The sequence below is a fragment of the Peromyscus eremicus genome, chromosome 12 (genome assembly GCF_949786415.1).
Source record: "Peromyscus eremicus chromosome 12, PerEre_H2_v1, whole genome shotgun sequence".
Classification (NCBI taxonomy): Eukaryota; Metazoa; Chordata; class Mammalia; order Rodentia; family Cricetidae; genus Peromyscus; species Peromyscus eremicus.
Genome location: NC_081428.1, coordinates 36,980,586 through 37,052,674, shown reverse-complemented (window position 1 = coordinate 37,052,674; position 72,089 = coordinate 36,980,586). Strand labels below are relative to the sequence as shown.

Below are 72,089 nucleotides of genomic sequence, written 5' to 3'. Positions count from 1 at the left end.
TTGGTGTCCCAGTTCCTCTATGTGAAGACTTGTCTAGTTACAGGAGATGGCCAGTTCAGGCTACATATCTGCTATTGCTAGGAGTCTTAGCTGGGGTCATCCTTGTAGATTCCTAGGAGGTTCCCATGCACCAGGTTTCTACTTGACCTCAAAATACCCCTCTTTCTGGTGGTCTCTTTCAGCACTCTCCCCGTCCATGCCCTCCAACCTGATTGCTCATGTTTCCATTTCCACTTGCCCAAAGTCCACTCATGAAATCTCTTCATTTCTTCTTCTCAGAGAGATTTGGGCACCCTCCCCTGATTAACCCTTCTTGTTACCTAGTCTCTCTGCATCTGTGGATTGTAGCATAGTTATCCTTTACTTTACAGCTAATACCCACTTATGAGTGAGTACATACCATGTTTGTTTTTCTGGGTCTGAGTTACCTAACTCAGGATTATTTTTTCTAGTTCTATCCATTTGCTTGCAAATCTCCTGATGTCATTGTTTTGAACAGCTGAGTAACACTCCATTGTGTAAACATACCACATTTTCTTTATCCATTCCTTGGTTGAAGGGGCTCTAGATTGTTTCTATGTTTTGGCTATTCCAAATAAAGCTGAAATGAACATAGTTGAGCAAGTATTCTTGTGGTATGATTGAGTATCCTTTGGGTATATGCTCAAAAGTGATGTAGCTGGCATTTTCTTAATTAGTGATTGATATGGGAGGGCCAAGATCATTGGGAATCACACTACCCCTGAGATAGTGGTCCTGGGTACTATCAGAAAGGAAACTGAATAAAGCAGTAACAAACATTCATCCATAGCCTCTGCTGTAGTCTACCTAGAGATGGTCCCAACTCCTCCTGAGCACCTATGTTTTCCAACAGGTATTTTCTTAGAGTGAGGCAACAAGAGGCTCTGTCCAGGGCAGAGGTTAGTTGTAGTAGGCCTAGTGTTTGAGTACAAGGCAGAGTTCTCTGTTACTTCTCTTCTCATCCCTCATGGCAGCATTATCTCCTTCATGATATACCATCTGTGTTGAAGGAAGGGGACACAAGCAAAATAAAATTTTTATGTTTCACTTTATTCTTATTATACTGTAACTAGGAACTATGATCCCTGACTTGGTTTCTTTAGTTCCTGTGAAGATGTCTTCATTTGTATAAAATGGTCCTCATGGCGGATTCTGCAGGAGAATGATTGTTGAGTCCAATCTGCCATCTTGTTTCATCTACCTCAAGGAGTGTGGCATCTTTTACTGCCTTTTCTGACTCCTTCATCTCTTCTTAGGTGAAGTGCCTGTGTTTTTTCTCTGTCATTTGCTACTATTTACATTCAGTTGTTTGTTTTCTTCTTATGGATTTTGATTATTTTAATAACATCAAAAAATAAGAAATATAGGTGTGGCATGATGGAACATACCTTTAATCTTAGCATTCAGGTGGCAGTGGAAGGCAGATATCTGTGAATTTGAGACCAGCCTGATCTACATAGTGAGTTCCAGGACAGTCAGGGTTAAATATATGGAACTTATCTCAAAATACAAACCAAAACGTTAAAGTGTGTAGTATTAAATGCTCATCTGACAATACAAACATAAACTGGACTACAGCAAATTGTATCAGTAAATGCAAATAATATCACAACTAAATCACTTAAATTACAAAGATTAAAAAGACTACCCATATTGGTATATTCAATGTAGACTTTTGTCATCAAACACAGGTTTAAAAAAAAGACAAAATTTATGTTAATTTAAACCAGGTTTTAGTTATAGTAATGGTTATATGGGTGACAGAATTTTCTAACTGTCACCATGACCAGTAGCTAGAAACAGAGTATGGAAACCACAGGCAAAATGTTTCACTCTGCCCTCCAGACTTTGAACCAAAGACAGTTCTTTCCTTATATCCACTGTAACAGTAAGCATGGACAGGCATGGAAGCGGGGACCTAATTGACAGCCCTTCTGGGTTCAGGGTTCTCCTCTGATAGATCCTCACTTCCATCTATTTTGCATACACACAAACCCATTAAAATCCATTGAATCCTGTGGACATTGACTCTTCCTTGGCAGCCCACATTCAGATCCATTCTCTGTTGCCAGGAGCTTCGCTTTCTCTTAATAAATCTGCCTTGCTTCACTTACTCTTTGTTGTCTATGTACCTCATCCTTCTTGGTCATAAGATGAGAACCTTGTGGAGAAGAATGTCTTTATGTAATCAGCTCGTGGTCATACTGACATGTTTACTCCAACTCTTCTCTTATCTACATTATTGTTCTGCATATTTGTTCTCTACTAGAAAAGTTATATTCAAGTCAACTGATTGATTTTTGGGTCTTCCAAAAATATAGGCCACTGGCTTGTATTCTATTTTTTTAGTTGTGGGCTCAACAGGGATTAACCTTTATATTCATAAAAAAATTGTACACCGAAGACAACTATAATCAGTTTTCAGTGGCCAAATCTTAATGTTGTTTATAGATATGTTTGTTTTTTGATTAAATATATGTGTTCAAGCTTATTTATTTATGCTTGAAAAGGAATCTGAGTATGTAGTCACCATGTTTATAGTCTTTGGAAGAAAGTCTCAGCTAGAGATATGGCTCGAAAGGTACATACTGCTCTTTCAGAGGAAACAAGTTCAGAACTCAACACCCACATCTGGTGGCTTACTACTTCCTGCAACTCTAGTTCCAGGGGACCCAACATCCTCTTAAGGTCTATGGACACCACAGTTGTGCAGAAACTCAAACGTATGCATATATACACCTGTACACATAATCTTTAAAAGAAAAAGAACCATAAAGAAGAAACTCCCTGATGTAACTTCCCAGACCCCGTGCAATTCCTCAAATGCTGACCTCTTAGATCACTGGCAATGGAACAGCCTATGCTCTTACATGGCCACATTCTCAATCTCTAGTAGAACAGCATCACTTTGTCCTTCAGGGAGCCATCTGGTCCTCAAGGGACTTTCACATTTCCACTCCCTCAGTCTTTGGGATAAGGAGAGAGTGACACATCCATTGGTTCTTGTACTTCAAGCTTATATAAGCCACGTTTGCTGAGACCTGGAAATGAAGCCTCTGAAAAGCAACATCGGGGGAAAGATTGCACATTGCACTATTTATTGATGGCGGTCCTCTGAATTTACAGTTTTATTTTTCTGTTTATGGGGACTAATACTTAAAAAAATATTATTATTGAAACCTTTTATTAATTTTTTGAAATTAAAAAAATCATTATCTTGTGTTATCCCTTTCCTTTTCTTCCTCCAACCTTCCTGAGCATCCCACTTGCTCTCTTTCATATTCCTGAAGGCCTAATACTGTAAAGGATCGCCACAAGCTCTTTCGGTGTTTGGGTAAGATAGAAATGATTACTATATTGTAAATTCTTATATAAAGTAAAAATATTGTATATATGTATCAATGAGAGTAAATTAATACCAAAAGAATCAGGTTAAAAAATGAGAAAATAATGACTTGATCCTGTTTTCTTTCCTTGTTAAATTCTGAGTAAAATCAATGCTGTGAGAGTGACTGGTTTGCTGAAGTGACATGTCTATTATCTTACTGACCTAATCATAATGATCTTATTTGATGAGGTAGAATTGTACAAGAAAAAAACCAAATTTAAGAACAGGATTAAATAATCAACCCTGACTCTTACATGAGAAATATTCAAAATTGTTTTTATAAATGACCCACTGTTTTAGTCAATCATGTATTCTGATTAAATTTTTTGGTCTTAATTAAAGATTAGCTTGATATTTTTACTTCACATGACAGTATTTTGATATATGTATATACACAAGATACATAAATATTACACACACACACACACACACACACACACATATGTCTCAGGAAATACTAGGAAATGTTTGGCTGTTCTTTCCAGAACTTAAGACTTAGCAAGAACCCACCCATGAAATGAAGTTGATTAATGTCATATGTTCAGTGCTTGAAATTGTGTAGAGGGGAACAGCACTCCAAATGAAACATTTTGACAGTGGGATTATGGCTGATGGTCATTTATATTACTTTTATCATGTTTCTGTTGATGAAGACACTTTTGAAACAAGCACTCTTTAAGATTAAATGTATTTCAATCATTGTCACAAAATCATAATTAAATTTAAAATTTTTTGCACAAATGTGAAATTTACCTCATGATCTCTGATGTACAGTATATGTATGAACAATGGTATACCTACAAAGTTAAGGAACTTCACATCCCAGTGTCTGTTCTTCACTTTTTATTAGTTGTGGCACAGTTTGAAATGTATGCTTTTCACAAATCCAATGTCGTGCATTATCAAAATTAGTGTTCATGCTGCCTTCATATCCCAGGATAAATAATCTTAAGTATGGAAAGGACAGCCAGCTGATATTACATATTTAAGAACAAAATGGTTTATAAAGCAAAGTTTTAAATCAGTGCTTTCTCTTGTACTCAGAAAATAATGAAAAAAACCCTAACTAATAAGGGAGATTAACATGACTGACAATTTTGATGAACGTTAGGGTTAAGATAAACATGCACACCCCACATCCAATGCCTTTCTTTTTGCACATATTCAGTTTATCCTACACACTGCAATTTGTTCCTTTGACCTTTCAGCACTCATCCACATATCCCTGTTCTCCCCTGACTATTTTATTCCTTTCTCTTGCTTTTTTTTCAACTCATTGCAAATTGCCTTCCAAATTTTCCTGTCCCATTTATCAATTCCCTTATCTCTCCTCTGCAACACTTATTAACACAGTCTGCAGTAAAAAGTTATATTAACTTGAGGCAGAATGTAAATTCTTATTGCTCCCAACATTAGAGTACCTTCCTCCATCCCCCATACGCCCATGCTATTTGTTCTCTGATGGACTTGAATTCTATCACATGAAAGTTGTTCCCATCACAGTTTCTAAAATTTTCTTAATTCTTTGCACTCAAATAGTTACATTAATCTCCTGTCCTACTTGAGCATTAATTTTGGTGTTTGTCACCAATCTTTAATTTTAAATATTTATTTATTTATTGAGGCCCCGCCTATTCTTATAACCACAAATGTCAGATTTTGAGCTTCCAGGCTACTGGCATGATTTTAATGTTCAATATTTTTTCTAGAATCTCTTTGATTTCTTTTCCTTAATCCAGGATACTGAGCAATTTAATTAATTAGAAACAGTGTTGAGGAATGAGATTGAAAATGAATGGAAACAGAAAAGCAAGGCAGCCTAATAATAGTAGCCCAAACCATGTCCCAAAATTCTTTAAATAAGAGCTTTTGCCACTACTGCTGGCTAAAGATACCCCATGTCAGTCAGACAATGCCATTGGTGTGGTGCCACATGCATTTGCTGGAGTCTTAATAAGGTTGCCTTATTTGCACTCAAGATCTTTGTAGCTGAAGTTTTCCCCGATCCCGCCCAGCCCCATGGACCCCGCAGCTGCTTATAAAATAATCACTCAGAAGCTTATATTAATTAAAACTGCTTGCCCATTAGCTCAGACTTTCCACTGACTAGCTCTTACATTTAAAATCAGCCCATTTCTGTTAATCTATATGTTGCCATGTGTTCTGTGACTTTACCGGTCTCAGTCCTTTGTCTCACTAAGTATTTGAAAGTATGTGTATGTGTTTGTGGTTTGAGTGGAAAAACATCCATCAAATCTCCTCATTCTATTTCTAGGTAAGAGAAGCACAAGTGTTTGTAATCTTTTGGACTTCTTGAGTGAATGGAAGCCCCTGATTAGCAAATATTCATGATTTAGAAAGTGATTCATGTATGTCTATCTAATAAATGAAATCTATCTACAGTACAGTCTCTTTAATATCACCTCCTCAGTATCCTGTCTTTTTTTTTTTTTTTTGAGGCAGAGTTTCTTTGTGTAGCTTTGCGCCTTTCCTGGGACTCACTTGGTAGCCCAGGCTGGCCTCGAACTCACAGAGATCCGCCTGCCTCTGCCTCCCGAGTGCTGGGATTAAAGTCGTGTGCCACCACCGCCCAGCAGTATCCTGTCTTTTACTCCATACTTCTTTCCTTATAGTCTTTAAGGAATGAGTTACCCATAACTCTGCTTAGAACTGTCCTAATTGCACCAAGTCATTGCTTGTTTTAGGGTTTAATAGAGACATGGAATTCTTTTCATTAATTATTTTTTCCTTTTATTGAAAATATTTTTTTCTCATATAACACATTCTGATTATGATTTCCCCTTCCTCTACTCCTCAGAGTTTCCCCGACTTCCCTTCCCATTGATTTCTCTCTTCTGTCTCTCATTACACAAGAAGAGGCTTCTAAGAGATAACTACAAAACATAACACGATAAAATATATTAAGATAAAACAAAAGCAATCACATCAAAGTTAGAAAAGGCAAACCACCAGCAGGAAGACAATCCAAGATAGGGCACCAGAATCAAAGACCCACTCATTCTCACACTCAGGAATACCATAAAAACATTAAACTGGAAGCCATAATGCGTATGCAGAGCTGATGCAGACAGTGCAGGCCCTTTGAATGCTGTGTTCAGTTTCTGTAAATTCATTAGAACTTTTCTCATGTGGATTTAGAAAGCCCCCTTTTCTGGGGATCCTCCAACCCCTCTGGCTTTTACATTCTTACTGCCTCCTTTTCCAAGGGTTTCCTGATTTCTAAGGGGAAGAATTGAATGGAGACATCCCATTTAGAGATGAGTGTTCCAGGCAGTTCTCATTTTCTTTTGATGGCCACTGATCCAGCCATCAAGTGATTCATCTCTCCTTCTCTACCAGTCTTTGATTCCTATTATGTAATTAAACCTTAGTTATCATATATACTGAATGCTTTTGAGCCTGTGTAATCATCAACCCACCAGGGCAATTGCCTTTTAATGGCAATATAGACTAGGCAATACTTACGTTGGCTTCTGCAAAGGAATATGTTTAGAGTATATATTCGTAATGCATTCTTGTGTACTGACTCTATTGGTACAGTAGTGTTTAATGACCTACATTTGATATAAAACATCTTTCTGGCCTACCAATAAGGTAAATTTATTTGGAAATCTTAGGACCATAGTGTCTTGGTTAGTATCTCTTAGTCCAACATTTTTTTTCTTAAAAGATTTTTTTGTGTGTGTCTTGCAAATATTTATTTAAAAGTGTATCTGTAAACATCATTCCATATCTTGTGAATTTTATTAAAAGCCTATTCCTGAGGGATAAATACAAATTCCTGTACAAGGCAGTCAATATTGTTTAAAATCAATTACATTCAAAAACTTTTCTTATGTTCATGTATCACATCCAAGACACAAAATTTCCAGTGTAAAGTGTATTTAGCACTTAATGTATCTCAGGCTTAGAAGGTCTCCCTTTCACTCTTAATCTGTTACTGCCTGCTGATTATCACACAGAATCAATTAAAAAAATTGTCATTCTTAACAAGGCAGTGGTGGCTCACGACATTAATCCCAGTACTCAGGAAGCAGAGTCAGGTGAATCTCTGTGAGTTTGAGGCCAGCCTGATCTACAGAATGAGTTCCAGGACAGGCACCAAAATGCCACAGAGAAACCCTCTCTTGAAAAAAACAAAAAAAAATTGTCATTCTTAATTTCCAGAGTATTCCTTCTGTTGTAGTATTATTCAGATTATGAGAAAACTGTTATACATGATCTCATCTAGAAGCTCCTTCAATATTCACATGAATATTGATATGACTACTCCCAGTGACTACTGTCTTACATTCATTAAATCTAATTTCAGGAGACATTCAATGACGACATGGAAAAGGAGAATGAAACAGTATGGATAGAATTTGTTCTCACAGGTCTCAGATGCCAACCACAGTGGAAAATCCTTCTGTTTCTAGTGTTCTTGGTAATATACCTCATGACCATAATGGGGAACCTTGGTCTTATCACTCTTATCTGGAATGACCCTTGACTTCACATCCCCATGTACTTCTTCCTTAGTAATTTGGCTTTAGTGGATACTTGGTTATCATCCACAGTGACACCAAAGATGCTATTCAATCTTTTGGACAAGGGCAAGGTGATTTCTGTCTCTGAATGCATGGTGCAGTTCTTTTCCTTTGCAATAAGTGTGACCACAGAATGTTTTCTCTTGGCAGCAATGGCTTATGATCGCTATGCAGCTATATGCAATCCTTTGCTTTATCCAGTAATTATGACCAATAGACTCTGCATTCGTCTATTAGTTTTATCATTTGTAGGTGGCTTTCTTCATGCTGTAATTCATGAAAGCTTTCTATTAAGACTAACCTTCTGTAATTCCAACATAATATATCACTTCTACTGTGATGTTATACCACTGTTGAAAATTTCCTGTACTGACCCTTCTTTGAATTATCTGATAATTTTCATTTTCTCTGGTTCAATACAAGTATTTACCATTATGACAGTTCTTATCTCTTACACATTTGTTCTCTTTACCATTTTAAAAAAGAAGTCTGACAAGGGTGTAAGGAAAGCCTTCTCCACCTGTGGAGCCCACCTCCTGTCTGTGTCTTTGTACTATGGACCTCTTCTCTTCATGTATGTGCACCCAGCATCTTCAGAAGTAGATGATCAAGACATGATCCTTTCTCTGTTTTACACAGTTATAATCCCTGTATTAAATCCAATTATCTACAGCCTCAGAAATAAGCAAGTCATAGATTCTCTGAAAAAAATGTTGAAAATAACAGTTTAAATCTCATTAATAACTATTAATTTTATTAAAATTCATAATATTGCAGAAGTAAATGTGGATTTTGAAATTATAAATTCTAGAATAGACTATTGAATTGAATTTGTATATATTATTATCTTCTTAATATAGTGGTAAATACACTTATATTCATTGATATGCATATATGAAAACTTCTTGTAAGTTGTTCTTATATTGGAATAAAGCAGAAAGAAAGGAAATACTTTTAGTTTCATTTTATTATGTTATGCATATACTAAATATCATAATCATTTTACTTCTCTCAAAAACACTTGAGTGTGATAGAAAGAAAATTCTGTTATTACACCTGAAAGTCATGAGACATTTACTCTGTGTTGTTGGCAGTTTTGTGTGTGATTTCATTGAAGAAATGAATACCTCTGGAATACTCATAGCCATCCAGTGTCTTTCCTGACATATTTGATGTGAAATGGTGAATTTCCTTTGATGAAGAAATTCAACTCATATATATATTAAATATGAATAGACAAATATTTGAACATAGTCAAACACACAAATGAAAATGCAGTCAAAGTCATGAGGGTAAAGCCAGCCAATTTGAAGATACTCTTAGATTGTTGCACTTCTTGAAATAAGACAAGAAGTGATTTATGTCTCTGAACAATTCACACGTTGGCTTATTAAGAATGTAAGCAGACTGAAGAACTGAATAATATACACCTACAGAAAAAAAGAAAGAGATGTGGCACAAGGGGAAGGAAATATTTTAATTCTTCCTGCAATAACCAAAACCTTGAGTTCACAAAAACACACTATATTTTTAAGTAACATCCAAATTTCTTGATATGACTTGTACACACAGGGAGCTTTGAACAAAAATGACTTAAATTCAAATTGTGGTGAGAGCATCTGATAACAAAGCACAGACTATGTGGCTGGGAATAAAAAGCCCTTGATAGCAGAAATACTTTATCTATACTTTTTTAAAAAAAAGATACGATCCATCTACAGATCAAACCTTACTATCCATCTCTCAAAAATGATATTACACACATTTTCACACTGAAACTGATATTCTCATCCTCAAGACCATTTGCCTGTGTGTCTGCAATAGTTTAATTGTTCATTTCTTCCATCATGTTCTCCCTTTCTTCTTTCCTAAACATTACTACCAGGTGATTCTTCAAACAGCTCTCAGGTGAAATCATATTCCTTTTCAGTAACTTTCAATGTATTGTCATTGATACCAGATTATATGTTTATATCATACAGCTTACCCTGACCTGTATAAGTCACTTGTTCAAGAATATGTACATAAGATTATATATATATATATATATATATATATATATATATATAAACACAGATGCATATATATATGTATATATATAAAATCATTTTCCTTAATTTGTTCATGTAGCATTATTTGGATTTCTTACCAAGAAATCTTTGATTTAATGTCTGAATTTCTTCCCCCACACTTTTCTTACTGAAACCTATTTTATAGATATGATAAGAAATGCTTTGGGACATAATTTCCCCATGTTTAAGAAATGCTTTTGCTTCTACTACTTTTTTTTTTTTTTATTTTGAATTCTTTAAATTTATTCCATAAATCAGTTAGATGATACATTTAAAAATTATTTTCAATTCCTCACTATCAAAACAGTTACTTGTCCGCCCTCTGCTGGCTTTATAAGAGTAGTTCAACTTTACAAAGTGTGTATTTGTAGAGTAGTTTAGCATGGAAAAATTAGAAACACTTGCAAACACTTTAAACATCACACAATTACTTAAGCTATAATTAAAATTCAAGTAAAATTAGCCACTCATATATTTTTCAGTTTTAAAGCACAGCTTAGAGTCATGAGATCTGGAAACTGAAAGGGTATCCTTATGAAATCAAATGAATTTGAAGTCTTTAAGCAGGCAGAGGGGAAGAATAAAAGATCCCAAAGAACAGAGCATCCTTTAGTAATTACAAATAATACGAACTGAACAAAAGAGTTGAGCATTTGTTAATAATTTATGATGAGATAATTGTGTATATTTGTAGACGAAACCAGAGACCTCACCTACACACCCTATTCAAAACTAAATTTTAGATGTAAGTTTAAAACTTTAAATATAAAAATCTAAATCAATATAAAGACTAGTAACTGAAGAATTGTGTATCTTTAAATAGGGACTGTCATAAGTGAGAAACTGAGAAAGTCACAGAAGAGACGACAGTCACATTTAATGACAAATATGTTCCCCAAAATATTGTGTACCCTAATAAACTTATCTGGGGTCAGAGACAGAACAGCCACTAGATACAAAGGCTAGAAAATAGTGGCACTCACATCTTTAATCCTAGCATTCCAGAGGCAGAAATCCCTCTGGATCTCTGTGAGTTCAAGGCCACATTGGAAACAGCCAGGCATGTGACACAAACCTTTAATCCCAGAAAGTAAGCCTTTAATCCCAGGAAGTGATGGTAGAAAGGAAAGATATATAAGGTGTAAAGACCAGAAACTAGAAGCATTTGGCTGGTTAAGCTTTCAGGCTTTCGAGCAGCAGTTCAGCTGAGATTCTGGATGAAGACTCAGAGGCATCCAGTCTGAGGAAACAGGATCAGCTGAGGAATTGGCAAGGTGAGGTAACTGTGGCTTGTTCTGCTTCTCTGATCTTCCAGCTTTCACCCCAATAACTGGCCTCAGGTTTGATTTTATTAATAAGAACTTTTAAGATTCCTGCTACAAGTTATTTTTATTTTCTCACCAATTTATAGATGCTCAGTGCATACTAGAGATTTTGTGCCTTTATGAACTATAACTCTTGCAGTTTTCGACTCCAATCATTGCCTCTGCCTTTACTGAGTGTTCCGCTTCTACTACTTTTAACTCAGCATCAAATCCCACCTTCTCCATCTGCCTCTATCTTCACATACAGCAGTAATGGTCTGTTTTCTTTGACGTTGTCTCCAATATTACAGCTTCCATGATGTATTTTCAGATTTCCCCAAAGAGGATAAGGATGTTCAGTAATTCATAACATTTAGCAATTTATATTGAAGGAGAATATCCTCCTTCAGCCAAACTCAATCTTAGATAAAATCATTGGGGTTACAAAAGACCTTTTACATTATAACTGAGAAATACTGCTGTTCTTTGCTTCTATTCTCTTTCTCCATATATGGCACCATGATTTACATCCATCAGACCTTAAATAAAAATTTGTGAACTATCTTACACCCAAATTATCTTGGTGGCACCAGTGCATCATGTCCGGGAAGTATCCACATTCCTTTTTTAGTTTTTATTACATGTATGTAGTTAATTCATTTCTACTGATGCATAATGTTCACATTGTATTGATGGTTTTCTGCCAATTTCTGCTTGTCAATTCATTGCTATAACACAAAGACAAAACTGATAATATAACCAACTAGAATCTATTTCTTCTGCTATTAAGGTCTCTGTATCTGATTTTCCTTTGCTTGAGATGGTAAACACTAAATGTAAGTATATAAACACTCTATGTAATCTGCTAGCACTTACTTTACTTTGGATGTATACAGAAGAAGAGTTTGGGGCCCACTCAGAAACTAATATGTCCTCTGTATCATTGTCTTGTATGTATCAATTTTATAGATTTCAGTATTCTGATTTTTCATTGGCTCAATTTTATTACTTTATGCCTATCACTCATCCAAACCACTCATCCTCAGATACAAGATCTTCTTCCCTTCCCTTATTCCTTTTATATATAGATTTCATTATTCAATTGAGAAATAAGAATAATATTAAAATGCATTTTTTTGCTGGGGCTGAAGAGATAGCTCAATGTTTAAGAGCACTGGCTGCCCTTCCAGAGGACCTGGTTTCAGTTCCTAGCATTTACATGGCAGCTCACAACTGTCTGTAACTTCAGTTCCAGGAGATTTAACACCACCACACAGCTATACATTCAGGAAATACAGCAATGCATATAAAAAGCAAATTTTTAAAAAATAAATCATAAAAATGGATTTTTGCTAAACTTATTTTTGACATAATAGACATAAACACTTGAAAAGTTTTCATTAGGTTGTTGAGACTTTCTATTGGTGTTTTGCCATGGAAATATTATGAAACACTCCAAGGGATATCTTGAAACAAAAACAATCTCTTAATAATGTCTTTTCTGTGAAATAATATTCATATTACCTTTAGGAGAGGAGCAAGCACTCTAGTCAACACAACCCCTCCTTTCCTTATATGTGGTTCAGAAGAAAAATAAAACAAGATCAGTTGAATCATTGTACTGTCTAAAGCAGTGATTCTCAACCTTCCGAATGCTGTGACACTTTAGTACAGTTCTTCATGTTATGGTGACCCCCAATGATAAAATGATTTTATTTACTACTTGATAACTGTAATTTTGCTACTGTTCTGAATAATAATGTAAACATCTGATATGTGTGATATCTGATATATAACCCTTGTGAAAGGGTAATTTGACCTCTAAAGGGGTCTCTACCCACAGGTTGAGAATAGCCGGCCTACAGGAAACATTTATTCTTCAGAAGTTAAGATGTCTGGGCAGACATTGCAAACATTTCCATGAAAAGGAAACAATTTTTGTTAATGTGTCTATTTTGCTTTTCATTTCTTAATTTGGCCCCATGAATCCTTGTTACTGATTAAATAACTACATATGTAATTATTGCTATATAATACATGCAAAATACTGCCACAGGGTGTAATCAGTCTTTTTGGGGGCTACCATCCTACAAATAATGACATGGAGACTTTTTAATTATGAAAGCTTTTTATAGTGCCTTTAACACAGAGTGATCCAATATCCTGCAACAACAGGTCAGACCACTGTAGAAAATTCTTAATTAGTATGAGCGAGGCTACTATAGAAAGTCCTCATTCACTGTAATACATGTTAGCCAAGGATAAAATGCCATATGGCAGGGCTACTGAAGGAATTCCACTACTAGGTAAATGCCCAGCAGTGTTGTTATGGGGATGAAGCCTCAATTGACATCTACAAATGTTAGACTAGGTGGTATATGATTTACACTTTTTGGGGTCTTCACACCTGAATACAAGCCCCGAAAGTTACGATCAGCAGTTGTAAGATTCCAGAGACACCTGCTTAACCTCTGTAACAGTGTGTCAAGATGCAAGACATGTTGTATCAAAGGAGTAGTTTTTAAGATTTTTTATGCAATTTTTTTCATATGATATATTTTGATCATGTTTCTTCTTTCTCCAATATTTCCCAGATCCTCTCTACATCCCTACTCACACAACCTTAAGTTCTTTGTCTCTCCTCCTCTCTATCTCTCAAACAAAACAAAACAATAGACAAAAACTAAACAAGCAACCAAAAACCAAGAAACACAATCTCCCTCATGCAAAAACACAAAATCAATAAACAAACAAACAAGCAAATGCCGTAAGACAAAAAAAAAAATGCCTAAACAAAGCAGAAAGGAAACAAAATGTCCAAAAAAAATACCACTGAGTTTCTTTGTGTTGACCAACTACCCCCAAGCTTGAGGCCTGTCCTGGAATATGCTTCATATGCCTAGTGAGACTCCAATGAAGAAAACCACTGAAGTAGCATAGCAACACAATGATGCCTAATGGCATGTTGCTATATCTACAGATCAATGCCTTGCTCAACCCATGTCAGAGAAGCTTTTAGTTTCAGTAGATGGGAATCAATACTGGATGTTGTGCAAAAATTAAGAGAATTTTGAGTACTCAGTCCTCAGTGAGACGTCTTCCTCAAACCCCTCTGCTCAAGGCTCAGGAATCTATGTAGAAGGGGAATCAGAAAGGCTGTAAGAGCCACAGGTGATGGGTGACTCCAAGGAAACAGTGTCTTCAACATACAAGAGGACCGATTCACATATGAATTCACAGAGACTGTGGCAGCATGCACGTGTCCTGCAAAGGTTCAGGCCAGATGGAGTTCTGGCATTGAGAAGGGGAATTTACACAGGATCCCACTCCTAGTCATGAGGCTCTCTGAAACTGATAACCATTGTTAAAGGGAAAATCTGTCTTCTCCCATGGAGTCTCACTGAATTTATCAATCACATTCCAGGATAGGCCCCATGTCTAAGAGTAGTTGCCCAACACAAAAGGAACTCAATGATATTTTTGTAAATTTTTTATTTCATTTTGCTTTGTTTAGGCATTTTTCTCCTATTGGTCTTTTGCTTGTTTTATTTAATAGTACTAGGTTTCCCCCTAGTGCCCATGACCACTTTAGCAGTGTCAGGAATGGATTCCATCTCTGGGAGTGAGCCTGGTATCACACCAAAGAATGGTTGGCTAGCCAATAAAATTTGTGCTGTTATATCTTACAATATTGTAAAACTTATTACAAGTATGTCTTTTAGGCAGGTTCCTGCAGTAGGTCACGGGGTTTCTGACTGGGTGATACTGATTATTACTTTTCTCATCCAGAAGCAGGCAAAGTACGGTCCAGCACTATGAGTGCTAGTCAGTAGAGTATAAAGCTAGTTAGGCACTGGCTCAACTTCTCTGTGTTCCATAACATAAGAGTTATGTTCAGCGATAGGACTTTACTATGTGGTTGTGGAGAGTAACCAGTAACCTTGACAATAGCTTGTAATGTTTAGACATTTCCACAGGTCTCCTTTACCATCAGTTCAACAAGATGTGACCCATTCCTAACACTGGAGGTTTCCCTTTCATATATATCTATATTATTAGATGTTCCCACAGCAGTAGCTTTCCATATGGTTTTTCAAATACCTTCTAATATTAGTTGTCTCTCCTCATATTCTGTGCTTTAACCCTCTCTTTCATGTCCTTATTTAATCATCCTTTTGTTTATCTTTTTGCTCTTTATAACATTATATTCTATTTTCGCTTTCTTGGGGGATCCTCTTCTCCCTCCTTGTACCTTATTTGGCACATAATCTCTTTGGTTATTTAGACTGTAGCATGCATATAAAAATCTGAAAAGTTAACACCCACATATAAGAGATTACCAATATTGCAAAAAGGATAATTTTTAACCTTGGGATTTAATGTTCCCTTTTCCAGTTGGTTTTGTACAATCTCTCTCTGTCTCTCTCTATCATATGTCTCTCTCTCTCTCTCTCTCTCTCTCTCTCTCTCTCTCTGTTATACGTCTCTGTGTGTGGGGGGGGTACATATCTTGTGAAAGTACCTGCAGATGCTATGTGTTCATGATTGATGGAATTTTCTTTTCCAGCAGCTTACACAGCTATGTTCTAACACCATGAATGCTAGTCAGCAGGAAGAAAGCTTCTAGATCATTTCTAGCATGATTTCTCTGTGTCACATCTGCAAAGTTCATTATGTTGTCATCAACAGATTCTTACCCTTTGATTTGGGTGGATTATCAAGAACAGTAGCAACAGCCACTATTGTTTTAGAAGCTTCTGTGGATTCATTGACCATAGCGTCCTAGTGGAGATCAGAAAACAACTTTTGAGAATTGGCTTTCTCCCACCATGTGGATCTCAGGGATTGAACTCAAATTATGTTTGACGGCAAACCCTTTATCTACTGAGTTATCTTACTGGCCCCGAATCTTATCTTCTGAAGGTCAGATTGGACAAAATATCATGTAAAGGAAGGGTAAATTTATACTTTGCTTCATTATTGAATATCTTCTATTTCTTTTAGCATTTATGATTCTCAGACCTTTGGACTTTGACTGTAATTTATATTGTTGACTCTGTTAAGTGTCAGACATTGAAGCACACTGCAGGTTTTCTCAGATTAGCAGGTTATACAGTGCATATCATAGAACTTCTCAGGTTTCATAATCATGTGAACAACATAATACCGTTTTAGCCAGGTGGGTAGCTAGATGTAGATAGACACATAAATGGAAGCACAGTGGAAGGAAAGATGAGTGGATTTTTGGAGGTATAACCACATATGTATATTTATTATACTATATAATTAATTGAATTACTTCTGTTCTCTGGAAATCTTTGAAACTGTAATTTCTCACTGCAAATTTGGTAAATTTCTTTTATTCTCTCAAAAACAGAGGGAAGTGCTCAGCTCAGGTGATTGAAAGATACCCATGGACTAGCCTGGGTCCTCACAGTCCTGGATGGCCAAAGGCGTCTATAGGATTTCTTTGAGCCACTTGACACAGGCAAGTGAAGGACACTCACAGGCCAGCCTACGTCCTCACAGGATGGGCTGGTTGAAGACATCTGCAGGCCCATCCAGTGCCATGTAGATAGGTGTCATTATGATGAGCAAATATATGGTGGAGAAATGGGAGAGGAGAAACAGAATGGTAGGAAGAGGTGGAATGAAAGAACTGAAGGATGCAAGGAATAGGCTAATGTGGGTAGCCAGGGTGATGTCTGGGCCCAGGCTGCTGTCAAGGACCATGTCTTGAGTCTACATTTTTACCTCAGTCAGGGTCTATGTTGACATCCATGACTGATGTTGCCACTAAAGCCCACAAGGATGCATGGGGTCTGGGCTGCCACCTGTGTCCATGTTGATGTCTGAGGGCCATGCTGCCACCAGGGTCATGCTGATGTGGGTGGTCTGTGCTGTCACCTGGGGCCATGATGACATGTAGGCCTGAGTTGCTGCCCAGGGCCATGTCTGGGTCCATGGCCCTACAGCAAGCAGCCAGGGTCTGTGTTGATGTCCATGGTTTCAGTAACCACAAAAGACCATGCAGATACCCAGAGTCTGTTTAGCCACTTGAGTCCATGTTGGTGTCCGAAAGTCATGGTGATCTGAGTGGCCTGTGCTACCACCCAGGGCCATGGTGACATCCAGCCAAGGGCCATTTCTGGGTGCATAGCCCTGGGGTAGCCAGGGTCTCTGTCAATGCCTGTGCATCTTATTGCCAGTGAATGCCATGCAAAGACCCAGGGTGTGGGCTGTCAACTGGGTTCAGGTGGGTGTCGAGGATCATGCTGCAGGTGGGCCTATACAGATCTGGGTGGCCTGAACTGCCATAAGGTGCCATGGAGACATTCAGGCCTAGACTGCAGCAGAGGGCCCTATCTGAATCTGTTTCCCTTCAGTAGGCAGAGTCTAGGTTGATGTCTGTGGCTCATGTTGCCACATGGATACCTGTGGTCTGGACCACAACCTGTGGCCATGTTAGTGTCTGAGGACTGTGCTGCAGCTAGGGTCATGCTTACCTGAGTGGCTTGGACTGCCACACACAGCCATGGTGTCATTCATGCCCAGGCTGCTGCGGAGGGTCATGTCTGGGTCCATGTCCCTACAGCAGCCAGATTCTGAGTTGATGTCCATGGCTCCTGTTACCACCAAGGGCTATGTAGATGCCCAAGGTCTGGCTGGCCACCTGAGGCCATGTTGGTGTCTAAAGGCCCATGCAGCCACCAGGGCCAAAGCAATCTGGGTGACCTGCACTACCACCAGGGTAATGGTGATATCTGGGCCCAAGATGTTGCCTAGGGCCATGTCTGGGTCCATGGTTCTGCTGCAGCTGTGGTCTCTGTTGATGTTCATGGCCCTTGTTATCACAGGTGGACATAGGAACCATATGTGTTGAAATCAGAGGGCGTTGGTGAGCCAGCCCCACCTTCATTGGTCTTAGGATAGCTGGCCCTGCCCCTCACTAAGCATTCCAGCAGGAGAACTGGCTCTGCCCCTCATTGGAGAGCTGGCCTCTGCACTTGGAAGGAATGGTCTCACCTCTTACCATGGAAGTAGGAGAGCTGGCTCTGACCCTCACCTGAGAGGGTGGACCCAGTGGCCTGGACTGACCAGCTCAGCTAACACTCAGACCCATATCCTGGGCTTTGTGTTGGCTCACCCTAACATCTACCCTATATATGACCTACTAGAGAGTGTGAAGGGTCAGGTAGCCTTGGAATGGTAGCCACAGCATCCCCATGACTTGGGGCAACAGCAGGATATCTTATAGGAGTTTCAGTGATGATGATGTGCTAGGGGCCATAGGCCTTGAACCAGACAATGACTCATTGAATGAACATTTGCAAGTGGGGCTGATAGGACAAAAGGGTATACTGTGTGACACCCTGCAGCTTTCAAGGCTACTAGGATGAATGAAGAGGTGTTGGAGAGGTAGGAAAGACAGGGGAATGAGGTAAGCTTTTTGTTTGTTTTTAGTTTATTTCTGCGGGGGAGTTCTTTTGGGGTGATACTGCAGGGGTGAGGGGCAGATATGGAGGGACTGGGAGGTGAGTGGTATTGGGGTGCATAATGTGAAATTCCCAAAGAATCAATAAAGAATTATGTTATAAATATAAAAAATAGAGGGAAATATACTGTCACTATTATCTGTTTCCTTGAAATACAGTTCATATGCAAGGTACCTTCTTTCAAGGTACCTTATTACAGCAAATAAACATTTTGTGTAGAATTTATTTGAAAACCATATATCATATTCCAAACTTTACAATTAAATATCCATTAAGTAATACATACACATTTGATTATTTTTTAAACCAAAAACATCATCTTCAAATATCAGCTATATAGAGTATACACTTTATATTTCCAAATATGTCATGAAACTTTTATAGCAAGCATAAGAATTGAACCATGTTAATGGACCAGACAATTTGGTGAATTTCAAGAAAGTGTAAGAGCTGGGTTGTTCAGAGGATGAATCCAAACAGAGAAATGTCTAGATCAGGAATGTATAAGGCCAGGTTGTAGAGCGCTCTGGATTACTGGGAGGACCCAGTGCTTTTTCCCGGCCTCTCAAGAACGTAACATCCAGAACTTGTTTATTTTCTTGTATTCTCCAAATGACTGTTACACACTATGACATCATTTCATCATACCATCGTTTGAAATTTTGTAATATGAGTCTAAAATACATCATTGTAAATGACACATTTCACCAACCTTTCCATATCACTGAGTTCTTCACCTTCATAACTTCATGGCTCTTTCTAGGTTCAAGCTTTTTCCTTTGAATTCTGGAGAATCAAGATAGCCCCCTTCCAGTTGTGCCGCTGTCTCTTCATTCCTGGTTCATTGGGAGTAACCTGATGTCTTCAAATTAATAGAGATCATCAGATTGCCCAAGAAAAAAGGAAGCAGAACTGGACAGACTTGCAGAAGGTGCTCGGGTCTGTGAAAAGAAGGCACTGGCTTCTCCCTCCTCAGGAATGCCTTAAATGAAAATATACTCTGCTATCTCCTCAGGAATGCCTTAAATAACAACATATTCTGCTAGTTAGTGCTGCTTTCACTCTTTAGTTTCTGTCAGACTTACTCCACATTTCCACTTCTGTCTCTTTCCCTGAGTGATATGTGAGCCCAATCCTTACAGCAAACTTTACTAGTTGCCTAATCAAGTGATACAAAATACACTTTATTAATAAGTTCATTCATGAAATCACCTATGTTTAGCTACAGAGGCTCACTGCTACTGTGTAGTGAATGAGATAGTCCTTAGTCTCAGGTTATGAAATTAGATCAATGAAAAGGAATAATATTTAACACTTAAGTGTAGACTAGAGAGTTTACATTATTTTGCATTTAATATATTCAAAATACCAAGTTGAAGATCATGCAAACATATAAAATATCCTCACTTAGTTTCCCATCTAATCATCATGGTATGCAGTGGATACTTAATTAAATTTCATTATAAATTTTGCAGGGTATGTAGAAGTAAAAGAACTAGCTATTTACTAATGATGAGCTTGAAAAGTGAGGATTTTTTTTTCAAAAAAATGTTTCAACATATGTCAGAAAATATCCAAATTTAACCTCCCTAAATGTGTCCATTGTGTTAAAAAGGAAGTATTTTATTAGATCTAAACGTTTCTCCTTAATTTTTTTCTAACAGAATCTATAACTTGCTTGTTTCTTAGACTGTAGATAATTGGGTTCAACACAGGAATTATGACTGTGTAAAATGGGGAATCAATCATGTTCTCATCATCTGCTTGTCTAGAGGCTGGACGCACATACATGAAAAGAAGGGGGCCATAATACAAAGACACAGATAGGAGGTGGGCTCCGCAGGTGGAGAAGGCTTTCTTTATGCCCTTGAGAGATTTACTCTGTAAGACTGTAAAGAGAATACATGCGTAAGAGACTAAGACAGTCACCATGGTGGATACCTGAACAGTACCAGCCAAAGCAAACACCAACAGAAAGCTAATGGAAGGATCCGAACAGGAAATCTTTAAAAAAGGCATAACATCACAGTAAAAGTGATGTATTACATTGGAATTACAGAAAGTTAGTCTGACTAAAAAGACTTCATGAATTAAGGCATGAAGAAAACCACCTACAAATGACAAAATTACTAGTTGGACACATAGTCTATTGGTCATAATCATTGGATAAAGTAAAGGTTTGCATATAGCTACATAGCGATCATAAGCCATTGAAGTCAAGAGGAAGCACTCTACACTTGCACTGAAGGTGAAGGAGAAAAATTGTAGCAGGCATTCAGGGAGAGAGATCTTTGTGATTTCAAATGACAAGGTGATCAATAACTTAGGTGTCACTGTAGATGATAACCAACTATCCATAAAGGCTAAATTGCTGAGGAATAAGTACATGGGGATGTGAAGGTGAGGATCACTCCAGATGAGCATGATCAGACTGAAGTTCCACACAATGGTGACAAGGTAGATCACCAAAAATGCCAGTAAGAGGGGGCCTTTCCACTGTGGTTGGTGTGTGAGTCCTTCTAGGACAAATTCTGTCAGCAGTGTTACATTCTCCACATCCATGTTCTTCAGGGATGTCTCCTGAAATGGATATAAAAGAGGATTCCTTATTTATGAGTGGACGTTGTTGGAGGAGCCTTGAAATAAAGCTATGCATTTATGTGACTATCCTCTCTATTTATGGTATGATAATTTATGGAAATTAGGGAGAATTGAGTGAATACCCTGTCTCCATGTGTTAGGCAAAATACTTTGTAAGTATCCTCAAAAGTTTCCATAAGTCTTGTACATACTAGGAATGATTTTCCTTCTTTGGTCTGTTTCTAAACATTCACTGAGATGAGATAATTTCATTTTTTTCCTCCAATAGTTTCCTTTTAGAAAATTACTGAGTAACTTTGTGAAGCCAAGAAAACAAGCTGCATAAATAATCAGTAATTGCAGTGATTAAGTATGTTTTAGATGGTCTGGGCTTTGTTCTATGCAATAACAAATCACAACATAATTAAAAGTTCTAAATTTTGTTTTTGATCAAAAATGGCACAAACAACAACAGACTTTTTCTGTGTATTTTCTGATACATAGGTACACATGTGTGTTTGTGTGACATAATTATTATCAGAAATAGATGAAAATTTAAAAACTAACATTGACTTGCATGTTAAAATTTTTTATTTGAATATGCATTTAATTGAAAGAAAATCTTTTTCTGATTCTGATCTTTTAATCAGAATCAAACAAGAGGTGTATTCTATAAGAAAATTATGAGTGTATTTTTAAAATGAGTTTTAAATTAATATTCTTGTTACTTATAAATTATTTCATGAAGTCTTTACAGATAGGTTCACAAATAATTAAAAACCATTTAAGGAATTTGAGTCTTCTTGCTGTGTATTTTGCTTTTCTGGAGGCACACAGGAAATTCTTGAATAGCTTCCCATTCCCACTTATCTATTTGGACATCTTTTCCGTGAAATTTTAAGCTATGAATTAAACAAAATTTCTACTTTCTTTATAAACAATATGAATAATACAGAAATCATTTTTCTTACTCATATATCTTGAAAGAACTCAAAGAGAAGATTAAAGATCTTTCCTAGGTTGCATAAAGTAGAAAAATCCAATGCTAACACAGAACTGAGGAAAGTATATGCAGCAATGTTTCCATCTTGATTCATCTTGGAGGCTGCATGTCTCAAACTGAGGAAATATTGGGTATATAAAATGTCTTCAGAACAAGAGCTCACCAATTGGACAAGAGCATGCCCATGTCAAAAGATAAAAGCATAGAAAAGTAAATTATCCAAGGGAGCAGGCAAAGTCCCTTTAGGACACTGACTGCTCTCCTGGGTTTTGCAGAGTTGAACCATCAACAGAGAAGCTCAAACGGTTCTGTTGGGTTTTATAGCCTCTGGAATCACAGACATCAGGTCACTGCAGGTAGTTTTATATCCAAAAATTGATATTGTACTGAACCACTCTATCTTTGAATACAGGTGATACTTCTGATATGTTTAGGCAAACTTTGGTTTATATATAAAATATGTCCGCTGTACTTCAAGTTCAATAGCTATGTCTGAGCTAATCAAGACATGATTTTAGTAAGACCAAAGATCTGCACTTTTCAGGAGCCAATTATAACTGAATTGGCCGTGATAATTGTGGCTTAAACTATAGGCCTGCATGTGGTTCTGCCAGTGTTAACTGAAATCTAATGGGAAATTAAGTGAGATGACTGTCATAGAGGAGAAAAGCAAAATCAAAAACAAAAGACCTCCATGGGAGGTGGCTAGAACTCTATCTCCCGACATAAATGCCTCTGAGCTTCTGTGATAGCCTGGTAAAATGCTGAATTTCTTTCAGTAGCTAGATTTCGAGCTTAGGAATCTTCTTTCGTGGAATGATGATCCTGTGTACATTTGCCAAACACAGTCATAAGTAGATAGCTTTGAACATTGCTAAAACTACAAGACAGAAATGTGTAGTATAATTTAATTCTGCCCTCCTTTGTGTGTGTATGCCTCTCTCTCTCTCTCTCTCTCTCTCTCTCTCTCTCTCTCTCTCTCTCTCTCTCTCTCTCTCTGTGTGTGTGTGTGTGTGTGTGTGTGTGTGTGCAAAACATAAATATTGGTAAAAGAAATGTAGCAAAGTCAGTTACTCTTATGGTTGTGGGGCCCGTTTATTACTTCCTGTCAGTAGTTTTTGTTTTACATAGTATAGATAGTTCTACTTGGTTTGGGTTCTACTTTCTTGGAGTATAGTTTTCTTTCATTTTATTTCTGTTCTGTATATGTCTTTTCACGTGCTACTGAGAACAATTTGTTGGGCCTGTTGATCATTCAATCAGCCGGTCCCTGTCTTTGAAGTGGGGGCCATGACCATTTTCTTTATTCCCTTTGTATTGTTTTTCTTCTCTTTGTTTTCCATCATTTGCATTTTTATTTTTTCCCATACCACCTCTTTCTTCTCACTCATCTCAGAGGTGTACTAGTGTGCTGATTAATCATGGTTGACTCCTAATTTTCTTTATCTCTGCTGTTAGTAAAGTTTTTATTTCTTTCCTGTGTTCTTGTTATCAAATCTGTAATGCTTCCTTATCCCTGTATAGACTTGCTTTAAATATCTTCTGTATTGCTAGTTTTATGGTCATGAATCTAATATATGATTGTATGAGAAAGATTTTATTTCTCCAATCCTTATAACAAATCTTTTGGATATGTTTATCTGGGTTGGTAGTTACTTTATTTCTGTTATTTTCTTGATTGATTTTTATTCTTTCACAATTTGATGCACGTGTATAATGTATTCTGACCACTTCCTCTCTCCCACATCCTCCTTTACTCCCAGCCCAACTCGTTGCTTTCCTCTTGGTTTGGTTTTGGGACCCATTTAGTGTAACCAGGACCATCGTTGTGAGCATGGGATTAGAACTATTCACTGGAGCCTCATAGGCTCACCAGTGGCTGCACAGTTGAAGGAAGTGGTTGCTTCTTCTCCTTTAATCCATTTTTCATGACTTGAAATATACCATGCGACACAATTGTGACCTTTAGAGTTCATACTGAAAAACTATGCTGGCATTCTTGTGGATTTGCCTGATAATAGACTTCACACACATCTCTTGCAGCTTTCAGGTTTTTTCTGTACACTTGTATGATAGTTTGAATGAGAATGGCCTCCATAGGTTTATATATTTGAACACTCAGTCCCCAGTTGGTAGAATTCTTTGGGAAGGACTAGGAAGTGTGACCTTGTTGGAGGAATTGTGTCACTGGAGGTCAGCTGCCCCAGTGGATGTTTATGGACTCTAACCCTCTAACACTGTAAGCCCCCAAGTAAACTCTTTCTTCTTTAAGTTACCTTGATCATGGTGTTTTATCACAGCAACAGAAAAATAGGAACTAAGATGCCTTGACAGTTAAATATAATATGTAGTACAGAATTTCTTTTTTGGTCATGTTTCTTTCACATTCTAAATATCTCCTGTATGCCTATTTCCATATCTTTTTAAGATTTAGGGAATTGTCTCCTAATATTTTACTTAATGTGTTTCTATGCTTTTATCCTATTCTGTAACCCTTCCATTTATATCAAGAAGAGTTTTAGCGAGTAAGTCTTTCTCTAAGTGTGCATAGGAGGTACAAAAAATGAGTAATTTCAAGATAGAATTTTTAATCAAAAGGGGAGCAGAACTTAAATATTTGGCAAATTCTCTTTAGCTTGTGTATATTTAACTTTGTGAGAAAGAGCACTCCTCACAGTATAATAGGGGCATGGCCAAAAGCCAATCCCAAAGGCAATTAAATATTCAGCTTTCTAAACAGAACTCAGAGTCCACTTTTCAGGAAAAAAGGCAGTCAGGCTTTCTCTCCTATTAGAGGCCCAGAGTGCAATAACCTTGAGGGGAGAACAATCTCAAGACTGCCCCTGTTTCCCATTACAGAACACATGTGCTCTGTGGGAAAGCTATGAGGATAAACTAAAAGTCTTCTGGGGATTCCAACTCTACATGGATTTCAAGGAATTCACATTAAATATGTATCAGAAAACTGACACATGTCAATCCACTGTAAGGAATTTTTCACTGGTACAGTGAGGCTCCCCACAGAAAATCCTGATCTTACCAAGATGTGTATGTCTAAGCAAAACCCATAATGTATCAAGGCTACTACTGCAAGAAGTCCAACTACATCAGTTCTAGAGAGAGTCATGGTGGTAGAGTTATGGTTGATATCAGTGGTGCTATGGAAGCCAGGACACTGGAACCCTGAAATCTCCAACTCTGATCCAGAGTATCCTGAACACAAAGCAGAGAGTAGGAAAAAGGGTTTTGCTTTTTTCCCATTAAAATTATAAGATGTTATTTTTGTGTCTATAGCTGTCCATTTGTGTTGTGAATGTGTGTGGTATATGTGCACACGTGTGTGCAGGTGCATGAAGACACCAGAAAAGGGTGTTCATTGTTCTGTTTTTATTGATCAGTTTCTATCTTTTCCTTTGGGGTAAGGTCTCTTTTCTCAATCAGGAGCTCACAATTTTTGACTAGGCTGTAAACCAGTAAGCCCCAGCAATCTTCCTGTCCCCTTCCTCCAGAGCACTCAATTTATAGGCACAGAGGGGAAACTCAGCTTCTTACATGGGTCTTCAGATCTGAACTTTGGTTCTCATGCTTGCACAGCAGTTGATTTTAAGTGATGAGTGCCAGACTGGAAAAATCTTCTGGGAATTTCAACTCTGACTCCTCCATTGTCAAAACTACAAGAGATCCATGTTTGCTTTTGGTATATGGTAGTTTTATTATGCTAAAATGGAGATACTTAGACCTCTGCTGTTGTATTTGTATGGAGATTAACACTTATGTAAGCATATTTATGGATGTTGACAAAAAGAGGACATTGATAGCCAATTGTATGTCAGTTTCATTGGGCCACAGGATTCCCAGGATGGCACATAGTATTTCTAGATGAGTCTATGGGACTTTTTTCAAGAGAGATCAACATTTGAGTTTGTGGACTGCATGAAAAAGATGGCTTTGTCCAATATGCATATGGATTTTTATCTTTTGAGAGTTGAAATGATAAAAATAAAATGTGAAGAAAGGTTGAATTTGTATTCCACTTCCCTTTGAGCTGTATCATGAACCATCTATTTCACCTAGCACTTCTGGTTGCCTGGTCTTTGGACTTGTACCATGATCTGTATAATTCGTTGAAAAATTCTCACACTCTGAACAGGTGGATTAGCAGGTTATAGACTACAGATAGAATATCACTGCTTCCATGGTCATCTGAGCCAATATCTTATGATAATAATGTTGTAGACAGAAAGATAGGTAGATGGTTAGATCTAGGTAGAAATAAACACATACACATACACATACACATATATAGACACAGACACAGACACACACATAGGGTAGGAAGAAGATAGAGTTATATTCTTTGTTTTCTTAAAAATATTTACAAACATAATGTCTCACTGGAAATTTATTAAACTTCTATCAAAAAATAACCATATAATGTCACATGGATGGCACCATCTCAGAAGAAGTAAATGTCCTACTGTTGCAGATGATAAATTATTTATGTGAAATTTAATTGAAATTAATTTTCCAAAAGTTGAAACATCCAACTTCATAAGATTTTTTTTCCCAGAGGAACAAAGATACCTAGGACCAGCCTCACTGAAAAGAAGGAATTGAGTTATTGACTTTTACTGCAAAACTGTTTCCCAAGAAAAACTTTTTTTAAATCAACAAAATAGTTCATCCTTTGGGGCAGATGTCTTACTTCATCCTAAACTGAACACTTACTGCAAAGAGGAAGACAAACACAAACAGAAGAGTAGAAATCTTCAGAACGTTTATAGGTGCTGTTAATTAGGAAATATGTCCTATGTGATCAATACATTTAAAGTGGTTTCCAGATAGACTTATAAATATTGTTTCTTGGTTGTTTGAAATCAGGGTCTTCTCTGATTTCTTCTTTGTCTCTTCTTCTTCTTCTTCTTCTTCTTCTTCTTCTTCTTCTTCTTCTTCTTCTTCTCCTCCTCCTCCTCCTCCTCCTCCTCCTCCTCCTCCTCCCCCTCCTCCTCCCCCTCCTCCTCCTCCTTCTTTAGTTGGAGTTTTCTCTCCTGGTCCTGCCAGTCTGACAGCCCACTTATAAAATAAACACACAGATGCTTATATTATTTAAACTGTTTGGCCTGGTGGCTCAGGCTTCTTCCTAACTTCTTATATCTTAAATTAACCCATTTCTATTCATCTATAAGTTGCCACATGGCTCGTGGCTTACCAGCATCTTAACATGTTGCTTCTCATCATGGTGGCTGGTGGCTGGCAGCATCTCTGTGCCTCAGTCTTCCACCTCCCAGCATTCTCCTCTCTGCTTGTCCCGCCTATGCTTCCTGCCTGGCTACTGGCCAATCAGTGTTTATTTTATTGACCAATCAGAGCAACACATTTAACATACAGAACATCCCACAGCATCCTCCTCCTCCTTCTTCTTCTTTCTCAGCAGCATTGGCATGTTTCCATCAGAAGCTAGGGCCAGAGCTTATTAATATTTGTTCATACATGCTCTACAGGTGATACTGAACCTTAAGGAACTGTGGTGAGAATTTTAAAAGATTTACCAAATTCCTGTATTAAAGCAGCTTTAATACATGGTCCATACTCATCAGGAGAAGTCCACACATCAGAATTTGAGAAGCAAAAAATAATTTCAAACAATATATTCTGATGACGTTTCTCTCTCCCAACTCCTCCCAGATCCTTCCCACCTCTCCACTCACCCAAACAAACAAACAAACAAAAACCCTCAAACAAATCAGATTATTTTAAAAGTAAAAACAGAAAAAATAGTTTCACCAATAACACACATACATGCACACACACACACACACACACACACACACACACACACACAACACCCCATAAAAACACACAACTGAAAACTCTAATACACTAGCTAAAAGCCAGTAAGACAAAAAAAAAAAAAAAAAAACTGGACAAAGGCTCTATGATAACAGTTAGGGTGTGCGCTAGACCGGTCACCTTGCACGGCCTTGGTGCAGTGGGAAGGGCTTGGACCTGCCTAGGCTCAGTGTGCCAGGCTCTACTGACTCCCCATGGGAGACCTTGATTTGGGGGATGTGGAGATGTGGGGTGGCTTGGGAGGCAGGGCTGGGGGTGGGAGGAAGTGGGATCTGTGGGTAGTATGTAGAGTGAGTAGAAAATTTCTTAATAAAGAAAAATGAAAACAAAAAACAAACAAACAAACAAAGAAATCCCCACCCAAACAAAGCGATGAGACAAAAGTCTACAACCTTACCACTGAATTCATTTCGTGTTGGGACTCTAATGCTTGGCATGGGGCCTACCTTTAACTGTGTTTTATTTTAGTTTTAGTTGTTAATTCATTGCTTTTACCTAATTCCTAATTACATTGTTTCCTTTAACCCAAGACCAGTTTGGTCAGTAATTTCCTGAATAGGAAAGGACATTATAAAATGCTGGAGAAATGGTGCATATACTCATTTAAAGGTAAAAAGAGCTATGAATTATTTTACATTTTTATATAAAGAAATGAACTTAGGGAGTCAGTGAGATGGCACCATGTAGAAGGAGAGAACTGATTCCTGCAACTTGTCCTCTGATCTCCACACACATGCCACAGCATGGCTAGCGCACCATCACCACCCCCATACACACACAAATAATGAAATAGTAATACAAATAAAAGAAAATAAATCTAGGTCTGAGGAGATGGCTGAGTAAATAAAGTGCTTGGTGCACAAAGTCACGGATCAGAGTTCAATATGAAACACCCACACAAATGCTGGTTGAGTGCTGTGTCCTGCTTTTAGATCCATTGTTCATATGCGGGAGGCTGGTGACAGATGGAGCAAGCTGGCTATTTATATAGCTATACCAGTGAGCTATGGGCTTGGTTGAGATACCTTGTACATGTCCCTGTAAGCAAGTGTGCCTACATATGTGCAGACATGTATATACACAGTTACACAGTCACATACACAACATTCACCTGGGGGAAAAGAATGAATTCACCTTCTTAGCAAATTACCACTCATATTTTCATGGAGTAATTTTTGTCCAACACGAACAGTATTCCAGACAACCGAGTAAACTCTCAATATACTAACGTCCTTCATGACTACATTCTTATTAAATAATACACAGTGTTTCATAGTCATCATTTAAGTTTGTCAGAAGAGTATCAAGTCCTCAACATTGTTCACAGAGTATAAATATTTCATTTCTTTTCCACTGTTAGTGAACAAAACTTTCAAATGTAAGAATGTAATAAAACTAATGGGCTCTCTATGTAAAGTACATATATATATATATATAAATATATATAATATATATGTAAATGTATATGTACTTAATTTTTGTCAATTTCCAAGAGGCAAAGTATTGAGATAATTCTTAAGGATAAACTAGATCATAAGGATCAGTAGGTTAGGCATGCCCATTAACAGGCTGCTAAGAAGTCTAAATCACCAGTCGGTCCAAAGACCTTCCCCATACTCAAATGAAAGTAGAACTTGGCAGATTATGTATGCTAGTCACATACTCATCTTAATGACCAGTTTCTCATTCAGGAAAAGAGTCATTTAGGGAAGCAAACACGGTAGAAGACAAACCAATTGCTTTTATTACCTCTGTAGTATTTGGGTTATAACAACTTCACATTCATGAAAAAGGTGACTTTTGTCCAAAAGATAATAAATGTCATTATCAGATCTAAGTATTTACTTTTAGTGCTCTAATCACTGAATCTTTGACTTGCTTATTTCTCAGACTGTAGATAACTGGATTTAACACAGGAATGATAACTGTGTAGAATAGAGAGTCCATCATGTCTTGATCATCTGCTTTTGGAGATGCAGGGCGCACATACATGAAGAGAAGAGGGCCATAGTATAAAGACACAGATAGGAGATGAGCTCCGCAGGTGGAGAAGGCTTTCTTTATTCCCTTGAAAGACTTGCCTTGTAAGATTGTAAAGATAATACATGTGTAAGAAACTAGAACTGTCATCATGGTGACCACTTGAATGGAACCAGCCAAGATAAATACCAACAGGAAATTAATGGAAGGATCAGAACAGGAAATCTTCAACAATGGCATAATATCACAATAAAAGTGATGTATTATGTTGGAATTGCAGAAATTTAACCTCAATAAAAAAATCTCATGGATTAAGGCATGAAGAAAGCCACCTACAAATGACAGAATGATTAGCCAGGAACACAATCTATTGGTCATGATCACCGGATAAAGCAGAGGTCTGCAGATAGCTATGTAACGATCATAGGCCATTGCAGTCAAGAGAAAACATTCTGTGGTTGCACTGACCGCAAAGGAAAAAAACTGTGTCAGGCATTCTGAGAGAGAGATCTTCATGCTGTGAGATAACAAAGTGACCAGTATTTTGGGTGACACAGTAGATGATACCCAAGTATCCACAAAAGCTAAACTACTGAGGAATAAGTACATGGGGATGTGAAGGTGAGGGTCTTTGCAGATGAGAGCAATCAAACCGAAGTTTCCCATGACGGTTATGAGATACATCACCAAGAAAACAAAGAAGAGCGGGACTTCCCACTGAGCTTGGTGCGGCAGTCCTGTGAGGACAAACTCTCTCAGCAGTGTTGCGTTCTCCATGGCCTCACTGGTGGTTCCCTGAAATGAAAGGGAGTGAGCAGGAAGAAATTTCTTAAGTGTCAGAAAGACTGAAAAAAAAAAAAGTTGAAAGGAAAGGGCCAGAGGCTTCATAGGAAGATGTTTTGTAAACGTGTAGTTCAGTTAGAGATGCAAAGTGTGAATTCCAATTTTAGTTTTCTGTAGAACTTGTGTACCGAATAAAAATCGATTTCAAGCTTTAATTGCAATCTTTGTGCTGTTCATAAATGTAATACCACTAGCCAAATGCTCTTTTCACACTTTGATTTTTCCTCATCTTGATGATTATTGAAATTAGAACCAAATTACTAAAAACATCCTGTTAATTTTGGAAACCTAAAGGTCAAGTAGGTAGTTAAGTGGCCAAAGAGAGAAAACATTTTATGAACCTTACAGATTGGTTGATGAGTTTTGTCAGACACATGCAACTTGGAAACAAAATTACAAATGGAATAATTTTCCAACTCCCTGTAAGACTTAAGAGATTTCAGAATATCCAGTTTGCTATTTACCTGGACTTTTATAGGGATTTACAGATAACTATAATCTTCGCCAGTTCCCAGGCAGCCTGAGTCACTGCATCCTGCTTATCTTCAAAAAGTTCTTCAGCTAGATATACCTTTTCTTGTTTATTCTGTTCTTTGCATTTATTCATTTATTTGCTTGTTTATTTATGTTGACACAGGGTTTCACCATGTAGACCTGACTGGCCTTAAATATACCAAGATCCATCAGCCTTTTCCTCTCTTCTGAGTGCTTGAATTAAAGGCATGTACCACCACACCTCATCCTCATTTCCTTGATATTTAAACAGAATGTATGTCTTTCAATCTACAAATAATGTACCCAATTAAAACTGCCTTTACATCTTTTTAAAACATACTTTTTATTTTCTTTGTTTATGGACATTGCTTGAAAATATTTTCTCATCTCCAACAGTTCTTTTGGAAGAACAGTGTCAAAACAAATGTAAAAGCTGACAACAGGCTGTATAAATAACCAATAATTTGAATTTGAGTTTAAATGGGCTTAGTTCTAGGAAAGTTCAAGTCAGAAAGTAATTTAGGATTCTAAAATACTTTTGTGCATGCATATTTCTTAAAGCTATAGGTGGTGAAAAGAGCACTTGAGATACATTTCTGGTATGATTTCTCGTGTGTGTGTGTGTGTGTGTGTGTGTGTGTGTGTGTGTGTGTGTGTAATATACAATGCAATCAGTATAAGAACTGGGTATGAAAAACCAAGAGCTTATATTTTACTGCCACATCAAATATTAATTAAAATATATAGTTAATAAAAAATCTTTGTATCATAAACAACTGAGAAATATCTCACATGAGAATCATTGTAAGCACATTTTTTAAATGAATTATAGCTTCCCATAATTGATCTTATGAGATTATTACAGTTAGGTTCACAGGTAATGAATGCCAACTGAAGAACAAATCTATCTTCTATATACCTATTTTGTTTGCCTAGACTTTAGCCACAAAAGAAAATATACAATATTCTAATAGATTGCTATACTTACTTTCCTCTTTGAACAATTTATAAATATACTCTTGTTTTTACATATTAAACAAAATTTAAGTTTTTAATAAATAGCATAACTATTCTAAACATTATTTATTTCTTACCCATATCTTAAAGGAAATCAAGGAAAAGTTGGAAAGTCCTGGGTCTGATAAAGTAGGAAAGCCCAATTTTAACCCAGAAGTGAGAAAAGTATGGGCAGCAGGGTTTGTGTACTGATTCATTTAGAGGCTGCATTTCTCCAGCTGAGGAGGTATTTCATGTATAAATATACCTTCAAAACAAGACCTCACCAATTGGACAATGATGTGCCCTTACCAAAAGACAAAAGCATGAAGAAATCAATTCCCCAAGAGACTCTATGGGCAAGTCCCTTTAGGACAGTGACTACTCTCCTAGGCATTGTAGTGTTGGACCATCCACAGAGAAGCTCCAAACAGTTCCACTGGGTTTTTGCAGCCTTTGGAATCATAAACATGACATGACTGCACATCATTGTGTTTTTAACATGCATATTATTTTACATTTTTCTGGTTTTCTACCTCAGGGTAGAATTTAAAAGAAGACTTGACAAATTTTCACGTATATATAAAATGTATTTTATTTCTGCTTTGACTTGTGTAGCTCTGAGCTAGTCTAAGCATGATTTTAGTAAGGCCAAAGGATCTAGATATCCTTGTGGTGTCAACCCCAGATGGATCCGACTCCACCAGGTCAAGCTGACATCTAATGGGAAATTGTACCATTGAGTGTCAAGGGAAAGGAGAAAGACAAGAAAAAAGGCGAAGTAGCTCAATGGGCAGTGTCTAGAACTCTGCCTTCCAAACATGAACAGCACGAAGCTTCTAAGACAGCCTATTGAAAAATGCCGATCCTGTTTTAGGATTAGGGTTGGGCTCAGAAACCTTCCTTTGTTGACATGGTGATCCCGTGGACACTGGCCAAGCACATTCAAACTAGAAAGCCATGAACATTGATTAAACCAGTTGCAAATACAAATGTAAACCAGTTGCTCTTCTTAGGAAGAGATGTGTAGGCAGCTGCACAATATTTTCAGGGTATGTCGTTAACTGTGTGGCTCCAGTGTAGGGGGAAGTCTGTCAAAATTTTATATGGCAGTAAAAAAGTGCAGAATTTCCCTTGAGTATTAGCAGAATTTTCCATAAATATTCAATGAAAACAAACAGCTCAATTTACTTATTGCTGCATTTATTTACATTTGAAATTTACATAGTGGTCTGTAACTCCTGAAACAGTAAAATATTTTTGTTTGTTTAATGTAACTATCATTTTAAAGAAAGTAAAGAGCCAAAGGGTGTTTTATTTTTTAAAGACTGATTTTTTTTAATTGCCAAATAAAGACCATTTCCTTTGTATTGTGCCTCTTTTGTTCAGTTAAATTTATACAAACTTAAGTCTCCCATTTTATCCTTTAGCTTTCTAACTTATGGAGTTATATGAACAGACTGCCTAATAACATACAATGATCTAGTCAAGAAAAATATATGATATAATTTAAAAAACCTCTCTGTATGAAACCCAGGATTATGTATGATAAATATGGGGGGATTTGGAGGGAGAAATTGGAAGTAGATATGATCATATGGCATTGTATTCTAGTATAAAATTCTTGAAAATAATGACAAAAATAAATAAATAAAAATATGTAAAATCATTAAAAATATAGCTATATAGATATACACCAATAAACTGTAATAAAACAATGTAAGAAAATCCTCTCTCCAAAAAGAGGCCTTTCAAGACATCATAAACAAAGAACAGGTAGGCATCTCTCCTGGTAGGTAGAAACAGGGGAAGTTAAGAGAATGTTCATAGTATGGCCTTGCCCTTACTGTCTTTTCTTCATAATTACATTCCATTTTCTGGTGATTTTTCCCATGACATGTGGTGTGAAGTTCTATAAGCACTAAAGTCAAAGAAATAACTTTGGAAAAAAGAAGTCAGAAGAACTGGTAGATTTCCTGTTTGTTTGTTTTATTTTGTTTTGGTTTTCATGTGTTTAAGCAATCCGGAACCTAAACATACAATGGATAAGTACACTTAAAGAGTTCAATCTAGATGGCCCTGTCTGCTGTGGCACATATCCCATTAAGTAACCTGGAAAGAAACAGCATTGCTTTTTTTTTTCTTTCATTTTTCTTTATTAAGAAATTTTCTACTCACTTTACATACCATCCACAGATTCCACAACAAGACACCCCACATCCCCACATCCCCCAAATCAAGGCCTCCAATGGGGAGTCAGCAGAGCCCGGCACACTGAGCCTAGGCAGGTTCAAGCCCCTTCCCACTGCACCAAAGCTGCGCAAGGTGCCACACCACAGGCACTAGATTCCCAAAAGCCTGCCCATGCCCCAGGGATGGATCCCGATCCATCTGCCTGGGTGCTCCCCAAACAGTTTGGGCCAAACAACCATCTTCCATATCCAGAGGGCCTAGTCCAGTCCCGTGGGGGCTTCACAGCCACTAGTCTACAGTTCATGGGTTTCCAATATTGTGGCCGGTCATCTCTGCACTTCTTCCCATCATGATCTCAACATTCCCCGCCTGCAGAATCTCTCCTTTCTCTCATTGATTGGATTAAAAAAACTCAGCCTGGCCATGGATCTCTGCATCTGCCACCATCAGTCACTGGACAAAGGCTCTATGATGATAGTTAGGGTATTCGCTAGACTGGTCACCAGAGCAGACCAGTCTAGGCACCCTCTGGACCACTGCCTGCAGTCCAAGGTGCTGTCATCCCTGTGGATTCCTGAGAGCCTCCCCAGCACCCTGCCTCTTTAATTGCTTTTTAATAATTACTGAAATAGTAAAGCCACACGGAAGAACACATACACCAGTGTAATGTTTTCATTCTATTTTATTTAGCATGACATGCAAACTTAATAAGATTCTTCAACATTTTCAGGTTAGAAATACTAACATTTTAAGGATTTTATTAGATATGTGGCCTTATCATTGTCAAAATACTTGAAGGATTGATTTAATTGGAGTATAAAAGAAATGTGATAATTACAATTGCAAAAGTCTTTGAACATTTTTGAAAACAAAAATATATCAAACTGGAAACATTCATGGCTGTTTTATAGTGAATGAACAAGAGACTCCAGAGAGCTAAATATGCCTCTCTAATCTTTTTTTCAGTGAATCTGTGACTTGCTTGTTTCTCAGGCTGTAGATAATTGGATTTAGCACAGGAATTATGACTGTGTAAAACAGAGAGTCCATCATACCTTGATCATCTGTTTGTTGAGATGCAGGCAGCACATACATGAAAAGAAGAGGGCCATAGTATAACGATACAGACAAGAGGTGGGCACCACACGTGGAGAAAGCCTTCTTTATGCCTTGGACAGACTTCCTTTTTAAAATTGTAAACAGAACTAGTGTATATGAAACCAGGACAGTCATAATGGTGAATACCTGTATTGAACCAGACAAAATAAATACCAATAGGAGATTAAGAGTAGGATCAGTACAGGAAATATTATACAATGGTATAATATCACAGTAAAAGTGATGGATTATATTAGAATTACAGAAGGTTAATCTGAGCAAAAACAACACATGAAACAAGGAATGAAGAAAGCCACCTACAAATACTGAAACTAGTAGTCGGATGCATAGTCTATTGGTCATAATAACTGGATAAAGTAACGGTTTGCATATGGCTACATAGCGATCATAGGCCATTGTACCCAAAAGAAAGCATTCTGTGGTTCCACCAAAGGCAAAGGCAAAAAACTGTATCATGCATTCAGAAAGTGATATTATCTTGTTCTTGGATAACAAGTCAACCAACATATTAGGAGTCACTGTGGATGATATCCAAGCATCTACAAAAGCCAAACTCCCAAGGAAAAAGTACATAGGGATATGGAGGTGGGGATCACTCCAGATAAGAGCAATCAAACCTAGGTTCCCCACAACAGTGATGAGATATATCACCAAAAATAGCAGGAACAGGGGCACCTGCACCCCTGGGTGATCTGTGAGTCCTGTGAGGACAAACTCAGTCAGCAATGTTGCATTCTCTTTTTCCATATGTTGCTCACTGGACATTGCCTGAAATGAAATAAAATGAATATAATAGAATATTCACTAATATTTCAAGGTCATTATGGGAACAGTATTTGGTATGAAATCACATCTTTACCAGAAGTCTTTTAATTTTTCAGATCTTCTGGATATAGGGTTATAGGTGGTTGTGAGCCACCATATGGGATCTAGGAACTGAACCTGGGACCTCTCTGCAAGTGCAATAAGTGCTTCTAATTGCCAAACCATCTGTCTATCCCCAGTTCCTCCATTTTCTCTTTCAGTACCAACTCCCATTCAATAAACTCATTTCCTATATTAAACCAAAGGCCTACATATCCAAAAGGGGAGAGAAGAGAGAGACAAGGAAAGCATATGAAGCAGAGTGAGCAAGGAAAGGAGCAGGAGTGAACCAGAAGACAGTGTTGTGGACACTAGGAAAAGAAATGCAATAAGGGTAGCACAGGAACACAGTGCAAAACCCAACACTCTAGGGAGGGAGAGAAAGGGAGGAGAAATGGCTGAGAGGGGAACTGCAGAGATTGTTAGCAGCTTCAACAAGAGTAGTTTCCTTTACTGAATGGAATTAAAATCATGAGGTAGCAAGATGTTAAAGTGAAAGGCATGCCACGGGAATGAATAACATAAATGATACGGCACCCTTCATCAAGCACAGAGGACAGTTGACATTTGTCTATGTTTCATAGATCCATCTAACTTACTTCTTCTGTAAAATATTTTAAGCAGTTCTCAAAAGAAAGAGTAGGTAATTGAGAAGAAATGGAAATAATCAGAGAAGAAAAGAGAAGAGAGATAAAAAATTAAACTCATATGGAAGAAAAGAAAAGAAAAGGTTATAAAAATAGGCAAAAGTAACAGTCATAAGTTGATAAGTATAATAAAGGTAAGCCAAGGAGACAAGAGGGAGCATGAGAGATGTCCAAAGCAAAATAATGGGGAAATCCCAGAGGTTGGAGGGAATATTTGTCCTAACTCCAGTGTTCATTAATAGCTGTATTATCAGAATTGCTTAACTTTGTTTAAGAATTCAAGTTTATTCTATTATAGAATCTATATATGATTAAGAGACTTCAGCTTTAAATTTATATTTTTATAAGTATAGTGACAGCGTCTAAAGGTTCATTCCACACAAAAGTGATACTTTATCTAATTTTTAGTAAATAACAGAAGCCAAATATTGACCAGATACAGACTATATGAAGAACCAATGCCAATAATAGTATAAAGTAAGATTTTATTTTTAATGAGTTTGTCTACATTTTATCCCAAATCACAAAATCATTGAAAATCCTCAAATGAAGTGTATGTATCTTTCAAATAACAAATATATATATATATATACACAAATACACACATACATTTATCTATATTCTCCTACAAGTATATAATCAATATTATTATATATCAAGTGCCCAATTACATTTATATGTATTTATGCAAAACTGTACCAGTGTTCATCATATATGTGTACACATACATATATAGTTATAATGGTAAATATTCATTTGTACATATTTTATGCCTATATCACATATAGATAAGTTATTCAATGAAATTATTGTCACATGAGGAGGCATAAAGGAATTACTATTTAATTTGTAAAACCTTCACTTTTAATCATAAATGTAATTTCCTTGGATGGGTCTTTATATCGGAATTTTCTAATTATTTCTTATCCAAGAATAATGTCATCAATCTGAGAACTGAGTTTTGAAGCACTCATATTTTATCTCAATACAACTTACAATGTCCTTATAAGTAGGGTAGAATGACAATAACTCTTTTTATAGGGAATAGTTAAATTTATAGCTGTGCTCCTTGCTCAGATTTTAGTCATGAAAATAAAACATGAAGATTTTTCAATCTTTACTTTTTAAATATACCCCCTGGCTATTTCTGCATTTTGTACACAAATTCTGAAATTACTGTAAGTTTATAGACTTTAAACATTGTCAATTTTAAATCTCTTTACAAAGATTAATATTAGGAAATATTTTCAATGTTACCAATATCTTCTAAGGAATTGTAGAGATCCTTCAAAAGCAGAAATAACACATGACAGCACTGTTGTAAAGACCATGAAGTTCACAGATTCACTTGGATGGCTTCACCTACAAAGCTAAGGGAAATGCTGTTTATATAATTGTTCCTTGAACACAGTGTCAATCAATTGCATTTTTTTCTTCTGGAAGAGGAGGTGCAGAAGTGAAATTCCCCTCTCAATGCCTTAGGATTCCCTGTGGGATAAAGTGAAGATCGTCAGCTGGGCATTACTGTTGGAAGTGTGTGCAAAATTCAGATCTTCCCAAAGGATTGAGAAACATCAAATCACTGTGAGCAAGTCTAGCTTCATAAGTTAAAATTACACTTAATTTCATTATATTTCATCATAAGTGACATGCCTGGTGGCTTTATGTCAACTTTGGTTTAGATATGAAATTGAATTCAGGGAGTGCTTTGATGTCATGATGTCTGTACTAATCAAAACATAATTTTAATAAATTGGCTGTCTACATTTCCTACAAGAGAAAATCCAAAAGTTATATGGTCCTGATAATGCAAATAACACCTTATGCTTGAACATTTCTAAACTCTCTTAGTTTAGTCATAAATCTGATAAAAATTATAGTAAGAAGGTACAAGTCATGGGGGAAGAGTAGAGAAAAAACAAAAACAGATGTTGTAGGATAGAGGCCAATAGCTATCCTGTCCAAACAACAGTGTCCATGAATTTTAAGATTTGAGGAGCAGCCAATCACTTCTTAGTGATTCCACCCACTATCCTGAGAAAATTTATTTCAATAAACTAGCCTTTTAGTAGACATTGTCTATTTAAAATATAACAGTGTGTGAGTGTTGGTATCTAAATGTGTGTGCATACATATATTTATATACATACAAATGTTTTTTTACAATAGAGGATATCTCATGACAATAATATCCTTTATTGCTTTAACTGATCATATAGTCAAAACCTGTATTCTACAGTGGTAGGTAGGTTTCCATATGACTTTTTCAGAAAGTAATTTATTCTATAGAATTTGTATTGTGAAAATGGCCATCCTACCAAAGGGAATATCCATAGTCAACACAGTTCCCATCAAAACTGCAATGCAATTCTTCACAGAAATTGAAAAATAATCTTGAATTTCATACAGAATTACAAAATACCCAGTCTATCACAAAAAAAATGAAAAAGAAAGAAAGATTAAAAAAAATACCTGCAGGAGATATCACCACCCAAGTTTTCAAGTTATACACAAAGCTACAATAAGAAATCATGATATTTGCATATAAAACAGACCCATTGATCAATGGACTAGAATTTAGGACTCTTACATAAACCCACACTTCAAAAGTCATCTGAAATTTTACAAAGCAGCTAAAAATCCTCATTGGAGAAGAGACAGAATCAGCAAATGTGGCTGGTCAAACTTGATAGCTATGTGTAGAAAAACGAAATTAGATTCTTATCTCTCACTCCACATAAAACTCACCTTCAGATGGATCAAGGAATTCAGCAGAAGATCTGACACCATGAACAAGTACGGAATACACTTGATCTCATTGGTGTAGGAAGGGTTTCTCAAGAGAACTCTGATAGAGCAAGCATTCAAACCAGCAATTAATAAATGGGACCTTAAGAAATTAAAAAGCTTCTGTATAGCCAAGGACATCATCACTTCATCATTAGTGAAAGGGCAGCCTACAAATGGGACAAAGTCTTTACCAGCTATACATCTGACAAATGGCCATTATCTAGATATACAAAGAACTAACCAAATCTAATTATCAAGAAAATGAACAAGACAATTAAAATTGGGGCATGAATCTAAACAGAGAGCTCTCAATCAGATGAGAATGCAATCAGATGAGAAACACTTCAAAATATTTAACATCTTCAACCAACAAGGAAATACAAATAAAAACAACTTTGAGACTTCGTCTTCTCACAGTAAGAAAGGCTAAGGTCCCTAGCAAAAAACCTAGCTGTCATCATAGAGCCTTTGTCCAGTGACAGATGGAGGCAGATACAGAGATCCACAGCCAGGCACCAGGCTGAGTTCCGGGAATCCAATTGATGAGAGAGAGGAGAGATACTGCAGGCGAGGGACATTGAGGTCATGATGGGAGGATGTGCAGAGATGACATACCACACTAGTGGAAGCCCATGAACTGTGGACTGGTGGCTGTGGAGCCCCCATGGGACTGGACTAGGCCCTCTGGACATGGAAGATGGTTGTTTGGCTCAAACTGTTTGGGGAGCACCCAGGCAGGAGAATCAGGATCTGTCCCATGGTCAGGCTTCTGGGAATCTGGTGCCTGTGGTGTGACACCTTGCACAGCCTAGGTGCAGTGGGAAGGGGCTTGGACCTGCCTAGGCTCAGTGAGCTGGGCTCTGCTGACTCCCCATGGGAGACCTCAATTTGGGGGATGTGGGGATGCAGGGTGGCTTGGGAAAGAGGGCTGGGGGAGGGAGGAGGGAGAAGGGGGGTCTGTGGATAGTATGTGGAATGAGTAGAAAATTTCTTAATAAAGAAAAATAAAATAAAATCAACTATCACATTATATTACTGTGATGTAGTAAAACTAACACCTAAGGTGACAGAAAACAGTGAAAGTGATGTTATGTAACTGAAACTATTCCTTCAGATACAAAATCTTTAAGCTTTAAATGACATCTTGTTCATATTAGTCAGGAAAAGAAAATATGTATTCAACGTGTGAACAAAGATGAGATTAGCCTTAGAAAAGGAAACACAGGAAATTAAGTGCTCTATAGGCAAGAGTTGGAAACAGTGATGATTGGAAATGGTGCTGTGAATATAGCTCTGTATAAATAAAACACTGATTGGCCAGTAGCCAGACAGGAAGTATAGGCGGGACTAACAGAGAGGAGAATTGAGGGAACAGGAAGGCAGAGGGGGAGACTGCCTGGAGCCACCACCAGGACAGGGAAGATGTAAGGTACCAGTAAGCCACAAGCCATGGGCTGAATGTAAGAGTAAGAGCTAGACAATGATAGGCTTGAGCTAATGGCCAAGCAATTTAAATAATATAAGCATCTGTATGTTTATTTTATAAGTGGGCTAAGGGACTGTTGAGGCTTGGCAGGACCCAGAGAGAAAACTCCAGCTACAAAATGGTAAGTAGAAAATGCCTCTTGAACTAACGTGAAGATATGTGTGTGCACAGAAGCTCACTTTTGCACAGATGCTGCACACATGCAATGCACACAGTAATCCCCAGAGCTCACTAGCAGTTGTGTGTATGTATACACTTGTGTTTGCTGCACATCCACCCAATAAAAATCAATGGCACGGTGAAAGGACATGAAAAATGACAATGTGAATAAACCACAGAAATGTCAAATACAAGTTCAAAAGAATATATACTTAGTTTTAATTACATATAAAAATATTTATGGATTAAAGGATTTTCTGAAAAGGTATAAACCAATGAAACACACTCCATAAGGTACCAGAAGCCTAAAAGCTCAAAGGCTACATCATAAATTGAGAATTTGCTCAGGTTATACTAAAGAAGTATTGGAAGTGATGCTGGTAGCCATTTGCAGATGACATGGTATCTTCTAAAAGGTACTGCTGCTGTGTGGGGAAGCTGGAGCAGTGTGTGCAATCCCCTTCCTGCTGTGGTACAGTGGGTAAAGACTGTGGATGTGTGTGCACATATGCTGTCTTGTGCATGAACATCCATGCTGTGGCCACAGGAGAAATGACTCACTCCGAGGTGCTGGGGGTTGCTACTTAGGCAAGTGGGTTGGGAAGAAGTTAGACTATTATATTTTTGTTTGTCTTTTATGATCTCTCTGAATAATTTTTAACCATGCTCTTGTCATTTTAAAATGGAAAAATAGACAAAATATTTTACAGAAAAAAAAGAAAGGCTAAGGTCAAAACCACACAAGATGACAAATGTGAGTATGGATGTGGGGAAAGGGACACTTAGTCACTACTGGTGAGTGTGCAAACCAGTGTGTCCACATGGAAGTTAGTGTGAAGGCTCTCTAAAAAGCTTTAAAGTCAGTATGCAACGTAATCTAGCTATACTCTTCTTGGTCATACCCAAAGGACTCTACATCCCACTATAAGGATACCTGATCACCCATAGGCATTGTGGAACTCTTCCTACATCAGTAGCAAGAATATTACTGAATAATAAAATCCAGTGAAAGGAATTAATTATATTTTCATAACTTTCTTGGTGCTTCTGATGCTCACTAAACTTTTAGAACCACTGTCTGAAAGGGTCAGAGGAAGGAAAGATCTCTCAAGGGGCACTTAAGACACATGAACATATGCTCAACATTTTCTCACAGCCAGATCTCAGACTGAAGAATACTTTCGCAGTCAAAACTTTGAGTTTCTCATAAGTACTAGCCTAAGATAATTTATCATAAATTTCTTTAAAGTATTTTATAAAATGCTGTAAAAGTATGTGTGTATATTACATATACTATTTATATTATACATATATTATGTATATGGAGATTAATGAGAGATATGGATTCTTTTAAATCGCCAAGTGAGAAAATAATTTATCCTTATAATATAGTGTATGTCAACTATTATTGGTATATTCATATGGTAGTTTTAAAACATAAATTATTTTTTATACAAACTGATGAGCAGTCTGATATGATACCATCCTTTACATGATAATTTGCCCTTTACTACATTCTTTACATTTGAATTAATATCCATTATATAATGTGTAATGGGAAATAAAACTGCATTAAGGAAGAGGAAGTAGACTCAAATTTCATATCTTATCAGTCTACTCTTTATTCATAATAATGACAGGATAAAGCAATAGATAAATTAAAATAAATCAACATAAGAGAACATAACAGCAACAAAGTATGCAATAACATGGTGTGTCTGGGAAGAAAGGGTAACAAACGTTGTACTTATAACCTTTCACTGTTTCTGGAGCTTCTGGTGTGTCCCCTCAGGGGAACTTCTGAGGACACAGCGATCTTCAAGGATACTGGGATGTGGATCTCTGGAATTATACAATATAGTAATGTCTGCTTTAAATACTTACATGTTGTTATCAGATCCTTTGATCCTCACAATTGCTTCTCTATCATATTTAGTCACAATCTATCAATAATCCAAGCTAATGAAACTGTCAGTTTAATTGTATGATATCTATGTCTACCAAGAAAAAACAGCGGCAAACAACAACAGTTTGAGTTTGTATGCACCAACAATTCTAAGCAAAGTAATATATTTGGGCTCATTCTTTATATTTGTTTGTTTGTTTGTTCATGTAGTGTGTGTGTGTGTGTGTGTGTGTGTGTGTGTGTGCCTGTGTGTGTGTATGTGTGTGTGCATGCCACAGAGCATCTATGGAGGCCAGAAGACAACTTATGAGAGTCAATTTTCTCTTTCTTCCATGTGAATTCTGGGGTAATTTAATCCAAGTCCCACGTCTTAAGGTTTGACAACAAGCTTTACAAGCAGAGTCATTTCACCAACCGCGGGCTGAGTTTTCATTAAAAAGAGTGAGTGACATACTCATTGCATTTTGTGTATTTGTTGTACCAATTCACTTCATCTTCACAAACATTTGTGTAAGCTCTTACACATGTAAGCTACTGTGATGGAAACAACAAAAGTCACAGAGCAGTAGGAATTGAGATTGCAATCTATAAGCCAAAGCTACGTGTCACATAAGGTCAAGTTTGGCCCAAGAAGTATTAAGTTATTAAATTCTTCTAATGAGTGAAATTTCCTGTCCTAGTTGAGGTTATGTGAAAGCCTTATAGGAAAGCAGTCATATGGTCACAGTCTTGTCAGACTTCGAAAAAAAAAAAAGATACTGTTTCAATAGTAAACTAAGATGGAGTAATAATAATAGCAGGGGTGGAGTAATTTAGGGCAGGGGTTCTCTGTGAAGAAGACTTCGTAGAAGACTTTTAAGTGAACGCAAGTACATAAGACAGTAAGGTAAATCCAGAAGTCTCTCAGTGATGCATTTTGGACATAATTTTTTTTTTATTTGAAGAAATGTGAAAGAAGAAAAAGACTTAAGAGTTAGAGAAGGTTTCACTGGAAAGGACCTCAAATCATGTAGGTTTGAGAAATGCATGGTAAAGAAATAAGATAAACATGCCCACATCAGCAGATAGAATAGATCAATACAAGCTATATGCAAAAATAAATACTATTAGCTATTAATAAGGTATGTGCATACAGTCTTGTAGTTATGAAAATAATTTAAAATATTAAAAGGGGTTTGATTTCATCAGTTTTGGTCATGAGTAATTACCTATCAGCATCATTTGTGAAAGAAGAGAGCATCTTCAGACTGGAGGATATAAAAACCACAGTTTTACATCAATAGAGGTGTGATTTTGGAGTGAGTGCCCCTGCTGCACCAATAGAAATATGTATGACCTTTCAGGGATGATAGAAGAAAGGCAAGGTGGAACTGTAGATGGATACCTCAGGACGCATGAAGACATACAATGTGTGAAGGTCAACAGCAAAATTGTGACACACACACACACACACACACACACACACACACACACACACACACCTGTACACTTGCTTATGTGTTCTCATTTTCACATCTGCCCCAACCCCCACCCCCAAATCCACTTTGTTCTATGGTACCATAATGTGTTACTATTAATTAATCATTGATAATATTCACTCAAAGCTTCCCCTTTTCAAATACATATTCCAATAATTGTGTGTTACTGGATGCTTTAGCTTAATAGTTTTATTTTACCTAAAGTAAATACAATTGACACTCTTTCCCCGCCCCCCCGTGCCCCCATTCTACACTCTTTGCTGCACATTTTTTTCTCAGCTTGTCAAGTCTACTGTTGGCTTTTGAACTACATAAGGTCTCGAGATCAAGACCATCAGCCAATATAAGGCAGCACTGGAAAAGGACTTAGAAGGCACCCTAGACTACAGAAATAGTAGTTTCTGTTCATTCATGCAAGCATTCTGAGCTCAGAGGACCTCCTTACAATTGTTCCCACAAAGTCCTAAGTATCTCATTGTACTCTCTTTTCTGATGATTTGTCTTGTAATTTTTAGGTCGAGTTTTTCTAAGAAGTGAAATAAAGATATGTTGAGGGCTAGCCATATACCATAGATATGCTTGTATTCAGTGAAATAAAAACCTTTTCCTCCAAACAGGTGCATTTGATATTTCTCCAAACTACACAGTAGTATTGGTATCAAGGAACTAGTATTCAATTATGCTTTGTAGAAATGATATTTTTTTTAACAGTTAATACACTTACATAGCCACACTGAAAAAAAAAAGCTTCAATATTGGGCACATTTGTTTTCTGATGTAGTTATTATCATATGTAATAACATTTGTTGACCACATGAGAATAGGAAGAAGCAAAGTGCTAGAGAGGCTCACAGAAATTCACAAAGATACCCCCACAATAGACTGCTGGCAATGGTCGAGAGACAGCCCGAACTGACTTACTCTGGTGATGGGATGGCCAAACACCCTAATTGTCGTGCTAGAAACCCCATCCAATGACTGAGGGATCTGGATGCAGAGATCCATGGTCTAGGCCCTGGGTGGAGCTCCAGGAGTCCAATTAGCGAGAAAGAGGAGGGTTTATGTGAGCGAGAATTGTTGAGACCAAGGTTGGATAAAGCACAGGGACAAATAGCCAAATGAATGGAAACACATGAACTATGAACCAATGACTGAGGGACCCCCAACTGGATCAGGCCCTCTGAATGGGTGAGACAGTTGATTGGTCTGATCTGTTTGGGAGGCATCCAGGCAGTGGGACCGGGTCCTGTGCTCATTGCATGAGTCGGCTGTTTGAAACCTGGGGCCTATGCAGGGTTGCTTGGCTCGGCCTGGGAGAAGGGGACTGGACCTGCCTGGAGTGAGTCTACCAGGTTGATCTCAGTCCTCAGGGGAGGCTTTGCCCTGGAGGAGATGGGAATGGGGGGTAGGGTGGGGGGAAAGTGAGGGGGGCGGGAGGGGGAAGAACAAGGGAATCCATGGCTGATATGTAGAACTGAATTGTATTGTAAAATAAAATAAAATAAAATAAAATAAAAATAAAAAATAAAATAAAAATAATAAAAAAGAGGTGCAAACACCACCAAAAATAGTATTTTTATGCTCTTGATATATGGATACATGCATTTATATATATATATATATATATATATATATATATATATATATATATATATATATATCTTTTAATAAGATAGGCACTTAAGCTTAAAGTTTTAGATGAATTACAATAGTAAAAATCTTTGGACAGTGAACACACAGTCATTTTGAACCTTGACTGTTGTGTGATTATTTACTCAAACAGAACAGATGACTGTAAGAAATCTAAACAATTCTCTGAAATAATTTTGCCAATGAATCTATGACTTGCTTATTTCTGAAACTGTAAATAATTGGATTTAACACAGGAATTATGACAGTGTAAAATAGAGAGTCTATCATATCTTTATCATCTACTTGTGGAGATGCAGGGTGCACATACATGAAGAGAAGAGGGCCATAGTATAAAGACACAGATAAGAGATGGGCTCCACAGGTGGAGAATGCTTTCTTTATGCCTTTATCAGATTTCTTTTTTAAGATTGTAAATAGAATAATAGTGTAAGAGACAAGGATAGTTGAAATAGTGAAAACTTGAATTGAGCCAGAGAAAATAAAAACAATTAAATAATTAAGAGAAGTGTCAGTACAGGAAATCTTTAACAGTGATATGATGTCACAATAAAAATGATGTATCATGTTGGAATTACAGAAGGTTAATCTCAATAAAAAACCTTCATGAATTAAAGCATGAATAATTCCACCTACAAAAGACAGGACTATCAGACGTACGCACAGACCATTAGTCATAACTACTGGATAAAGCAAAGGTTTGCAAATGGCTACATAGCGATCATAGGCCATTGCTGCCAAGAGGAAACATTCTGTGGTTGCACTGATATTAAACAAAAAAAACTGTAGCATACATTCAGATAGAGAGATCAGCTTGCTCTTAGCAAAGATGTTAAGCAGCATCTTTGGAACCACTATGGAAGATATAGATGCATCTACAAAAGCTAAACTTCCAAGGAACAGGTACATAGGGATGTGAAGATGAGGGTCATTCCAAATGAGAGTTATCAAACCAACATTCCCCACAATGGTGATGAGATATATCACCAAGAAGACCAGGAAGAGAGGGATTTTCCACAATGGCTGGTGAATGAGTCCTGTGAGGACAAACTCCGTCAACAGTGTTGCGTTCTCCTTCTCCATTTCCTCACGGGATGGTTCTGAAATGAAAGGCAGTAAATGTAAAGAGTTGTCTGCTGGAATTTTTAAATTGAAAACTGGAGATGTGGACTTGAAGGGAAGGCAAATATTTATCAGAAGGCCCTTTAAGTTTTATTTACCATTGTATAATAAATTATTTAGATTAATATAACAAAATCAATTTAATTTTTAAAAGCATGAGTTGAATACTATGGTAAGGAGTTTTAAAGACTTTAAAATATTTTTAGTTATGTATATATATATATATATATATGTGTGTGTGTGTGTGTGTGTGTGTGTATGAATGTAGATATTCACGGGGGTCAGAAGGAAGTGTAGTATCCTTGGTGCTGGAGTTACAGGCATTCATATGCCTGTAAGCTGTACAAGATGAATTGAGCTCCAGTCTTCTAAAATAGCAGTACTGCTCTTAACCTCTGGGCATTCTCTCAGGCACTGGATGTCAAGGATGTTAAACAACTGGAACACACTGACCATTTTTAACTCACTCAAATGTTCCCATAGGGAATAGCATTAGAAAAATTTTAAAATAGTTTTTTTTTAATTAAATATGTGGTGGTAGAGAAAATATGTTCCTGGGAAGAGAAACTAATGGGAAATATAAGTTAGAAAACCATTGTTGTTGTTCTGAGTCTTCTAAACCACATCATATGTCTGAATTACTTCAGGACATTGTACAAAATTTGGAATTTATTTCCATAGTAAAATGACACTGTAATTTTAAAATGATGTTTAAAAGTCTGCATTCTGAAAATCTCTAGATGATACAAATGTGTGTGAGGTGATATGACCTTGAGAATGATGAAGCAGTGACCACATCAACTTTTAAAAAATGAGTAAATTAGAGTGTACAGTGACACATGCACTTGTGTCATGGGCAGGATTATCACGTGGTGACTGTACACGTGGTCATCCAAAATTGATAATGATGACTGGACTCAGTAGCAAACTGTGAGAAGTACATCCTCTGAGCATGCCTGTGACAAGTACTTAGTAGGAGGAGTGAGCAGTGGTGAATATTGAAAACAGTGGTGGGAGGAGCTAATGGTGAGTTTATGTGTGACTTGGCATGGTAGAGTATACCAAGAGAAGGCAATGGAGGCAAGGGAATAAATGCAAGATGCTAATATTAGGGAAGTTATAGCAGAGGTAGAGTCCATATTTTGCTAAGCACCTGAGCCCTTTCCTGCCCACCTAGGTAGAGGCTGTCCACCACGGTAGAAGCCATGGCATTTGAAAATGGCTTTTACATTCTGACTGGGCCTAAATGTAAATTCACCCACCTAGATTTGGTTTAGAATAGGAAGGGGAGAGACACCCAGATACAAAGAGTAGTTTCAGCAGCAAAGGCAACACCACCTTGACCTCAGCCACGCAGTGCATCTGTCAATTTGACACACAATTCACTACACTTATAGCTCCAGTGAACTACATGATGGCTTCTGATTCTAGCTGTTTACTGACTATCTGGCTACTTGCTGTTATTGATCATTTTTCTTAATAATATTTAAATCCCCTTACATTTCCATTAGTGCCAAATTTCCACCTAATAATGTCACCAAAAGCACAGTTAGCTCCATTGAGGGTCAAAAGAGACAAGAAAAGTTGGAAAAAGGTGACCCATTCTTGTAAGCCCTAATGCTTAAGAGTCTGAGGCAGGGGATTCATTCTTTGGTCACAGAGCAAGAACCTGTATCAAAATAAAACAATAACAACAAATAATAAAGTTAAACTAAATAGCTAAGAGCTGTGGTCCTTAAATGGGGACAGACACTAATAATGACAACATCAAACAAAACGTCAGTAGATAATTAAAACAGTGGTAGACAAGTGAAGGAGACTGGAGGGCTGGAATTAAGAAACTCTTAGGAACTTCCCTGAGAACAGTTCCTCATATGTGACCAAGGGGGTGTCAGAGAATAAAAGGAACAAAAGGCAGCAGGATCCCCAAGGTGAAGCAGGATACTTGGGGGTGGCTGAAGAGTGCAGACAGTCCCCATGTGTCGACTGCTCCTAACCTAATGTACATTTTTGCCCATAGAATGTTTACACATGTTTTAAATAAAAGGGTAGATTTGTCAAGGAGATAAGAGGAAAATATCAAGAGAGCGAGAAGGACAGGGGAGGGATATGTGGGTGGGTAAAAGGAGAACAAAGGGGAGGAAGAGAAAAAAGCACAGGACGGACATGTCACAAACTAGGGAAGAGAGCAGCCAGAGGAAGACGGGAAAGGAAAGGGAGGCAAGCGTCAGAGGCCCAGTAGAACACCTGGATTCTCGATGCTGTTCTTCCTTAGCCCGCCCTGAGTATTTTTTTTATTTCTATTTTTCTGTAAGTCAAAATACAATTTCCTAGAGAATCTGTGTTCACATAAAGCATTGATTTTACAAGTTTCATGTTGATGATGTACATGCCACCGCTGCCTGACATTTCCCTACATATTTTCATCTTTATTTTTGTTATGTCATTAATTACAATTAAATTTCTCTAGAAATATTTATGATTTTATTTTCATTTTTTCCCTTGCAAAGTAAAATTCAATATTTTATTCCATGCCACGCTAAATAAAAGAATTAGAAATTCTCAAATAAATTTGCATTTAAATCATAAGTATATGAAAGGGTAATAGCATCACAGAATGAAGTTCTCTGCATATTTCCCATCTATTTATATGTGGGGTGTATGTTTGTATAAAGCAAACATGTACACAGATATATCAGTGTATAAAACTTCATGAAACATGTAATATATTTGTATATATATGTATGTATATCCATGTAATATATATGTATGTATATGTGTACTGTTCTTTCTCTTTCTGTATATGTATATATACTCTTCAAGTAAATTATTAGATGAAGATGAGAATATAGAGGAGTTAGAAAATGTTCCCAAATGAATAAAATAGTCACTTTTTTTAAACTGGAATTGCCATAATAGTTTGCTATGTAAGATCAACTTAATATTTTATCTCATCATAACTAAATGCTATAGTTAAGTAGTTGATAAAAAAATCTCAAACCATAAGAATTCAGGTTAAACTAATTTGCTTATTAATATTTAATCACAAAATAAAATATACAATTCTTTATTGCTCTTTTTTTCTACACTGATCTATAATCTGAAAGGGTAAACATAAAATTAGTATATATTTAACAGCATTTTTAGCTCTTCATGGAGGCATGAATATTACAGAAATCATTTCTCTCTTACCTACATCCTGGAAGATGCTTCAGAGATCTTGACCAAGTTGGTCTTTTCAAAGCATAGAAAAACACAGTCCTACAGGAAGGCAGTAACATGGGAAGCAGTTCTTACCACAGTGGCTCATAGTGGAGTGCTCATTCTATAAACATAGAAAATGTTTATATAATTTTTCTTTTAACACATGAGTCAACAACCGTCTGTGTTTTTGTCAAAAGGAGGAGAAATGAGTAGCTCAAGCATTCCCCAAGGAGAAAGCGCAGCTGTTGTGCTGGGCGCTGTGGACTGGACACGTGAGGAGTCCAAATGATCCCACTGGGGCATTTCAGACATTTACACTGTGAATATCTACTCATAGTGTCCAAATATAGCTTTGGATATAGAAACTTCATTGTATGCTACCATTTCTCATCCCAGTTGATATTTCTGACAGGTTAGGCAAACTTTTATTTAAATAAATTTTTAAGGTTTGCCTACAGTGTTTCATCATTATGTCCTCATATGAAGATGTTATTTTACTTTATTCACATTCATTCTCTTGCCCACTGCCCTCAGAATTTCTCCTCTTTCTTCCAGCTGATATTCCTTCTTCTAGTTCCTCTCCTCTTTAGTCTTTCTGTGACATGTGCTCGATTTCCCTTATTTCCCACCTTGCCTTCTTCTTCCTTTGTAATAACCCCTATTTACTTTCGTGACCTACAAAGACACATAAACAAACATACACACATATATGTATATAGATAAATTTAAATTTAAGTTCTGTATATAAGAGGTAAATATAGTATTTTTCTTTCTGATCTGGCTTATTTCACTTGACATAATGATTTTGAGTTCTACACATTTTTATTCCAATATCACTGTTTTATTTTTTGTGACTAAAAACATTTCACTGTGTATAACTGTCACATATTTGTTTGTTGATGAGCACCTAGGTTGGATTAATTTTCTGGCTATTGTGAAAAGTGTAGCAACAAACAAACATGTACAAGTATCTCTGTGACACAGTGCTTCAGATTCCTTAGTGTATGTTCCCAACCACAGTATAGCTGAATCACAGTTTTTCTCAGTTGTTTGAGGAACTCCCAACTCTACAGTGACTTCACAAGTTTGCATTCCCATCAGCAGTGATTAAGCTTTCATGTTTCTGCATGTCTTCACGAGCTTCGATGGTCACTTGGTTTCTTGGTGATAATCGTTATACCTACGGTGAGATGTGGTCTCACCGTAGTGTTAGCTAAGAATGGTAAGTATTTATTGCCTGTTTGTATTTCTTTTTTGGAAAACTAGCTGTGTAGATCGTGTGTTGACTAGATGATTTGGTTTTATGGTAATTAATTATGGGGAAACTTTATGGATATAATATCTTGCTCTGAAAACTTCTGTTATATGGTTGCTTGAGGTAACCAAAATATGACTTGAGGAGAGCCAACATCTCTAAATTACTTCAAGTTCAAGCCAAAGCATGGCTGTTCTTCTCATACAAACTACAGATTAAACTACAGACATGTCAACCTCCCTTAATCTAAACTGTAATCTGATCAGGAATCCTAGGAGTAAAGAAGGAGAAAGGAAAACTAGCACAGGACCTTGGGAGAAGGTGGACTCCATCCCTGGTTCCCTAGCATGAGAGTCTAGCCTCTGAATTTCCTAAGCTCTTGTCTTCAGTAGTTGTAGGTGGGCTCAGGGGTGTTCCTTACAGAAGAGTAACACTTTTGGACAGTTGCCCACAAGCCTTTCATCAACAAAAGACCAAAGTTATAAAAGACCCATGAGCACTGGAGAAACTAAAAAAATTTAAATGTGAATTGTCTGCAGAGAGAGAAGCAGAGAAGAGGCATGTGTGGCTGAGGAGGTAGGATATGCATATTTGAGATTACACATGAGTTAGAGGTATGGTCAGAAACAATTTACTCTCCAAACTCAAAGGAAGGCTCTAGAAGATGTTTTAATATAACAGGAGCATGTTCTTATTTTCCTTTTGATCAATTAACCTGAGAACTTGTCTATTAGCACTCCTTCTTGGGACTGGAGGGATGATTTAGTGGTGATGAGCACTTCCTACTGCTCTAGAGTACTTGAGTTCCAGTCAGTCCCCTACATCCACATGGTGGCTCCCAATTGACTATATCTAGTTCTGAAGGCCCTCTCTTGGCCTCTGAGGCTATCAGGCATGTATGTGGTGAACAGTCATACATGCAGGCAAAACATTTATACACATTACAATAAAAATAAATAAATGCCCATTGAGAACAAGTACCTTTGTTTTCTGTCATTTAGAATTGATATCTGGATATTGGAATGCATCCTCACATCATAACAGCATTGCTTTTAGTCTAGTTTTGTTTTTGTTGTCATTGTTTCCTTACTCTACTGGCGAGAAAGGGGGGAATCAAAGGGCATTAGTTGTTTTTGGATGGCTCAACAAGTTGCCTGATATTTTTAAAAATTTTACTAGTGATAAAGAAATATTGAGTTAAAAATAGAATATATGAAGAGGGGAGTCACTGTGAAGACTGCAGAAGAACCAAATAACAAACTGATAGAGGCAGGTAGTTCTTAACCAAACCAAAATGTTACTGCTCCCGTAAATTTTGCATAATTATCTCCTAATTTTCTTTATTAGTAACTTTCAACTATAAAAGTTCTATACCATTACTTCTGGTAGAAATAATCTTTCCAAATATATTCATTTAATAAATGAGCTCTTGGATCTTGTTGAGATTTCATTTGCATATACCTGATGACTAATTATGTCTACCATGTGTTCCATAAATTTGTGCTATTGTTTGACATACTTATACATATTTCATTTAATTTTCTCTTCAAGTGTTTGTCAATTTTGTACTGGGGCTACTAAATTTTCTTGATATAATAAGTTTATAAAACCTCTGAAATTGTTGGCAATGTCCTGATTAAATATTTTCACTTAATAGTTGCCTTGGTCATAGTGTCTCTTCACGGAAATAGAACAGTGACTAAGACAAAGGGTTTAAGTGAAACATTTGAGGAGAAAGGGTAGAATTGGGGTGTGAGATAGGAGAACAGGGTAAAGAAGAGAATATAGGAAAGGATAAGTAACAAAGGCCTGTTGGAAAAGTCATATGGAAACCTACTACTATAGAAAGCTTCTTAAAACATACGTGCACACATATAAAGAGAGGCTTAATGTAGTCTAAATATAATAGCAGAAAAATATCCCAGTTAGACAATTCATGATAGCAAATCAAAACCCCAGTACCAGGACTTTTAACATCTTAATTGTATAGTTGAATATACACAATGTTAAAGGTATCCCCAAAGTCTAAACCGTATTTAAAAAGGCAGATGAAGAGGTATTCCTTTAACCATGACACAAAGAGAAAGACCACATGCATGTGTTGTAGGCAGCAGAACTGGATGGGTGGGTCTGTCCTAGGGCTAGTGCTCAAATGATCCCATCATAAACTCTAGATTCAAGACATAAAACTGAAGTATTTACTGTTTGCTCTGCTGTGTTTCTGTCTGTCTTTGTTCTATTCTTTCCTTACTACAGGAATGGGAATGTTTACTCTATACCATTCGATTGTATACTGAAAGTATATAACTTTGTGTGTGTGTGTGTGTGTGTGTGTGTGCGCGCGCGTGCGTGTGTGTGATTTACAGAAGTTCATAGTTAAAAAATTGTATTCGAGTTTGAACTTTTAAACAGTGCTTGGGATTGTTAATGAGTAAGGGAATACGTGAAGTTCGAATACTGAGTTTTGCTTTATGAGATTGTAAGTATGGGGGTCAGGGGTGGAATGTGGTGATTTATAAGTTCTGTGCTTGAGTGTCAGATTGACAAAGGGTAGGGCTATGATTTTTAACTATGATTGTTAACAGAATTTAGAATCATCTAAGATAAACCTATGGGTGTGTTTTGATAGTATTTCCAGAGGGTTTTTAATTAAGGTCAGGAAATTCATCTTTAATGTTGTTTTAGTTAGGTTGCCGTTGCTATGATAAAACACCATAAGCAAAAGCAGGAGGTGGTGAAAAGGTTTTTATATAACTTTACAAATAATGATCCGTCACTGAGGTAACTGAGGACAGGATACTGGCAGCAGGAGTTTAATAGAGGCCATGGATGAATGCTTCTTACTGGTTTAATCTCCTGATTTGCTTAGTTTTCTTTCTTGTTTAAACCAGGACTACCTGCCCAGTGGTGGCACCAGGCAACAGGTTGGGCACTCCCACAAAAATAGATAACTAAGAAAATGTCCCACAAGCTTGCTTACAGGTCAAAGTGATAGGGGCATTTTCTCAACTAAGGTTCCCTCTTCTCAGATGAATATCTATGTAAAGTTGAAAAAAATTCTAAACAAATCAAATATGAATCTCTCTATGGACTTGGATCTTTGATTGAATAAAAAAGAAAAGGAAAGTCTTTTCCCAGCCTTTTATTCTTAGGTCGTGTCTATCTTTGAATTTGAGGTGTGTTTCTTGTATGCAGCAGAAAGATGGGTCCTGCTTTCGTATCCATTCTGTAAGCCTGTGTCTTTTTATAGGTGAATTAAGTCCATTGATATTAAGGGATATTAATGACCAGTGATTGTTCATTCCTGTTATTTTTTGGTGGTAGTGTGTGTGTACTTCTCTTCTTTGGGGTTTACTGCTGTGGCATTATCTATTGCCTGTGTTTTCGAGGGTGTATCTGACTTCCTTAGGTTGGAATTTTCCTTCTAGTGCTTTCTGTAGGGCAGGGTTTGTGGATAAGTATTGCTTAAATCTGGCTTTGTCTTGGAATGTCTTGTTCACTCTGTCTATGATGATTGCAAGTCAGGGCAGGAGGTTTGTATGAGCAAGAATTGTTGAGACCAAGATTGAAAAAGCACAGGGACAAATAGCCAAATGAATGGAAACACATGAACTATGAACCAATAGCTGAGGAGCCCCCAACTGGATCAGGCCCTCTGAATGGATGAGACAGTTGATTAGCTTGATTTGTTTGGGAGGCATCCAGGCAGTGGGACCGGGACCTGTCCTCAGTGCATGAGCTGGCTGTTTGGAACCTGGGGCTTATGTAGGGACATTTAGCTCAGCCTGGGAAGAGGGGATTGGACCTGCCTGAACTGAATCTACCAGGTTGAACTCAATCCCCAGGGGAGTCTTTGCCCTGGAGGAGATGGGAGTGGGGGGGGTGAGGTGGGGTGGGGGGGCGGAGAGGGGAGGACAAGGGAATCCATAGCTGATATGTAAAATTAAATTAAATTATAAAATAAAAAAATACAACATAAAAAAGAAAAGTAGTGGAAATTAAAAAAAAAAGAAAGAAAAGGAAAGTGGAAGTTCATCGTTCTTCTCTCTCTCTTCTTAGTTGTGAACACCCTATATATGAACAGCTATCTCATTTTCCTGTCACCATGCCTTCCCTACCACAACAGACCACACCTTTAAACTGTGAGCCAAAACAATTCCTTCCTTAATCTGCTTGTGTCAAGTGTTGTTACAGCCACTGAACTATGACTAATACAAGCATCTCTACATTTTGTCCAAATACTGAGATTCTGTGAGAAGCTGGTTTAAAGGTGATGGAGTGATTACCACAGTTGAAGAAATGAGAAGGAAGCTTGGGATTCAGGCTGTGACAGGGATATAGCTTGTTTCTTTCTACTAGACTTACAGGGGGATTTGGGAGCAAAAGTCAGGGCAAGAGGTTTTAACAACGTCACTTAGCCACAAAAGAAACAGAAGTGAAGCTGTGATGAAAGAAAATTTGGCAACTGAAGAGATTAGGGCCATTAGAGATCCAACTTAATTGCACTAAGTTAATAGAAAAGCAAATCTCAAAAACTGGACAGACTACAGCCACCAAAACCTCCAGGTATAAAGGTGCTATTGGAGGTCCAACTCTAGGGCAGTTGTTTTCAGGGTCTTGTCCTATTTTTCAAGAAATTGCTATAAAAGCTCTCACATATTTTAAAGTAGAAAGGAAAGTTTATTTGAAGTAAAGCAGTAGAGAAGATCAGAATTTACTGCTTTGTGTGTTCTGGGGATTTCAGCTTTGACAAGTACCTTGAGTCATCCTACTGTCTGAACAATTTGTTTACTATTGTACTACAGCAAAGAAATCCATGACAATTAGATGCATTCGGCAGAAATCAAAGATAGACAGAAGAGAATAAAGGTTTATAGTGGGACAAGGGTAGGATAAGATATGCTCCAATTGGAGACTACTGCTTTTTGAAAAGTATAAACAAACTTGAAGTGAGACACTCAATATGGTTGGTTAGGCATGCATACTTAGCACACTCTGATCATAGGTTGGAAAGAAGAACAGAACTCAGTAAGCTGATAGTTATTAGTCAAAGCTTTAGTGACTTTGAATTGGTGGTTAGAGAAGTTGTTGTATAGTTTACAAAGTTATTACTAATTAGAGCAAGGCAGCTTGTTGTCCGTCTAACTTAAAAAGAGGTTAAATCATTGGTTGTTTATTGTAGGTTGCAAATGGCTTTCTTAGGCAAGATACTGCAAATTATAAGAAATTTATTCCATATATAGTGTAATATCCTAACTAGAACAACAGACTCTGATTTGAAATGTTGAAATTCTCGCTATCTATGAGATTTGAGATGGTTATTTCACTTGTACATGTTTTAGCTTCCTGACCTATAAAAGTGAAATATAACTCACTTTATAGGAAAACAACATTTAAGTAAATTAGTACAATCATGTCCTTGAAATGGATCAAAGTCAAAGGAACAGTACATTAAATGCCAATATTCATATCCAATGCTTCATATCCAATATTCATCTCATTATCTTATATCATTACATGACAAAATTTAATAAGCTAAAATTGATATTTAATCAAAAATAGAAATTTACGTTGTGTAGCACTTTTAAGATATAGAGTCCATTGGAATTATGCCAGGGGAGGTACAGTTGGATCATATAATAGATTTATTTCTGGCACTCTGGGGTACCTAGACATTGGTTTCCCTAATAGCTGTACCTGTTTGCACTCCTAAGAACAGTGAATAAGTTTTTTTCCCCAGATCCATGCTACAATTAGTTGTCATATGTTGTTTTGATTTCTTTTGTTTTGATCTTTGCCATTTGACTAGGGTAAAAGGAAACTCAAAGTAGTATTAATTTGCATTTCACTGATTACTGAGTATGCTGAACATTTATTTCTCAACCATTTGTATTTCCTCTTTTTTTTGAGAAATTTCTGTTTAGTTTTATATACCAATTTTTAATTGAGTTTTTTTCTTGGTGTTTAGTTTTCCTATTATATAGATACTTGCTCATTAATGTTCATTAAAGCTTTATTCACAAGAACCAGGAAAACTGAATCAACCTAGATATCTGTCTACTTAAGAATGGATACCTAAATACAATAGAATATTGGTTAATTATAAATGAAAAGTAAATGGATGGAGCGAGAAATAACCATTCTAAGTGAGGCAACCTATACCCATAAATCCATGTGTCATATGTTCTCTCAATATGTGGATTCTAGATTTTACTCTTTGGCAGTATATATTTAGTTTTGAGTGCCCATAGAAGTCAGGAAACAAGTAAGGAGGACTAGGAATTGTGTTTAAAGGAAAGGGGTATAGAGTTTAGATAGTATGAAATAGAAAGAGGAACTATGGAACAAGAGTGGTTGGGGTGAAAGATAGGAAGTAGGATAGAGGAAGGAGTGTATAACTAACAGTAAAGACTTTTGAAAATGCTATATGGAAACCTACTAATAAATAAGCTTCCTAAGATATTTATATATACAAATATAAAAAGGTCTTAAATGGAGTTACTGTACTGTTTACCATTCTTGAGGTGGTGGGACCTGGGAGAATGGAGCCGATAAATGAAGTAGACTAAACTCTCATGCAAGAGGCAACATTATTCAGAGAATCAGACAATTGATACTCTGAGGGTTAAGGGAAGTCACATGAGTAAGGTGTGCAATCATAAGGGCAAACCATATGGCAAAAACTATGTTTTTCCATAGAGGCATATAAACAAATAACAATAGCCAACTGAGGTGTAATGAAGTAAACTTAATTTTATGTGCTACACCTGGAAGGAACATGAAAACACATTCCAAAAACAATTCCATGTTCTAAACAAACTGAGCTCACAATACCCTTGTCTTGTTTTCTTGGGCTTTTCTCACAGGCATTAATAATCCTTGGCATGTAAATCCATTCTTGAACCATATTCTGACACTGTATAATGGTGTGTCATGCATGTGTGGAACAAAGCCCCTCTTGGACACCAGACACCATCAAATTAAATGTATTGGGTATTTTTTTTCAAGTTGTTTGACAGTAAGGACACATAGAATACCCTAAATATTATAAGCCTGTGGTGGTATTGTGTTCCCCAAAATATTGTACACGCTAATAAACATATCTGGGGTCACAGAACAGAACAGCCACAATATTAAACATAGAGGATAGGCAGTGGTAGCACATGCCTTTAATCCTAGCTTTCCAGAGGCAGAGATCTACCTGGATCTCTGTGTGTTCAAGGATACAGCCAAGCATGGTGACTCACACCTTTAATCCAAGAAAGCGAGCCTTTAATCCCAGAGAGTGATGGCAGAAAGCAGAAAGGTATATAAGGCGTGAATTCCAGAAACTAGAAGCTTTTGACTGGTTAAGCATTCAGGCTTTCGTGCAGCACAGTTCAGCTGAGAGCCATTGGGATGAGGACTCAGAAGCTTCCAGTCTAAGGAAACAGGATCAGCTGAAGAACTGGCAAGGTGAGGTAGGTGTGGCTTGTTCTGCTTCTCTGATCTTCTAGCATTCAACCCAATAACTGGCCTCAGGTTTGATTTTATTAATAAGACTTTTAAGATTCATGCTACATAAGCCTTTGCCATTGCTCTTGGATATCTTTCAGGATTGGATAGTGGGCCTCTATAATCAAGATATATACTAGGGTCATAGGACATGTAGAAATAAGGTGGATACCAAGTTGGAAGCTTCAATCCTACTGACTTGTCTTTATATTGCTGGAAAGTTTTACTTATGCTATCAGGGAAGAAAAAAATGATCGATAATCTCACACAGCTGTGACCTCCACAAGCTACAATAACAACAGAACTGGCAAAATCTGCCCTCTGGTGCAATCGTGGCATGACTGTTATGGGAATAACTATGTTCTGATGGAATTTAAAGCCCTTTCTGTGAAACAGAATTCATGCCTCATACTGTTAACTGGACCCAAACTGGCTAGGTAATAGGCCCCGGGGAAGAAATCAATACCATTATTCTACTAAATACACACAGCAACAAGTCTAAACTTATAGGTTAAACTTATGACTATAAATTAGTGCATCTCTCAACCCTCACCAGAGCTCATTTTTTTTTGTAGTAGATGGTGATTAACACTAGAAATCCACAAGTGGTCAACATGCAGAAAATAGGAGAATAGTCTTATTTATTTTTTTTTTTTTTGAGACAGGGTTTCTCTGTGTAGCTTTGCGTCTTTCCTGGAACTCACTTGGTAGACCAGGCTGGCCTCGAACTCACAGAGATCCGCCTGGCTCTGCCTCCCGAGTGCTGGGATTAAAGGCGTGCGCCACCACCGCCCGGCGAATAGTCTTATTTTTAATGGGATACCTATATCACACTCTTTAGCCCTAAGGCTCAAGGATCATCGTGGAAGAAGGAGTTATGGGCATCTGCAATGAAACAGTATTTGTTGGGCATGACAGGATCGTTGCACATGACCTCATAGTAACTATGATTGCATATAGCAACCAAGACCTCCAGAAGATCGTGCCAGCCAGGGGGCCAACATGGATGGGGGAGGGGTTATTTACCTGAGAAAGTATTGGCATTTGATAGCTGATGAAGGAAGGACAGTAAGTTTGATCCATGGATGCAGCATTGTAAAAGCTACCCATGCTCTAACACATGGTCCAACATATGTCCACATATAGGCAATAGTGAGTGAACTCAGTGTTCCAAGAGAGAGAGGAGACAGAGGGAGAGGGAGAGGGAGAGAGAGAGAGAGAGAGAGAGAGAGAGAGAGAGAGAGAGGGAGGGAGGGAGGGAGGGAGGGAGGGAGGGAGGGAGGGAGGGAGGGAGGGAGGGAGAAAATTTGAATTGGTGAGGGAAAAGTGGTGATGTGTATGGATAGTAAAGAGATTGTGGGGGAGGCAATGAGACTGGATTTAATCAAAATACAGTGTATATTAGTGACAAAAGGCTTTTTTTTCTTAATCAGTAAATATATCAGCCTGAGGACTAGGCTTGCTGGCATATATCTACAATTTCAGAGCTTAGGGAGGTGATGGTGGAGGTTAGATTTGGCTATATAGTAAGAACATGTCTCAAAAAGTTCACAAGGTTTACAAATTGCTAGTAACAATGTACAAAAACAATATAGCAATGAGGCAAATGTTGATTTATTTTAACAAACATATAAGACGTAAATGGTATATGTTAATGGGTTATCATTTTAAGTTACAATACATGTTCAATGTTTAAATTAAGTTAAAGACACTTACTAAAGATATTATCATTTATTTATGTTAAAATTTCAAAATTCCAGACAGGCAATGGTAGCCCATGCATTTAATCCCAGCACTCAGGAGGCAGAGGCAGGCGGATCATTGTGAGTTCAAGGCTGGCCTAGTCTACAGAAGTTATTCTAGGATATCCAAGGCTACACAAAGAAATCCTGTCTCAAAAAAATTCAGATTCCCTTCCCCATTCTGAATCTTAAAGTACATTTTTGTTATCTGTATGGACCCACCCTATTCTAAATAGCACAATAGAGCCGCTTGATCCCATCTAACTGTGACTCATTACCCATTGATCTAACTTTCCCCACAGATACCAAACTCCTATCCTACCAGCCTCTGGGAACCACCATTCTACTCTCACTTCTGTGATGTCAACTTCTTTGGATTTTCCACGTGAGATTTAGCAGTACTTGTCATTCTATGTCTAGCCTCTTTCACTCAACAAGTGGTATAGTTCCATTTTTAATACATAATATAGGTTTGTCTATAAAGAATTGGATATGTACTTTTACCCTCTAGATGGGGAGCTAAGGAAGAGACTGATAGTAATCATGGTCTTTTCTTTCACTACCTGCAAATTCACTCTGGTTATCTTCCTACACAAGTGTCCCAAGGAACACAACATCAGAGACGTTTCAGAAAACAGATCTGTAGGATGTGGTCAGACTCATTGTAGGTAGTGAAAGGAATGAATGTGATTCTGGTTGATTGAACCAGATTTTTCCCCTCTTATCCGCACATCCCAATATATTTAAATCTTTTTGTTACTTTATGTAATTCATATAGATAGTATTTTGTGTCCATTACAGTTCTCAACTAGGTAAAATAAGAGATGATGGTGTAGTCAAGTGTGGAAAAAATCACATACATCTATGAGTTAACTCTAGTAATAAGGTGTTTGATTTACCTTCAAGATCTCATTCATTTATCTTCAGTCCATCTTCAATTAATGCTGCTTGATTCACTGGAGATTTGGAATCAGGCTCTCCAATAAGGAGTCTCTACAGAAATGCCCAAAGCCAAGCCAATGAAATCCCTGTAGAATCAACAGAACGTTATCCTGCCCTGATGCTGGCTAATTAATGTCACTGTGGAGAGAAGGTGTCCTAAATATTCAAAATTTATTTCCCAATGTTTTAAAGACCATATATTTATTCTGAATATCCTAAAACTAAGAAACATCATATGGGAAGCCATTCATATAAAATGCATGTCCATAAACTCAAAATATGAGGGTAGATTTTAATTTACTTACAAACATGAAGAAATATAGATGTCTAAAGCATTTCAATGTTTTTTATTGTTTTTACAGTTTATCTACTTAATTTTCATGTGTCTAAATTGAACATACCCTGGCAAGATATAATGAGATATTAAATGAGTTATCCAGTTGATCTGACTTCAAAAGTAGTACAATTTATAAACAAATGTCCAGGTAAGTTATTAATGACTCTGTAAAATAATTTGAGGATGTGCAGTAAAATAGATTTCTGATTCAGGGGAATAATTATATTTTGTACTGGAGAAGGGAAAATGAATTTTAACTTGTTGTATTCTATTAGATCTTCTAAATAAAAAATAACTTTTGAAAACTACACCTAAATATTTCCAATTGATTTCCCTATTATGCTGTGGTAAAATAATAAAAGGTCTTTCACAGTTCTTTAAATATCTTTTCAAAATCCTTTAAGTCAAAGGGATATCATAAAATGATACAGATCTGAAATTGAAATGTCTTATTTTATTCATTTGATTATATCTTTTAGTATAAGATGATAGAAAAATTAATCATATTTTGTGTGATTGAGGAGCAAAAATAGTACGTTAAGTTCAGTTTAGAAGAAAGGTCATTTAAATGCTAATTACAATGTGTTCCTTTTTTAAAAAAAAATGCAGTTTGGAAAGTTTAAAATCCTAAGCAAAGCACCATTGCTTCACTGTGATTATTTTAAAAGTATAGGTCAATGACATGTACAGAGTCTGGGTCTCAGAAAGGATTTGAATGTCCTTAAACCACTTATGTGATGGTTTTATTTGTGAGTTAAGTAATATTAAGCAACTTTCAAAATAAAATAATTAAGATGCCTGCAGAAAAACTACAGTATGATCTTCTCCAAAATGGTCTACCTATAATGTGCTAAGCCCAGAGACATTTATTCTTTCTGATGGAAAAAGATAATTGCATCATTCTTTGAATCCCATACTGTTTCTGCCGTGAAACATAGCAATGTTATATTGGTCATACTATAACAGTATACAATAAATCAGAGTGATCATTGAAATCTAAAATATAGTAGATTAGAAACAAATGACTTCATAGATTTAAATAATCAGCTAAGTGGAAATCCTCTAACACATTTAATAAAAAAATGAAGTTATTGGTTTCTTCTGAACGAGTTGGAGTTATATAAGTTATGTAAGTGTTTAGAATGGGAAATATTTACCTGGGAGTAGACACTTTGCCACAGAGTCTCATGTTAACTATACCTCTAAGAGTCTTAAAACTAGAAAAACTGTTAGAATACTCAGATAATTAATTAAGAGTAGTAACCCCTTTGAAAGCCTGACAAATGAGATGAGTAGGAACTAGGCTATGTTAAAATGAGTATAAAAGTGATTTGTAAGTAAAAAGATATAATGTAATGATGCTATATATTCTTACACTGCCTTAAAGGATTAAGAAATACTTCTGAAAGTATCCAAATGTTACTTAATGTGGGAAAACTGTGAGCTGGAGAAATTCATTTATTCCAAACTATCCTGATTCAAGAGATAATTCATTTTCATCATTATTTGGATCTCATAATACAATACTTAGAATGATTTTGCCTGGAGAATGCTCTTACAAGAACTTTCAAGATGGGAAATAGCAATTGGCAGACCTTGAATCTGTTCTTGGGTACAGGCTAGCTCATGCAGCTGAAACTTTCACTCTAGGAGTTCCACAGACATTTCAGGACAGCCCCTTGTGCACTATCTATGAGTAACTTCACACAATGACCTAAGCTAGGCATGCTGCTCTTCAGGAGACAGCAGAGGATGATGTGATAAGGTTCTTCTACATTCATATTGTAATTAGAGATGGGTAATTAGATGCATTCTGCCTGTAATTGCAGTTGAATTATTTTATAATTTTGTCTCAGCACAGATCAGGAATGATGAAGGAAAATCACTCTTTGACAACAGAATTCATCCTGCTTGGATTCTCAGATCATCCAGACCTGAAGATCCTCCTGTTCCTGGTGTTCTCTTCCATCTACCTGGTCACCATGGTGGGAAATCTTGGGCTGGTTGTCTTGATCTATATGGAACGCCGTCTTCACACACCCATGTACATCTTCCTGGGCAACCTGGCTCTCATGGATTCCTGCTGCTCCTGCACCATCACTCCCAAGATGCTAGAGAACTTCTTTTCTGTGGACAGAAGGATTTCTCTCTGTGAATGCATGGCACAATTCTATTTTCTCTGTTTTGCTGAAACCGCAGACTGCTTTCTTCTGGCAGCAATGGCCTATGACCGCTATGTGGCCATATGTAACCCACTGCAGTACCACACCATGATGTCCAAGAAGCTCTCCATTCAGATGAGTATAGCCACCTTCATAGCCAGCAACTTGCATTCTATGATTCAGACAGGCTGTCTGTTAAGATTAAATTTCTGTAAATCAAATCATATTTATCATTTCTTCTGTGACATTCTTCCACTCTATAGGCTCTCCTGTACAGACCCTTTTATCAATGAACTAATGATATATATTTTTTCAATGCCAATTCAAGTCTTTACCATTACCACTATCTTGGTCTCTTATTTCTGCATTCTATTCACTATTTTAAAGATGAAATCGAAGGATGGAAGAGGAAAAGCATTTTCTACTTGTGCATCCCACTTTTTTTCTGTGTCAATATTCTACATCTGCCTTCTCATGTATATTGGGCCATCTGAAGATGGTAATAAAGATATACCAGTGGCTGTATTTTATACAATAATAATTCCTTTGTTAAACCCTTTCATTTACAGCCTGAGAAATAAGGAGGTAATAAATGCTGTTAAGAAAGTTATGAAAATTTATAATATTTTAAAAAAATCTTCAGCATCTACAGCACATTAATTTTAGCTCATTAAAATAATTTTATGAATATGAAATACAGAAAACTGAAAATGTGGCTTATATAAAGTGTTAATTTTCAAATTGTTTGACTGTATTTATTAAACAGCATACAAATACAGTTCCAAAATAATTTGGTAACTATTAATCTGTACCATATAACAAGAAAAAAATGAACTGCTCCCTCCTTTCATTATCCTCATGAAATTTTTCTTTAGTACTGTAATTTAAATTCAGTAAACTAATATAATCCAAAAATTGAATGGTTTAATGTGCAATATTCTTCTTTAATTAATTTTATTTAGCTAATGGAAGAAATTTTGTGTTATTTTTCCAGAATGTTCAAATCTAAATTTTCTAGGCATTAACTTTTTTTCAGAAATGTTTCTTTCTCTTCTTTCCCCCTTTTGTAAAGCAAATACAGTAATAGAGAAAACCTACTATATATGCTTAGTTGCCTTCCTTCAGAATATTTTTATTAATATCATGAAATTATTAATATTATATAAATCATATAAATTTTTAGATTTTTTTACTCATTTTTTCAGCTTATGTTAGATTAGTAGATGCTTAAACTAGAAGTTTTAAACTTCAAATTTGTGGCCTCTTTTTTCATTAATTGTTATTTTACACATACACATGTGTTTAGGCATATATGTATATATACGCATAGGTATACATATTTGTATATATATAAATGCATATTCAACACACATATACATTCCTAAATATGTAAATCCAACCTTCTCAGTCTGTATAACATTACTTGCATGTATGTTTTTAGGAATGACCATCATGTAATGGTAATCAAATGTTGTGCTCTTATCTGGGTGAAACTATTTCCACATTCTCAGCACTTCATAGTTGCTTGTGGTTTCTTTGTATAGAGTTGAGGCCTCCTAGCCTTTCCCCCATGCATGATAATATTGCTATTAATGGCATTAGATTGTGAAGGAAACAAATTGATAATAAAGAGTTTGATGTTAATACATTAATACAATACTATTATCTGTAGACTTCATTATGAATTTTAATGCATTTTCCATTAATGTCATATTTCTGCCCATGATTCAGTTTAAGAAGTCAACTTGCCTTTAGTTGTCAACTCTGATTAATTTCCTATGCAATGTGGCAGGGCTTTAGACTGTCCTTGTCATAGATGATCTTGACACTTGAGAAGAGTTCTGCCCACACATCTTATATCATTCTTATTTGGATCTTTCTCATATTTTTCCATCATTAGATTTATCTTTTTGGAATAGATTATCACAGAATTTAAGTATGCTTATTCTCTTAAGGCTACTTGCAGCAACATGACTTACTCAGTTGTTCATAGCTTAGCTTGTTTGACTAAAAGTAAGGATGCTTGGTTTCACTAATGGAAGTTGCCTATTTCCTTTCCACATCATTCATTAGAAAGAAAAAACCAAATATACATAAAATTTAAAGAGAGAGGACTTATATGACTTATTCCATAGAGGGAGGAGTATCATAAATTGTGGAAATATTTTAATATCAGATCAGTAATTTTCTTGAGAGAAAGAAAATGCCATGTTAGAGACACACAACACATCCTGGCATCTCCGTGGATTGGGGGAATAAAGGTGTGATGCTGCTGGGACAGAAACAATAGCCTTGAGCAGAAAGCCTTATGAGAACAATAAACAGTAGACAGTACAGGTTTTCAGCAGCAAAAAGAACCTGACATTAGCACTGGAACACAGCAGGAAGGGCACTCCCACTCCCCCAGTCAACCCCTTCCCTCCACTGAGCCACAAGCAAAAGAGAGAAAGGAAGGTCTCTGTCAGTGCCACCAAAGCAGAAACTGTGATTTGTAAAGTCAAATAATAGTGGGAGACCTGAAATTTCTCTCTGCAACAAGAAGGCACAGGAAAAGGAATTCCCTGGTTGCTAGCCTGCTCACTGGTGTTAAGGTGGGTTTTTTACTGACAAATGCATGGCTAGGGTAGAGGGGTCAGAACCAGATGTATTTTTATATCTCCTCTGCTGTTTAGTATCAAGGCATGGGACCACAGACAGTATTAGTGTGAAGTCAGGAAACCAGTGGAAACTTAGATGCAGAATCACAGATCTATGCAACAGGAAGTGGGAATCTTTTACAGAGGAAAGTAGAGGGTGCTTCTGTTTTCTTAAACAGGTTCAATGTCCAGGAAGATGAATGAACTGAACTATGTGTGGGGAGTAGAGGGGCCTGTGGCAGAGACTGGCATGACTAGACCATGAGGGTCACTCAGTCCTTGCGGCCTGCCCCATCAGTGCAGATTGCTTCGGTTCTGTCACCCAGAACACAGAGCCCCGGAGACTTTGGGTAGCAAAGCACGTGTTCTTCAAGCCTCCCTCACATCTTTGTTTAGGACAAATGCCACTGCCTTGAGAGAATATCAAAAGATTCTTCCTCTGTCATGGCTAGCAGGAATGGATTTAAGATTGCTTTTCTACTCACTGCATTGCCAGGCTCACATTTAGAAATACAAGTTCATCCTCGCTGTGGTTGTTGTCTTTATTCATGGGCAAGGCAGGCAAGGCAGAGCAAGGCCCAGCATCCGTGGATCCTTCTTTGGGTTAACATGTCTGGAACACTGAAGCAGCATCTTAGGCCACCTTCATTCCTGTTCCTTGTAAACTTCAGAACTAGTATCTTAAGAGGAAGAATCAAAGTGTCTTCTACTCTATATTCTTATAAAGGAGTGTTGGTAATTATTCTTAATTTTTAAAAATTTTTGTTTGCTTTCTCTTACTATTATTTTGGTATTTTCATTCCATAGTCTTGGCTGTTCTCACCTTATTTTATCTCCCCTTTTGCTTTTTTTGTGTCAAATTATTATATTCTTAATTTTAAACTTCATTGTTTTGCCTTTGTGGTGGCTTAAGTAATAATGACCCCTCCCCCCATAGACTCACATGTTTGAATGCTTGGCCACAGGGAGTGGCCCTATTAGGAGGTGTGGCCTTATTGCAGTAGGTGTGGCTTTTTTGGAAGAGGTATGTCATCGGGGGTAGATTTGAGGTCTCAGAAACTCAAGCCACACATAGTGTGGCATTCTCTTCCTGCTACTTGTGAACCCAGATGTAGAACTTCTCATGTTCCAGTACCATGTCTGCCTGCATGTCACCATGGTGATAATGGACTAAATCTAATCTAATCTCTGAAACTATAAGCCAGCTCCAATTAAATATTTTCCTTTATAAGAGTTGTTGTATTCATGGTGTCCTTTCACAGCTGTAGAAACCCTAAGACAGAAGTTGTTACCAGGGACTGCAGTATTGCTGTGATAGACCTGACCATACTTTTGTTTAGAGGAATGTAGATTTGGGGAGTCTGGATTAGGAAAGCAGTGGAATGCTTTAGTAGAGCTTAATGGACCATCCTTGTAGGAGCATGGAAGACAAAGGTACTGAGGTTGATTTGAACAGTGGTGGCCTGGTTCAAATGGTTTCAGAGGATAAGAATATTAGTATGAGGCCTAGAGAATATTCTTGTGATATTTTGATGAAGAATGTGACTGCTTTTTGCCCTTGTCTGAAAAGTTTGCCTGAGGCTGAATTGAAGAGTTTTGGATACTTATGTTGGCAGAAATTTCAAAACAGGTTAATATTGACTCTGTCATGGGGTCATTAGTGTTCATTTTTTCAAAGGCCTATAATGAAAAGGAGCAAGCTGACCAATGAAAGTTACAAAATGTACAATTTGAGGATAAAAGGTACACCAGGAAGTGGAATGGAGATAAATCCCGTGTTCAATGAGATAAACAGATTAAAGCCTGATGCTAGATAGAAAGAAGGGAGTGGTGACCTCAAGGAACAATCCCATGCAATTAAGCTTCCAAGTTGTGAAAATGAATTAACATTTCGGTCTGGGTGTGGTAGCTCATGCCTTCTTTAATCTTAGTACTCTGGAAGTAGAGACAAGCAGATCATTAAGTTTTAGGCCAACCTAGTCTGTAGAGCATTCCAGGACAGCCAAGCTTAGGCAGTGACGGAAATCTTTGAAAATGGAAAGCTGGTAAAAATGTATTTGAAAGAGGGGGCCATGTTCCAGCCCCAGCAAGCAGCAGAACTTGGCAGTTTCTGCCATATGGCTCTGGCTTTAGAGGTAAAAGATAGCAGAAAGGGGTTATTGAATCTTCCTCCTCAACTAAGGAAAGCCTGTGAAGCCAGGCATGTGTCAGGGTATCTCTTCATGGAGGCCTAGAGAGGCCATGGATGAAGCTGTGAAGGTGAAGTCTGGGTTGCCATGGAGACCCCAAGATGTTAGAGAGGCCAGAGTCATTGGATACCTGCCAAGGAAAGCTGCTAATAGGCAGTGGAACCATCCCAAGAGAAAAGAAGTATGTTATAGTCAATAAAACTGAAAGGAGTTGGAGATCTGAAGAATGCTTTGACATCAGACATGGAAATGCAGAGTTTGGAATTTATCCAGATGGTTTTGTGCTTTGCTTTGGTCCAGTATTTCCTCATTATGTTCCCTTTTCCTCTCTTTTGGAAGAGTAACATATGTCCTATGCCATTATATGTTGGAATTATGAGATCTGCTTTTTCATTTTGATTTTAAAAGGGCATTACAGTTAGATTACATGAGTCTCAGAAGAGATTTTGAACTTTTAACTTTTATACAATACTGAGCTTATTATAAATAGATTATGGGGACTTTTGAATTTGGACTAAATGCATTTTTGTATTATGTTTTGGCCATACACCAGTGGGTGCCAGGGAGAGGAATGCGGTGGTTTGAATAGGAATGGCCACCATATATTCATGTTTGAATGCTTGGCCATAGAGAGTGGCACTGTTAGGAGATTGGCCTTGTTGGGATAGTTGTGGTTTTTGTGGGAGGAGGTGTGTCCCTAATGGTGGACTTTGAAGTATCAAAAGCTCAAGGCACATCCTCTGTGGCACTCTCTTCCTGCTGCATGTGGATCCAGGTATAGAACTCTCAGCTCCTTCTCCAGCACCATATCTGCCTGCATGCCGCTGTAATGATAATGGACTAAACCTCTGACACTCTGAGCCAGCCCCAATTAAATGTGTTCCTTTATAAGAATTGCCTTGGGCCAGGTGGCAGTGGTTCATGCCTTTAACCCGAGCACTTGGGAGGCAGAGCCAGGCAGATCTTTGTGAGTTCGAGGCCAGCCTGATCTACAGAGTGAGATCCAGGACAGGCACCAAAACAACACAGAGAAACACTGTCTCAACAAACAAACAAACAACAACAACAAAAAAGAGTTGCCTTGGTCATGGTGTATCTTCACAGCAATAGAAAGCCTAACTTTGACAGACTCCATTATCTATGGCCTTGTCTTCTCATCTTTTCGGAGTGCACAGTTCCTATTTCCAACCGTTTCTTGGGTATATTTGAACACCCAGCTTAGTTGTATGTCTTTACTGTTATCCAGTTTCTCCATCCTGAGTCATAGTTAGAACTTCTGGAGAAAGAAGTGCGCTTGTTAAAAAGATAATAATGCCAAATCGGCAGTGCTGAACTTCAGAAAACATGCCAGTTAGAGGATATACAAAATGGCAAGGCATCATCAAGTCTTTGAGAAAAATTTGCCAAAAAGACATGAAATCTTTAAAATAAAAATCTCAGTGAAATAAAAGACTAATGGAAAGTGCCATCAGAAGGCTTCATCAAGGACCCACATTGCATCTCTAATAACCAAGTGAAAAACTGCAAGTTGGCCATGTTACCTGCAGCCCTAGCACAGTGGAGGTGAGGAGGTGGAGACATTGGGACCACTGGGGATTGCAGGACAGACTTAGGACGAGACTTGTTTGAAAGGATTAAGGTGAGTGTCCTCATAACTTCTGCCTGCAGAGACAGGCAGATCTCTGTGAGTTCAAGGCCAGCCTGGTTTACAAAAGTGAGTTCCAGAGCATCCAGGACTGTTAAACAGAGAAACCTTATTTCACAAAACCAAAAAAAAAAAAAAAAAAAAGAAAGAAAAGAAAAAAAAAAGAAATTGATAATATGTTTGAAGTAGGAATCAGATTTTATATGATGAGTAAAATTATTTAGATATATAAAGACATCTAAGAGGGCATTTAAGATTAAATGTTCTCATTTGAAATCTAATACAAGAAAGATGAATGGTGGCTATATCTCTGGAGGTGGATACTTAATATTGAATGATGAGAAATAAAGTCATAAATGATATTAAATTTCCAGTCCATGAAACTCTTAGGAAACCAAGGTAATGATTATGTAGACTAAGGATAGTGCCATGGAGAATAATAAAGAACCAAAACCATTTCTTGTGCACAAAATAACATCTATTTCTGAGAA

At 37.1% G+C, this 72,089-nt stretch overlaps 6 protein-coding genes across 6 annotated transcripts; 2 read left to right on the top strand and 4 right to left on the bottom strand.

Moving 5' to 3' along the window:
* Positions 1-7,742: 7,742 nt before the first annotated feature.
* On the top strand, positions 7,743-8,690 carry LOC131922483 (olfactory receptor 183-like). Its single transcript, XM_059277289.1, is given in 1 exon segment — positions 7,743-8,690. A coding segment is annotated over 1 exon segment (930 nt). The 5' UTR covers positions 7,743-7,760.
* An 11,773-nt stretch (positions 8,691-20,463) lies between these two features.
* On the bottom strand, positions 20,464-21,393 carry LOC131922601 (olfactory receptor 5H2-like). The gene has a single exon (XM_059277428.1). The coding sequence runs from the start codon at positions 21,391-21,393 to the stop codon at positions 20,464-20,466; it is 930 nt and encodes a 309-aa protein (XP_059133411.1).
* Positions 21,394-30,097: 8,704 nt separating this feature from the next.
* LOC131922524 (olfactory receptor 5H8-like) lies at positions 30,098-31,027 on the bottom strand. Its single transcript, XM_059277337.1, has one exon. The coding sequence runs from the start codon at positions 31,019-31,021 to the stop codon at positions 30,098-30,100; it is 924 nt and encodes a 307-aa protein (XP_059133320.1). The 5' UTR covers positions 31,022-31,027.
* A 4,680-nt stretch (positions 31,028-35,707) lies between these two features.
* On the bottom strand, positions 35,708-36,685 carry LOC131922461 (olfactory receptor 5H18). The gene has a single exon (XM_059277253.1). The coding sequence runs from the start codon at positions 36,653-36,655 to the stop codon at positions 35,708-35,710; it is 948 nt and encodes a 315-aa protein (XP_059133236.1). The 5' UTR covers positions 36,656-36,685.
* Positions 36,686-47,023: 10,338 nt separating this feature from the next.
* Positions 47,024-47,953, bottom strand: LOC131922470 (olfactory receptor 5H19). Its single transcript, XM_059277267.1, has one exon. It carries the CDS (start codon positions 47,951-47,953, stop codon positions 47,024-47,026), a length of 930 nt encoding a protein of 309 aa, XP_059133250.1.
* A 16,881-nt stretch (positions 47,954-64,834) lies between these two features.
* Positions 64,835-65,788, top strand: LOC131922751 (olfactory receptor 5K17). Its single transcript, XM_059277589.1, has one exon. It carries the CDS (start codon positions 64,835-64,837, stop codon positions 65,786-65,788), a length of 954 nt encoding a protein of 317 aa, XP_059133572.1.
* Positions 65,789-72,089: the final 6,301 nt, after the last annotated feature.

Coding starts and splice junctions, on each gene's coding strand:
- LOC131922751 (XM_059277589.1), top strand. CDS start 64,835: ATGATGAAGGAAAATCACTCTTTGACAACAGAATTCATCCTGCTTGGA.
- LOC131922470 (XM_059277267.1), bottom strand. CDS start 47,953: ATGGAGAAGGAGAACGCAACACTGTTGACGGAGTTTGTCCTCACAGGA.
- LOC131922461 (XM_059277253.1), bottom strand. CDS start 36,655: ATGTCCAGTGAGCAACATATGGAAAAAGAGAATGCAACATTGCTGACT.
- LOC131922601 (XM_059277428.1), bottom strand. CDS start 21,393: ATGGATGTGGAGAATGTAACACTGCTGACAGAATTTGTCCTAGAAGGA.
- LOC131922524 (XM_059277337.1), bottom strand. CDS start 31,021: ATGGAGAACGCAACACTGCTGAGAGAGTTTGTCCTCACAGGACTGCCG.